The sequence below is a fragment of the Arachis ipaensis genome, chromosome B10, assembly GCF_059453495.1.
Source record: "Arachis ipaensis isolate K30076 ecotype BB chromosome B10, ASM5945349v1, whole genome shotgun sequence".
In the NCBI taxonomy this organism is placed as follows: domain Eukaryota; kingdom Viridiplantae; phylum Streptophyta; class Magnoliopsida; order Fabales; family Fabaceae; genus Arachis; species Arachis ipaensis.
The window spans coordinates 137,895,673-137,967,761 of NC_142435.1; the positions used below are offsets into that span (position 1 = coordinate 137,895,673).

Below are 72,089 nucleotides of genomic sequence, written 5' to 3' on the forward strand. Positions count from 1 at the left end.
AGAGTTGACGGATTCCTTATTGACTAATCATTAATTCTACAAATATTTAAATCATACCCAATATCCATTCAACTAGCACCCTAGGGTATTAGGTGTCCGAAATCAAAGTATAATAAATACATTGTTAATTACTATGACAGTCGCAGGTCAAAGGAAACTCTATTACTATGTTCATCTTGAGAATATCCTATTGACAAATATACGGTAATTATAACCATTAGGAATTCTCAAAGTGAGTCAGCTCAATGGTCATATCTCTATATGCACCATCTATATATATAATTTAATAAATGAGATCTATTAATCTTCATCCAATGAAGACCATTATATATATATATATATATATATATTGATCTTTCCAGATTATTAATGTTCTTTTTAATAACTCTATGACCAAGAACAATTTAGATTAAATTATAAAAGATTTATCTCTCAATATTATGATCACTATCACAATGATAAATCTATAAATTTAATCAAGGACCTTATTATATTAACATTTTAATATAATAACAATAAATTATTTGACACGTGATTGATTAAATTGTGGTCATACTACTTATTTCTAACAGAATTAAGTCAATTCGATTTAGTAGTGTATAAAAGATAGTACTTCGTTTTTAAAAATCTAAGATTTTAGTCATGAAAAATTGAAAGAGCCCAATAATTTATAATAATAAATCGAATTACTCCAATTCGATTTACTAAGATTAGTCTATATTATTACCACCCTAATTCGATTTAGTCATGCGTTGCCTATTTAAAATTCGATTCGAGAGTATTTAAGAGAAGAGTAAAACTGAAGACCATTTCACTAATTATAAAAATTTGAATGAGTCCTTTAAATATTTAAAGGTATTAATCACATTAAATAATTTAATATATTAAAGTATTTAATAAATTTTAATTTTTTTATATGAAAATATTTTAGATACTATTTATATGTATAAATTAATTTTAATATATAGTTAATTTTAAACATATCAATAATATGATTGAAATAGTTAAACTGAATTGAATTCTCTCGTTTAATTTTCTTTAAAAGTTTTAATTTTTTATAAGAATCTTATTTCTTAATTAATAGTTCTATGGTGTAATATATATATATAAACATTTTTTTATATTTTTATTTAAAAGTGCTATATTTTGTATAAACTAATTATTTTAAATAAAATAGAATTGACAAGACACATCATTTATATGAAATAATAGTTCAAGTTTTTTTTTTTAATTGTTGGGTTACAAATTTGACCCCAAAAAGGGAGAAAAGACACTAAACAAATTCTATATCTCAGTTATATTCTCTTCGACATTGTCATCAAGAATAATGATCAAGAATAGGACAATACTACTAATATAAAAATATCTGAAATATAAAAAAATTACACCTAATACAGGATTAACACCAAAAAAGAAAGTTCTCCAACTAAACAACATAACTCTTGCAATGATGTCTCCACCTTTTATTGTAATATTCCATTTTCAGCCCTGTATAAAAGACCACATCCCTATTATCAAAGTCACAGTTGTTCATGATAATCATTTTGGTGATCACATACCATCTTATTAGCACCACAAGATTTTCCTATTCTCATCCGGATTATTGACCATTTTTTTTCAATTGTTGATGAATTTGAACTCCTTATGTGAAGCATATAGAATCTTAAAATTATTGAAACTTTGCAGAAAATTTTTCAGTTTATTTCTTTCAAAATTCAGCCTCCAATAGTTATCACCTTGTCCTTTGGCCCGTCTCACCAAGATTGCTTCATTGATTTTGAAGACCACCCTCTCTAGAATTACACTACACTCCTCTAGCACGAATTACACGGATATTTCAATGTACTCCACCAAGGCATTAACTCTAGAATCTGCATTCAAAAATTCACATAAAAGCATAACAATATTATTCTCAGCATTCACAAGATAGCCACCCACTGCCATACATTATTTTGAAGCCATATATTCAGCACAAATCCACCAAGAAAATTCATATTCAATGTTCTCCACCGGTCCTAGACTACTTGTAGCCCATTGAACAATAGTTGACTACTCTTTCTTTCTTTTTTTGTTAAGAGTTTCTCATTCTTTTAGCTGGTGCATAATAAACTCCCATGCATTCTCCCACGATATATCCTTTCTTTCAAAAATAAATTGGTTTCTAATCCTCCATATCACCCATACTATTGCAAACCAACAATTTATCCACCTTCTCCTTCCCACTCTCACCATCTCTTGCTCACACCAAGATTCAAAGAAACTTCTCACCCTCTTTGGCTTAACCCATGTAATTCCCCCCATAACCATAGCTTTATACCACAATCGAAAAACATAGTTACAATGGATGAATAGGTGATCTATATCCTTATCATCTAAACCACATAAAGCACAAGTTACCTCATTTGCACCCACCACATTAATCTGGGCCAACCTTTTCATCGTGTTGAGCTTGCCTAATATCAGAAACCAGCCCATCATCTCCATCCTCGGAGGTACTGTTTCCCGCCAGATATTATCAAAAGTATGGCGTGTTTCGGAAAAGTCCAACACTTTTGACTCAACTGAAGTGATGAAAGACCTAACTGAGAAACTTCCATCCTCGGAGCAACTCCAAATGAGCTTATCTTCTGTACCTACATTTAAACAAGTTTTTTGTAATAATACTAGTAATTCCTCACAGTGTTTACGCTCCCACTCAAAAAAGCTTCTCCTCCATCTCAGGTTCCAAACCCACCTAAAGCCGTCCCAAAAATCACAGTTAGCAATAGTTTCTACTTGTTGGGCAGAAATCAAATAAAATCTTGGAAATTTTTCTCTGAGCCTCAAATCACCCAACCACTTGTCATCCCAGAATTTTGATTTTTCACAATTTTCAACACACATTTTAAGGCCTGTTGAACTTAATTATTTACACAAAAGTTTTAAAACAAAGTAAAACAAAGCAAAAAAGCTTCAATTTGAGAACACCCTATTCTTCACACAACATTTTCTGCTTCGGTTATAGTTAGATGCATGTTCTCATTTTTTTCAACTATCTCTTCCTCCAACATGACATTCTTATACTCTTTTCATTCAACTTCAACAACTTAAGATCTTCATTTAATTTTGGAAAAAAATCTTCTGGTCTCAAACACCACGCCTCAAATATCTTAAATAAACACCCATATAACTGTTGAATCTTTCGATAGCACCATTATAAAATTTTATACTACTTATAAGAATTCTATTAAATTGTCACTATGAGTTAATATACGATAAAGTGTAGTATTATCCTCAAATCTAAATGATGCAACTACGACGATGGAGGGCGAGAGAAGAGCGACGGAACATGATTATGAGTTATAGTGTAAAATCTGCGAATTAGTAAATAATTAGCCAATGAGTTATTTATTATTTAAAGAAATTAGAAAATTAAATCTTATAGTTTAATGAAGTAAAAATAATTAAAATATGAATTTTGACACTAATTTTAAAAATTTTGGCCCAAAATTAGCCGAACAGACCAAACCGGTTGAATCGAACCCACATTGGTCCCAAAGCCCAACCTAACTCACTAAAACATATAAGCTTCAACTCATCTTCCTCCCTCATCATAAGAAACACGCTGAAAAATCAAGGGGGAGAAGAAATTGCGAAATCAAACCTTAACTCTCCATTCAATCTCATATTACTTCCAATTTGGAGCTCTGATCACCGTACTGTTTGCAGCCACGCAACCACCACGTCGAGCTCTACAAAGTCCACTAACCAATTCGGTAAGAAAATCCCAATCTCACTCTCAGTCTCTCCTTTCTCCAATTTCGAAAATTTGATAATTGGGTGTTGAGATTTTTTGTTGTTTTGATGTTCTAGGGTCAAATTAACTTGAGAAAATTAGTGAGTTTTATTTTATATACGCATGAACAAGGTAAGAACTCTCAAACCTTAGTGAATTTCTTGATTATATGTGGTTGAGTAATGAGTTTGTGAGTATGAATATAATGGTATGAATTAGGTAGTATATATGTGACATTGGAGCATAATTGAGGAGATTGGAAGCTTGGTTTGTGATTTGGGTGCTGGAATTTTGGTGGTGGAGGCTTGAGATCTTGCTATTTTGAGGTGTCTTTGGCTTAGGGAGGAATCGACCAAATGTATGGTTTTGGTTTCTCGTAGATAATATATAATATATCGTGAAAACTTAGGCTACACGACCTATGATAAATTGAATTATGTATTCGGTGCATATCTAATGGTCCTAGTTAATGTAATATGTGTTGAAATGATGTGGTATGATCGGTTTGTTGGTTATTGATATGAATGTGGTTGATGGTTGATGAGACTTGATGATTTGAGTATAATTATTGATGTATTGATGAATTGCTTATTTTGATTAAGAATTATTGGGATAGAATTGTTGAGATTGAGTAATTGATATGTTGCGGAAGGGATGATAAGGGTATGGAGTTGTTTGGATGAAATTTGGTGTGTTTTGGATTGTGAAACTTTGGTTTGAAATTAAGATTTTGGAAAGAATAGGATTTTGGTGTTTTGTTAAAAAAGTTATTTTTAACCAACTTCGGCAGATCATAACTTAAGCCTCAAATTTTGGATTTGAATGAAATTTGTTTCAAATTAAAAATAATTTCAAGAGCTTCAAAAAGGTTTAAAGTTTGTGAAAATCGAAGTTTTGCAGAGGAAGTTATGAGCGTCGAAAGATAGGTGTATAAAACTGATTTTTAATGACTTAACAGCTTTTGAAGAAAAGGAAGTGTCGCATACGCGACCTGCACGTGCGACGTGAGCTATGCTTACTGTTTTGAAATCTAGCGTACGCAGAACCCAACTTTTGAAAGCTCGCATACGCGAGAGTACGCACGCGACGTGAGCACACTTCCATGTTTTGCAATCTCGTGTACGCGGACAAAGTCTCGGGTATGCGAGCCCTTTGTTTTAGCCAAAAATGAGATTTTTGAGTGTTAAGTCAATTCTCTATCTTTCCAAACCTTTTTAACCCCTATTTAAAATCTGTTAACGAGTCTTCAAGCTATAGAAAAAGGATGGGCGTGTTGAAGAAATTAAATAGAAAATTGAGAAATGAATGGTTGAGTTGTTAAGGCAATGAAGTGATAACTGAATACATGAGGCGTTGATTATGCTGAATGAGATATTAAGTAATGGCTTTAGGGATAGATGAATAACCCCTATCCGAGATATAACTTTGAGAATAGATGAGTAATCCCTATGTATGATGTGATTTTGAGGGTAGACGAGTAATTCCTATCTGAGTCATAGCCTGTGGATAGACGAATAATCCCTACTCGGGTTATGGTTTGAGGCACCTACCTGAGTAGACGAGTATACCTATTCTGGGTTGGGTGAAATACCGGCATGGGGAGACGAGTAATATCTATTCCATGTTATGGTATTCTGTCTAGGGTTCGCTACTGGACATGTCGGGATTGGTTGTACAACCGACAGATGATATCATCGGTTATAGGACAGACATGCATCATGTGCATTTGTGTGACTTGTTTGAGTATGCTTTGTTCTGGCTTGCCTAATTGATTAATCCGTAATTAATTGCTACTTGTCCTATTTGCTGTAACTGTTACCTATACTTGTGTTTTCTTTGTTTGCATTGTATATCTGTGCAACTGAGAGACCCCTCATGTGGCGGAGGTATGACGAGGATAGTTCTATCGATATTTTGGATGGTTGGAAGAGGTAAAAGTAAAGTGTTGAGTTAGAATTAGATTTAGAACCCAAGTACCTTAGATAGTTTACCTAATTTCTAGTTTAATTTATAACTCGAAGTTTTAAATCTTAGTGTCGGAGTTCTAGGATTGCCTCTGGCTTTTTCGGGACCTTATATATTATGTATGTGGGCACCATCACCATGCTGAGAACCTCCGGTTCTCATTCCATACATATGTTGTCTCTTTCAAATACAAATCGGGAAGCACTTCACTAGGCGTCTGGAGTTTCTTTTGCAAGCGAAGTTGGGTTGATGTATTTTGATATTTGGGCAATGTATATATATATATATATATATATATATATATATATATATATATATATATATATATATATATATATATATATATATATATATATATATATACCACCACCTCCTCTACCTCCCTGACCATTGTCGTCACCTCCATCATCCACGTCAGCACCACTGTCGTCCTCACCACTACTCTCATCCTCCCTGCCTCCACCTCTACGTCGGGCTTGACCTCGACCATGACCTCCAGCTTCTCGCAAGCCACGACCCCTTCTGCCCTCACCGCCCACAACCCCTTCCCTCCATCACATCAATGGCCTCCTCCAACCAAATCCACTCATGCTGGCTCGATCGTGTCCCTACACACTGCCTCTGCGCAATTCGATGGTTGTCCAGGACATCAGGCACCTAGTCCATCTCAGGGACTCGTCTGGGACCTCGCTGTATCGCCTGGGCTGGTATTGCAGCAGCCCTGGGATCACCTAGGAGGAGCTCAAGCAACAAGAATCTCCTGCCGTACTGATACCACCAATCCAGGTACTCATGAGAAGGTCCTGGATCTGCAACCATGTCAAACTATAGCACATGTTGCAGCCTTTTGGCCCAATGAATGTGCCAACTCTGCAGCGTATCAGGAAACCACCGATCTTCGCCTCTCCCATCCTTCGATATCAGAAAATCTATGTTCAGGGCAGCACGAAGTCTACCTTGAACCGCACCAAACTGCGGCAGCACCTTATCTACCGGATGTCACTCAATGACAGCAAAATAGATCAACGCTGTCCCATGCGTTGTGGCTCCAATATCTCGGGGTGCACCACCTGAACGACATCAGGCAAGTTATATGGCATCCACAGGAACTGTGCATACAAGTACTTATCGTTAGTCAACATAAATAGTAAAAGATTCAAATACTACATTAGAGATGAACAAATTGAAACCATAAATACTCACATCTCTGGGCTGGAGTAAATCTATCCTAAGCCTCCAATGTGCGACATGAGGCCCTTTGTCGCTTAACATCGGTTGATAAGTTGACCACCTGAAAACCACAACATTTAATTAACAATAAAGTAAATCGCTAAATTATTAAAAAAATAATGCATAATTAAAGGGAGAGTACCTTGATGCCAACGGCCAATGGAAGACATCAAATCCATCTGGTCGGAAACCAGAAAACCTCCAGAAGATCCACGACTACAGGAGCTACAGTGGACCGGCTAACTTGACGACATTTCTATTTGCCACACGAAACATGCACCTGTATAACCATGACAGTGCAGCAGACCCCTAGCTATACTGACCCATGTCCTCTAGCCTGGCGACATAGGGTAGCCAACGGATGTGAAGGCGGGTACCTGACTTATCCCCGAACAGCTGTGTCGATAGGAGCATCATGATATACATACGAGCATACCTCCTAACCGTCTCATCATGTGCCCCTTGCGGAAGCTGACTAAATGTCTCCTGAAACTAAGTTCACTTCACTATGAACTTGTCGATGCAGTTCATAGGAGGCAAAACACCCAACATCTCCTCAAATTAAACCATACCCACGCTGGGTGGCCACCCTCGATATGTCGCGCAAAGTCCGTCAGTCATCCGCTGACATACTGACCGTCGATTGGAAGCCTTAGCTGGTATGCTACATCTTGTAGCGTGATCGTACACTCTCCGAATGGAATGTGAAAAGTATGCGTCTCAGGCCGCCATATCTCCACGAATGTGGTCACCAATGGCTCATCCAATCGAAACCAAGTCTCGTTCAGTCTTGCAAGATGGTATAAACCGGTCATCTGCAAGTGCGAAACGATCCTATCATCCAATAGCATACCGTGTTGCCGTCTCATACTGGTGATCCATCGATGGGTTGGACAACGATAGAAAATTTCTTATGACAATCGTCACAAAAAAGTGTTCAATGCATAAAATTCTGAAAACGATAAACATTGCAAGCTCTAACTTTAAAAAATCGTTTACAATAATGCCCAATGAATTCTTCATAGGACCCAATACAAAACACTAAATAATTCATGACCCAATTCCATAAAAAGAAAAAACAAATTTACCAAAGCATATAGTCCCACACGTTTACACAGAAAATACAAAATGTTAAAACGAAACTGGCTTAAGTGCATCACAAGTCCAAAAGATATTTATATTTATTGTTTCCAAAAACTCGAAAAATTTATAGTTAACCCTAATCATAAACCAAGTCTCGTTGAATATAAGACTAATAACTTCAAAAATCTAATATCCTACAATCCTAAGTAACCTTCTTAGGTACCATTTCAAGTTATCAAAATCTAACCACCTAATAGCTTATTACTTCTAACCTGCACTTATATTATTTTTTTTCTAATTCCTAATTAACGACTCTAAGCAACTACCACACGAGCTATGTTAACATTACTAGAACGACTAATTTATGTTCAACAAAAAAATTTCTTCACCAATCTTGAGGTGGACGGCGCCAGCAATATGCGTGACTCCATCTAGCCGATATAGACTATTTGGATCGTCCTCCATGTGTACAGATTCGATTTTTTCTGGGTTGTTTTCCAAGATTTTTGTTTTTGGGTGGTGGGGTTGGGTGTGGGGTTTGTCTGTTTTATAGTTTGAATGAAATGAATTCGATTTGTATATATAGCCACATTCACCCTAAATTGAAGCCAATAAATTCGATTTAGTAAAGAACCTTCTTCATGTAAATCGAATCTATAGGTTTTGATTTATCAAAACCATCAAATCGAAACTATTGGCTTCGATTTACCATGTGCTTCTTCACATGACTCTAAATCTAATTCCATTCATTCGATTTAGTAGAGCATTCAGCATGCATGTAATTTGAATCCTATAGATTCGATTTAGTATGTATTGACATAAATCGAATTTAATCAATTCGATTTATATAGAAATGCAAATTGAGACTTTAAAATAACTTTTTAGAAGTTGGGAGATACACGTCATTTTGACAAACATTTAGTTTATTAACGTATTTTATCCTAAATATTAAGTTTTAACTTTTTACATATTTATTACACTAAAGGAATTTATTTACTCTCTCAATCAAAGCCTTTGAGATATTTTATAAAACTTTACTAACAAATATCCATAATCCTAAATTAAGAATACAAAAAAATGAATTCAAAGTCTTCCAAAAAAATTATAAAGTGAAAGTTTAGTTACCAATAAATTTGTAATTTTTACCTTATTATCTTAATTTAAAGATGATTAAGTTCTTGTTTTTTTTTTTTTAACTTTTACAACTTTTTATTTTAGAAAAATTTAATTAAAAAATTGTTTTTGTTAAAAAAAATAAAGATTTTTTTTGAAACCTAATACATTGCCTCTTGGTTTTCAATAAAATATTTCTACCTACAAAACCTATTATTTAGTCATTATTCAATTAACTCTCTATATTTCTATTGTAAATAACGAAATTTAAAAAATTTATTTCCAGCATTACCAAGGTGAGTTTTTGTAAAATAATTTAAAAATACAAAAATATAATTGAAAAATGCAAAACAAAAATTTATTTTTCGTAAAATTATCAAATAACAAAAAGTACTATCAATAACAGAAAGCTTAACTGTATTCAGTAAATTTAGACTTTGTAGATTATAACATTCTATTTCTATTACTTTTAAAAGTAAAATAAAGTAACTAGTCTTAACATACCTCCAAAATTCCCAAAAGCTATCCAGCATTCTTTTATTTCTATTAACCAAGCTTAGATCCCCTTTCTTCAGCAATAACCATGGTACATGTTCGTATTAGGAATTTCAGAAGCCTTACATAAAAAAACAAATAATAAAGCATTAGATTTACAACCTTAAACTAAACACTAATGGAAGAATGCAACATATTTGCAATTACCACCTTTGAAATTCTTTGATTTTTAACTCCCCAACATCCACCTTTATTCACAAATACATAATAATTAGTCAAATTTAGAAGAATGAATATCCTAAATTGAATCCTGATTACTAAAACCTAATAAAGAAGGCATGAAAAATTCTAAGCAAAAAAGAAATAAATTATACAAAAAAGAGTAACAAAAGTGGCGTTACCTTCGGAGCCCTTGCAATCAGCAAGGAAGGAGGGGTTGGCACAAGCGTGGATGGCTCAAGCATGGATAGAACTGCAAAAGCATAGGATGCGAGTGATGGGGATGAAAGTCGCGAGCGGCAAGGATGCATCGGACGAGCAACGTGAGTGCGAGTGGTGCGGATTAGAAGGTGGTGCAATGGGAGAGTGGTGATGATGCAAGAGTGCTGCACGGACGATTCGCGATGGGACGTGAGGATGGGGAAGCAGAAGCACGATGGTGGCTGTCTTTCCTGCGTGAACAACATATGAGGTGGCAGAGAATGATGCAAGGACGATCGGCGATGGTGCACGGGGATGGTTTAGCAGCGGCACGATGAAACCACGGCAGCGTGGGGCATTGGGAGAGGGATTAGGATTTTGTAACTTTGTGTGGTGAATAGTGAGTGAAAGTGAAAATAAATTAGGATAAATTTTGATTCAAAAATATCATTAATATCAATTAATCAAATTTTAAATTTGAAAAATAATTTAAAATTAATAATTGTTAATTAGAGTTGTTTAAAAAATTGGCTGGTTCATGTTGTCTATCTATACTTTTCCTATAGAAAATGTGAGAAAGAATAATAAGTTTATATAATTTTAAAAATCGAATCAGACCAGATGGATCGATCAAGTTAATCGAAAATCGGTCCTTTTTCTTCAATTTCTCACCCCTCCTTTTTCTCTGACTTAGTCTTAGCAAATCTAACCACAAACAATAAGAGAACAGTAACACCCAATCACCATCTTCTTCAAGCTCATCGCCGAATCGTTTCTTCGGATAGAGGGTGTTGTTGTGCCGGTGGGTAGGTGTCGTCATTCCTTCCTCTGTCGCTGAGACTCCATTCCTCCTCGCTTTTACTTTTCTTTCTCCCTCGTCGCTAGTAAGCACTACTGCATCAATTTATTTTTGCTTATTTGTTAATAATACTGACTCTGAGTTACTAAGTTAATAATATTGATTTTATTAATTTTTGTTTATTTTGTTAATTTTTTTAAAAGAATTTATTATTCTGAATTACTGATTTGTTATTCTTTTATTTTAATATTTTTTATGAAACTGGAGTTGATTATAATGATTCTGAGTTGCTGTTTTTGTTTATTCTAGAGTCTGGTTGCTAGATAGAACTTTTGTTGCTGCTTCTTGCATTCTTTTTACTATAATGATTATGAGTTGCTATTTTTTATTTTGTTTTTGTTGATTGTAATAATTCTGAGTAGGGGTGTACATAGTTCTGTCTGCCCTGAAGACCTTACCTGGGCCTGAAGCATTTTTGCACGCATTGGCCCGGACCTGAAGTGGCCAAATTTGATCCGGAAAAAAAACACTCGGAAGAATACCTCAATCAGGTTGGATCATGACTCGGGTCACCCGGTCCGACCCGATAAGGATACATATTCAAAAATTAATGTTTTGTATTTAGGAAGAATAAGATTTTAGATTAATGCATAATATTTTGTATTATTTGTATGTGACCTAAATATTTGGTGTTATTAGTATTGATTTGTTGATTATGCTTTAATTTTAGAATTTAGTTTGTACTTATTATATTTCTAAGTGAATTTCATCTTATGAAATAATTGTTGGAGATTCTACTATGCTAACATTCAAGAAGTTAATACGTTTTGTCTTGAACTTGTGTTTTTAACTAATATTGTGTAATATTAATTATAAATTGATCCATTTATTTTTAATAAAAATTGTGAAACTAGAAAAAATACAAAAATGCATGAAATTATGATTCATGAAGAGATTTAAGTTTAACATTTTTTTTACCAAAGATAGGGAAACTCGAATCTGCGACCTCTTATATGAGTATCGGAGAGACTATATTATTTGAGCTATCGCTCGTTGACATTTAACATTGGCTACTAACTTCTTCGTAACAACTAACAAGTAACTTTTTATCACTTTTTATAAATTATTATTAAAAGTCCAGTTTTTATCCAATTTTTACTTGGTATAATTGTGACCCGAATGTATATAAATTTAATCGGAGTCTAAGATTAAGTTAGTGTCTAAAAAATAGTCCTAATATGTATTTAGGATCGGATCTGAGTTAGCACAAATCCAGTTTCATCTCGCTCATGTATACCCCTAATTCTGAGTTGTTGTTCTTTTATTATAATGATTTTGGAATATTTTGTTAATTTTTCTAGATTCATTCTGAGTTGTTGGTTATATGTTGAAGATAGAATAATTATAAAGTGATCAACAGCCACAAGATAATGCTGTCCAAAAATTCCAAACAAATTTTTTAGTTATAAATTTTGATGTTTGGAATTGTTTGTGAATTTTTAATGATAAATTATAGACAATTTATTATCTAAAATTGTAAAAATTTAAATTTTATTAACTTATAAATAATTAAATTTAAATATTTAAAATTATATATTAAATTTTGATTGCACTACTAAATTATTGAACTAATTTTTCTATCGATTCATTTACCGGTTAAATTCTTGCAACCACTTTATAAGGTTCCACTATTTTTTATTTGAATAAAATATTTTTCCACACACCAAACGTGTCTAATTTCTGTTTCTATATACATTAGTAATTTGTAAGTACTGGCCTATCTTTATAAGAAAAATTACAATCCACACTACCTTGGTGCTAATTAAGAAAAAGATTTAGCGCTCAAAAAACACTTCTATTTAGAAAAGAAGAGTGAAGAAAAAGACTATTAAACCTACAGTTTGACTAAACTTTCGGACAAGGCTTTGACTCTTGCATAGTTTTGAAGCATATGAAGATATCTTTATATTCCTGTCCCTCATTTTGGGTTGGGAGAACATGGCTTGTGTGGAAGGTTGAACCTGAAATCACAATCATTAACCATCACATAATTGTGAAAAGAATGAGAAAAATCCAATGTATTGAATTGAATTACATATTACATACTATATATTAAAGGTTTAATTATTCTGTTGGTCTTTATAGTTTCATAAAATTTTCAATTAAGTCTTTATACTTTTTATCCTTTTAATTGGATCTTTACATCAATTTTTTGTTTTCAATTAGATCCCTCTTAACAGTAATTGACTTAATTTTATAGGGACCCAACTGAAAAAAAATTTAGTGCAGGAACTCAAATAAAAAAAAATATAGGGATCCAATTAAAAAAAATTTAGTGCAATGACTCAATTAAAAGAAAAAAAAGTACAAAGACCTAATTAAAAATTTTATGAAACTATAGGACCAATAGAGTAATTAAACCTCTATATTAAAATGTAGTATGCTATTATATATGTAAATAAATTCAAGCAAAAAATCAAAACTATACGTTATTATTGGTGGGAACAAGCTGGAACCATTGACTTTGTGGATTATTTAAACAAGTAGAATCATCATCATCTTCTATGCATATACATTTTGAGGTCAAAATTGTGGGTGAGTTTGAATCCTTTTGCAAACACAAGTATTCCCCATCACTTTGAATATTTGTTGTGGCCAAATGAAGCTTGGAAGGTGATACAAATATCCAAGAACTATTCTTGCTTTTACAATCATTTGAGAGTGTGACTGGAAATCCTTCACCATTTGAAGTTAGGCACTTGTTAGTTTTTACTAAATTGATATTACCCCCATCTCCATCATGAATCCATCTATCTTTTGTTTCACAGCTACTCACTTCAAGTTCATTCCTTCCATTCACTTTTACACATTGACCACTTAAAGGGTAATACAAGATAGATTCATTATTGGAGACCTTGGAAGTAGGATCTACATTATTAACAAAGATGAGGTTAGAGATTAGTGCATATTTGCTTTTTTTATCTTGTGTTTGTTTAAAGTTTTAAACTTTTTTTTAGAAATAACTTAGTTTTAAGAATTTCTTTTGTCTAAATTATAAAATTCTATTCTCATTGAAAAAGGTGGGTTTTTAATATTATTATATCAAGAGAATAAAAATTAAGATTAGAATTACTATTATCAAACAACTCTTCCTTATAGTCACCCAAAAAAAAAAAAAAAACTCTTCCTTGTATTGATATATTATTGGGGTTGTTTTGGAAATAAAAAATCTATTTTCATAAATATGTATGATAAAACAAAAGTATCTTAATTTAATATTTGGAATATTGAAAACAATTCATAACTATTTGTAACACTAAATAAATAAAGTTGTGCTTGATTAGCATTTTTATTTTTTATCTTTATTTTCAATATCTTTTATTTTTAGAATTTTGTAAAAAAGGAGAAAACAGTAAAAACAATTATAATTTTCATACAAATAAAAGAATTTATCACTTTTTTTTCAAATAGTATGAGACAAATTTATCATATTAACAAATCTCTTAAAAAAAATTATTTTACATATTTTTTGTTAGAGACAAAATCAAAGATAAATGAACTAATGAAATGACATTCTATATGTTTCTATATGGTGGAAATTCGGGTAAAGTTAATGTCATGTGAAGTTGATAGTTGAAAGTTGTTAAATAATTTGACAGATTTGACTAAATTATTGTCTAACGACTCTCAACTATCAACTTCACATAAAATTAACAGCAACCGTTTCTATATAACTCAAAAAGGTTTACCTTGATTCTTCCTTATCAAAAGTTGGAACTTCTCATTGAAATTTGGGTATCTAAGATGAGTCCAAGAGGAATCCATTAACCCAAAATTCTCATCAACTTGAGCTTTATCATCTCTTAGGTAATAGCTACCTTGAAATGCCCACAAGCCCCAATCCAAGTCATTCCCAACTAGGTAGGTTTGAAGGCAAGTCAAGAAATTATTGTCTTCTTCATTAGAACCACTTTCATCAAATCCAAACTCACTAAAGATTAAAGGAGCTGCATCACTACCACTTCTTAGAAACCCTACTTGATTATCCAATGCTTCAAGACTATTAGCACAAATCTTGTTTAATGGTTGCATAGTCCAAGTTTCTTTCAAGTTGAGTATTCCAACCCCAGACCAAGAATACAAATGTGTCTCATACACCAATTTTTTGCCTATGTTTAACTTAAGAGGTTTTCTCTTTAGAAACTGAAACTCTGTATCATAATTCAAACCTGACACAACCACCAGTACCTGTGGATTTGCCTTGTGAATTGTTTTTGCTCCTTCACTCATGTAATGGTACCAATCTCCCTTATTTTGCCTTGGACCATGCAATTCATTCCTCAAGCTCATTGCCACCACCTATTTTTAAACCCAAAAAAAAAAAAAAAAACCTAGGATCAAATAGTTATGTCAATATCCCCATTAAAAAAAACAGTATAATTAGGTATTCTTTAAATATTATCTTTTATTCAGCCTTTAGAGAAAAGAGAAAATAAAAAGTAAATAATTTTCTTAATTTTTTGAACAACTAATACGTAAAAGTGGATATTTAAATTAATTAAATGATAATAAATCTTTAAATAGGCTTACTAAAGGCTACACATTAAAGGATAACTAGCATTTTTGAAAAAAAAATGTCAATATCATTCAAATCAATTAAAAGAAACTAAAAATATTACTGTACATATTAGAGTGTGGGACACTGTTAACCTATGTATTTTATCGAAATTAGCTGACAATGTCTCTAGAATAATTTGATAAGGTTTTAAAAATAGTTTTAGATATTTACTTATTTCCATTGATCCTAAAAATAGAAAAAAAAATATACAAAATTTTAAGTTATGTTTTGTCTTATCTTTGTCTTTAGTTACCTGATGAATTTTTTTCGAATTTCTCCTTGTCAACTAAAGTAGGTCGAAGTCAGCAAAGTGTCTCATACCCTATATGTACAAATAATACAACTTGTTAAAAAGAAAAAAAATGATAATGTCGCTCCCTCTTAATTATATATATATTTTTTATATTTTTCTAAAACTATCCACAATCTTTATGAATATGACAAAAAAGTATCAGAAAATAATGTTGATATAACAAATAAAAATCGATGATAGTTTTGGAGAAAGATATAAAAAAAAATATAATTAAGAAGTAACATTATTAATTTAGGAGTAACATTATCGTTTCCAAAATAGAAATGTTTAATTACTCTGTTGGTCCTATAGTTTCGCAAAATTTTCAATTAGGTTCCTATACTTTTTTTTAATTGAGTCCTTGCACCAAATTTCTTTTTTAATTGGGTCCTTACACTTTTTTTTTTTCCTTTTATTTAGGTCCATGTATCAATTCTTTTTTTTTAGTTGGGTCCCTATAAAATTAAGCCAATTACTACTAAAAGGTACTTAATTGAAAAAAAAATTGGTATAGGAACCCAATTAAAAAGAAAAAAGTATAGGAACCTAATTGAAAAATTTCACGAAACTAAAGGGACCAATAGAGTAATTAAACCAAATAGAAACAGAGAAAAAAAGTATATGAATTTCTTACATACAACAGAATTTCCAGCATAGTGTTTGCCTACTAAACTAAGGCCTTGCATCCATTCCAAAGGATCAAAATATTTATCATAAAAGAACCCATTTCCATCATCATCATTGCAACACCATTTTGCCTTGCTAACATGATTATCAAGCAACACCATCACATTTTGATCTCCAAGTTCCTTAACCAATGAATCAAAGACTTGTATGTGAGTCATCTTCAACAAAGAAGGATTTGATTTTGAAATCCCTTTAACAACCTCTTTATGTATTCTTAAATCTCTCAATGTGTCTTCAACAACATTATTCTCATAACGTGTCCACATGTAAATTGCATAGGTGAGGCGAACACAATTGAATCTTTGATTAACCAATTGAGAAACAAGATCCTTTAATGGCTTCTTGTTAAGTCCTTCTGGTAACATTGGTTCAAGGTGCCCTGCCCAATTTCCACAAACTAGTTTGGACCGTTGCTTTGTGGATTCATCAATGATCCATCTATTTTGTGTTGAAAGAGGATAACCATTAGAACGTGATGGTGTTAGAATAGAGTAATAAACAAGAACAAGAACTACATTTGAAATTTTACCCATCATTTTTTTTGTCTTCTTTTGGAAGAGAAACGTGACATATTGCTTATGGAGTGATTATATAGAAAGTTTCTATGAAGACATGAATGAATGTACTATCTTTTCTCACAATCTTTGTTCTTACTACATTTTAGGAACTATACACAAATAGATTGAGGTATGTTATTCAACAAAGATTATATAGCATGCGGCACTTTGTATCTTACTATTTTTAAGTAAATGACTCTGTTTTTTTGTGTGTGTAAACTTAAAAAGAAAAAAAAAAGTAAAAGAAAAATTTGCACCAAGTTTCTATTGATTGATAAAGGTACATGCATGCATTGATAATTATAATTATAATTATATATATACATTTAACCATGAATGGCGTAAGATATAAATATTCTTACAAGTGGCTAATACTATAACACAACTTGATCAGTTCAAGTGCCATCTTTGTGTACTTTGCAGCTATCACCCACAATAGCCCTATATTGACCATTGACCATTGACCATTGACCATTGACTTTGACTTTTTGATTAACTAGCTAATTTCACCAACATTATTATTACTATTATTAGTGTTGGTTGCTCTTGTTTGTTGCAGACTCACAAGAGAGTAATAAGCACCAGTTGGGCCTTTACCCAACAAAGATGAATGAGTCCCTTTTTCCACAAGCTTCCCTTTATCCAAAACAGCAATCACATCACAATTCTGAATTGTGCTTAACCTATGAGCAACAACCACACTTGTTCTTCCAACCATAACCCTCTCCAATGCACCTTGCACTAGCTTCTCTGATTGGCTATCAAGTGCACTTGTTGCCTCATCCAATAGCAAAACTTCTGGATTTTTCAGAATTGCCCTTGCAATTGCAATTCTTTGCTTTTGACCCCCTGACAATTGAACCCCTCTATCACCACAATATGTGTCATACCCATCTTTCAAACTTGCAATAAATTCATGTGCATTTGCTACCCTTGCTGCTTCTATAATCTCACTTTCACTAACAACTTTCTCATCATTTTCACAGGCTCCATAAGCAATGTTCTCCTTTATTGTGCCACCAAATAGAGTTGGCTCTTGGCTCACTAGTGCAATGTGTTTCCTTAGTGACCTTAGGTTATATGATTTAATGTCTCTACCATCTATGCTCACTTGTCCTTTCATTGGCTCATAGAACCTCTCAATTAGACCTAATATTGTTGATTTGCCTGAACCACTTTGGCCCACTAGTGCTGTTGATTTGCCTGCATCAATTTGCATTGAGAAGCCTTCGAATATCATCACGTTGGGCCTAGCTGGGTATGCGAAATGGACATCTTTTAATTCCATCTGGCCCGTTAACTTTTCCGGCTTGTACCCTTCTGGGTCATCCGGCTCAATCTTAGTGTACCTGTGCTCGTTTCACAAAATAATTAACACAAAAAGTGTGACAAAAAACAAAAAGTGTAAGACAAAAAAAAGTGGAAATAATTAAACAAGATTTTTTTTAATTTTTTTTACAAAATTTTAAAAATAGAAATTAAAAATAAAAACAACCAGACCTTAATCTTGCAATTTGATGGTGCATTTAGTTTGTATTTTCTATTTTTTGTTTTTATTTTATTATTTTTTATAAAATTTCAAAAATAAAAAACACTAAACAAAATCAGACACACCTATTATGCATATAATATTAAAATATTTAGTTATTTTTTTTAAATAAATAATGACGTGAGATGTAAATTACTAATGTTAGGTAACCAATAATTTTGTTGAACAACATAAACAACCATCAATCAAATTAAAACACACTACACCTCTAAATTACCCACCTAAATCTTAATATTATAATAACCATCGCACACTTAGTGAAATGAACATCCAATATATCAATTGTTCACATTATTTAGTATTTTCATTGTCTACCTATACTTTTTCATTACGAAAATGACAAGATGAGATAGAAGTTAATAGAACGTGTGAAGCATTAATGAAAAGGATTGACAAGTATTAATATCAAATATTTGTGTGTTATTTAGTTATATATATACCTGTCTAAGATGGCAAAAACAGAGGCCACAGCATCTGAACCTTTAGCAAGGTCACTAGTCATGCTACCAGCATCAGCAATAACCCTACCCGTGCTCACCAAGATCATGAAGGTCTCAAACAGCGCCTTGGACGTTATGTATCCGTGGGAGATAAGTTTCCCACCGTACCAAAAGTCCAAGGCCCATGTACAAGACGTGAGGCTTTGGGCACAACCAAGCCCAATTCCGGCATACCAAGATTGCCGGATGCTCTCACGTCTTGGACCCTGTTGGGCCTTCTCGAGCATCTTGAGCATCCGGTCTTGAGAAGAGAATGCTGTTATCGTTCTGAGGTTGGAGACGGCCTCAGCGGCTATCTTGCTTGTTTCACTTTGGGCCTTGATGGCCTTGCTTGACATGCTTTGTAAAAGGACACGCCTTGTGTAGAAACATGCTATGATGATTGGTTGAATGGCTATCATAACAAGGGCGAGCCTCCATGCTATGATCAAGCCCATGGTGCATGCTATTAGAACCGCTGAGATTGTTTGAACCACTAGGGCCATTCTGTCTCCCACTAAGGACCTTACCTGAAATCATGTCAAAGTGAAACACCATGAATAAAGGAAAAAGATAATGCTTGGCCTGTCAGAAAACCAAAAAAAAAAAAAAAAAAAACAAAAGAAAGATAATGAGGCAATAAAATAAAGGTGAATTTTTTAGTGTCTACAAATTTTCTGTTTAATTTGTCTAAAAATAGAGATGGAATAAGATGAGATCCACTTTTTTATTTTTAAATTTTATGAGTAAATATTAAGTATCATAGAAGACACCTAAACTAAAAGTTTAGTTTTGATCATATATGTTACAGTAAAATAATTATTTTCACTAATATAATAATAATAATATATAATTGGACACATGTATACTGCACATCAAAATTAAATTTAATGGAATGACAAGAAGAAATGATTGATAATGTAACATTATGGATCATGAATCGGTGCATGTTTAACAAGACATTATGACCCAACAAAAGTAATAGAGAAATGTTACTTGGATCTTTGCTTCATACCTAAAAAAAAGTTCATGTGACAAAAGAAGAGAAAAATATGAATAGGTATAGTCATACAATTATAGTCGTTCTTTTAGATGATCATTCATGTTATTAATATAAAAGATAGTTATTTTTACTAATATGATATTATATGATTGGATATATGTATAAAATGATTTTATACTACGGTACATCAAAATTAAAATCTGTATATATTACATTTAAAAAAAAACAATTTGTTGCATTTTTAGTTACATTTCTCTAGAGAGAGATATATTTTGTATATTAATTTTCCCTGTTATACTAAACTAACACATTTTTAGTTACTAAATAAAAAATGTGAGATTCATCATTATTATTACATTATCATAAACATAAGTAAGAATAATAAAACATACCACATTTGCTTCTTTGGCAAGTCTAGAACAAACTGCACCCGTTGAATTCTCATCTTGGTCAAACCAGCCTACTTCAAAAGTGAGAATCTTTGAAAGCATCCTCTCCCTAACCCTCTTTGTCAAGTACTCACCCATGTAAGCAAAGTTATAATGCTGCAACACATTCACAATTAGAGAGAACACAGCCAACCCTAGAAAACAAAGTGCGTAGATCATAGTCTTCCTCTTAATCTCATCATGGTCCGTCAGAAAATAAACGGATATCATTGACCCCATAGAGAATGCATAAATCGGTTGAACTGCACCAAATAGCACTGCACTCATACATCCCAAACATGCTTGCTTCCACTCCGGAAGGTTTAGAGCTAACAACCTACACCATAACGTACTCAAAAATTTAATTAAGTATTAAAAAGAGTAAATAATATAACAAAACTTTTCAGATAATAAGTTTTTCTTAATTGTAAAATCCACCTAAATTCTTTTGGCTTTATAAATTATTACTTTTAAACGTTTCTTATTAAGTAAAAAGTAATATATTATTTAGTAATTAAACAAATATTAATTTTTTTATTTATTATATTTTATATCAATAATTTAAATTTAAAATTTAGAATTTATGATTTATAATTTAAGAATGAGGGTGTTTTAATTTTAATTTTTTTATATTTAATAAAACATTAATTTTTAAATAAAAAATATTATATATATTAAAATTAATTATTATATATATATATATATATATATAAACTCATTTTTAATAATTTTAATTTTTTTATATTTAATAAAATATTAATTTTTAAATAAAAAATATTATATATATTAAAATTAATTATTATATATATATATATATATATATATATATATTTTAACTCATTTTTAATATATATTTTATATTTTAATGTGTATTCTATATTGATAATAATTTTTATATATAGCATAACTGTTTTTAGATAGTATTACACTGCTCCCTTTTATTAACATTCGACACAAATTGTTATAGAAAGTTTTTATTAGATTATTTAATTAAATGCTAATATATTAAGACAAATATAACTATGGTAACAAATTAGCAATAGAGACCAAACCTAATATCTAAAAAATCTTTTAACATAAAAATAAAATAATAATAATAAATTTTGTATAACAAGAGAAAAAGAAAAATTAAAGGTACATTTTATACAAAAATAATAATTTTTATTAACATTTTATTATATTAATAATTAAATATAAATAATCATATTAAATGCTAACAAAAAAATAATCATATTAAATATATATTAAAATTAAATATTAATATAAAATATATATTAAAAATTAATTAAACTATATATATATATAAAAAATATATAATAACTTATTTTAATATCTGATTTTAATATATAAATAATATTTTATAATTTAAATTACCTCACAAATTATTATCTTTACATGAAATAAAGAGAGTGAGAATTCACTGACCTGCGAAATGAAGGAACAGCAAAGTTGTTATCTTCAACTATTTTTTCTACGTCATCATCATCACCGGCACAAGAAGCCACGCGGGCAACGGAGTTTGCTGAGCTAGATCGGCTAACTAGCGAGAGCCTTCGACTGCTTGTGTTATGAATATCGCTGTTGGAAATGGATGACGGATGAGTAGGAGGAGGCAAAACGACAGTGTCGTCTTGTTCATTATTATTCTTTGACGCTTGGAGGTGAACGAGGGAAGCGTAAATACCGGCGTCATTTTGAATTAGGGTTTGGTGGGGCGCTATTTCCACGACCTTGCCATTCTGAACGACAGCAATGAGGTCAGCATTCTGAACAGTGGAAAGGCGGTGGGCAATGATGACGGTGGTGCGGCCAACGGCGGCTTTGTCGAGCGCTTCTTGAACAACGCGCTCAGATTCGGAGTCGAGTGCGCTTGTTGCTTCGTCCAGAAGGAGGATTCTTGGTTTTTTTATTATTGCTCTTGCGATGGCGATTCTTTGTTTTTGTCCTCCTGACATTTGCACTCCTCTCTCCCCAACCTGCATCCATCACCACATGCATTTTTTTCTTTCTGTTATGATATAATTATTTAGGTGAATTGTATCTAACCCTCTCTAAATTAGAGAATAAATTATCCCTTGTGACATATCTTTTTATTATTAATTGAAATAAAATTAATTGACTTATCATAATTAATTTTAACTCTTAATCTAACCTAAATTTTATTAATTTAATTAATTAATCATGATCTAACTTTTTTTGTAAATTATAAAAATTATTAAAAAATTTAAAATTAATAATGATGTAAGTTACACCATTACTGCACTATTTAATTAGTTCATCCTTTCACATCAAAATCTTAATATATATAATCTTGTGATAAGTTATTTTATTTAGGGCTCATCATATTATTAGCAGAGAGTAGTGTATGAATCACAACAATAGTGTCAATCTTATCTTATTATCCTCATCATTAACTCGATAGATAGTATAGTGAAACATGAAATCAATGAAATTTGAAGTTAAATTACAGCATATAATCACATCATTCATTGCTTAAATCAATTTTGGGGGAGGGAGAATTGAAATTGAAAAATTTTTGTTTAAACCAGTGATGTAACTTTTATTATAAAAATTTTATTTTATTTTATTTAATAATAAAAAAATATATTATAAAAGATAACTTACTCTTTAGTTTAGAGAAGGTTAAATAGAATTCACTAATTATTTATATATATATTTTAAAATTTTTAATAAAAGAGGTGTATTTTTTTAATTAAATTAAATTTTTAAATATAATTTTATGATATATATTTTTAGAAAGAAATTTTGTGTATCATAGCACTAAAGTGCGTCTAAAACTATTCATAATTATGTATATTTTTTAACAAAAATATGCAAAATAAAAAACATTCACTAAATTCGTCGCTATATATTTGTATATAAAATATAGTATAATTTAATTTATTTTTAATATATAATTTATATTTTAATGTATATTTTATATTAATAGTTAATTTTAGTATATTTTAGTATAGTTGTTTTTTTAATAAATTTTTTAAATTATAAATATTTTTAGAATACATATTAATAAGTATAAAAAAATACTATATGTATGAATTTTTTGTGAACTAAATCTAATTAAATTGAATAATAAAATTTGGATGATGAGTGGATAAATAAGAGTGATAATATTAATAATAATTTTTGTTGATTTTAGATCAATTTATTGAAATTTAATTAACAAAAAGACTTATATATATAGTACTATTTTTAAATATATTTCATAATATTTTAATATTTTTTCAAAAAAGTATTCTTAAGTGAATGTTATATATGCTGCCAATATATGTTAAATATATAGTTTAGAATGAACACGAATACATTATAAAATTTTAGTATATGTTTTTTTACTCATATCATAGTTTACGAGAAGACTATTTGTACGTTAAAATTATTTATTAAATTAGTCATTATATATTTATAATTTAGTGTATGTATATTTTATATTTAAATATATATTTTATATTAATAATTAATTTTAATAGTTAATATTGATATATATCTAATATAATTATATAATTACTAATATACTAATAGATGTTAACGTACCTATTAATCAGTTTTTATAAATTAAATATAAATAATAATAAGAAAGGTGAAGTATGTTATTTTTTTTTTTCAATAATTGAAATAGATATTAGTTGTTTGGGAAGGTAAATGCCGTCGGAAAGGAGATATCTGAGGAAGGTTATTACGTCCAGCAATTATAAAACTGGAATTTGTTGTTATCATCCTGATCATGATTTGTTTAAATAATAATAATAATAATAATAATATTGTTACTAGGAGGACGAAACTCAATTGATTAATCAAGCAGCTTCTCACAAATCATACAGTTAGAGAATATTTGCGACAAGGGTTAATACTTTTTTTAGTTAAACTTAATTTTTTTAAACAGAAAATAAATGTGTAAAGCAAAAATGACTAAAATTTAGTTTTTGGTAAAATTTTTATTTGTTAAAAATAGTTTATAAAAGTCAGTTTTTAAAAGTTTGTTTTTTAAAATTGTAGAATCTGTTTTTGTGGTTGGTAAATTAAATTAAAAATAATCACAAAAAAAAAAATTAAATTAAAAATAATTTTTAATAAATATAAGTAATAATAAGTATGTTTAATAAAATAGTTTTTAAAATTTAAAAATATTATAATAGACATTAATGTAAGTATTAAATTTGAATATTAGTTAATGTACGAAATTATATTAAACTTTTTAATTTTAATAACTACAAATCAACTTTATTAAAAATTATTTTTTAAGTGATTTCAAAAGTACTCATAATTTTTAAAAGCTACAAATATAAGTACATAAATTTTTTATTTATCAAACATAAGACTAAGTGCTTATATTTTTTAATGCACAAACACTTCTTCAAAAAATTTTATTAGATTATTTTTTAATTGATAAATATATTTAAAAAAATACTTTTATTCAATTTTAAATTTATTTTTAGATTTTTTTAAATTTATTAAAAAATAAATTATTTTCTAAAAAAATAATACCATATTTTAAAAAAATAAAAATAAAAATAAAAGATATTTTTAATATATTTTTTTAAAAATGTATCTAAATATGAAATAATTTTATCTATTAAAAAAATGAGAAATAAATATTTTTTTTAAAAATAAATTCAATTTGACTTTAAATTAATTGAACTAATAGATTTTTTTAAAGTAAAATATTAACAAAGGGTGTTTTTGATATTTTTGCTATTTTATATTTAAAAAATTAGTTGATTTAGTTAGTTTAATTATGCTCTATTTAAAAAAATATCAAATTTGACAACAACAAAAAACTTTAATAGCAGATATCATATTATTATTGGTTGACTTTTTTAGTTTTATTTAAAAATTTGTTACATATATGACAATTTGAATCTTAACACTTATTTAAATGTATAAGTGAGTCAATTATCCAAACAATTTAAATTAATTTTTCATTGTTTTATTATAATACTTCTTCTGAAAACATTTTTACTTTATTTTATTTGAGAATTTCTTTCATAATTTTATTTAATTTTAATTTAAAAATTGACCCCTGAGGGAAAGTCAACCACTGATATCCTCTTATATCTTGCTTGAGGAGCTGGACTACCAATGAATATGTATTTTCCATTTGTCTTCCATTTTTCCACGTTGATGATATCAAGATTATTTAAGAATTCAATTAAAAATAAAACTATTATAATAATGACTCATGTGAATAGACAAATGTTTGTACTTTTTTATTGGTTTTTTTTATAGTCGTGTCTGTGTACTACTTGTAATAGAAAATCTCACTCCGTTTCTTTAATTATTGAATGTCTTAGAATTTTCCTACATAAAAGATATTCTTTGAATTTTATTAATATAAGTATACTAAAAATACTCATTGAGGTTTCTAAAGTAAAAACTTTTTATTAAAAATAAAAATCAAACTACTAAAAATTTATTTAGGTAAATTTTTACAAAAAAAATCTTTTTTTTAAATAATTCTTTGTAAAGACCTTTAAAAAAAAGTAATTTTATATTTGTATATTTTATAAAAAATAATTTTTTTCTAATAATTATATTGGGTACAACAATAACAATATAAAAATATTTTTTAATTTGTTTATTATATTAAAAATATTTTTTTAAATAAAAAACTTTTTAAAAATATGTAAATTATAAATTTTAAAAAAATTTTATTAGTATTTTTATTTTTACTATTAAAATTTTATTAAACATATTAAAAAATAAAAAATTATTAAAAAAAATCTTTTTTTAACAATTTAATGACACAAACTCTAATATATTGATTATACTATAAGTTTCAAAACTTTTATTATATTAATAGAAACTTTATAAAAAACAGTTCTTAAGATATTCGTTAACAAAATTTATTTTTTATTATACACATTCAATTATAGTTTGTCTTTCTTAATTGTTATCTATTAAAACCTTGTTTTCTTTTATTTTTTTTCTAAAATAATTATCTGCTACTATATACAATTATATATACATGCTATTAAACTTGGATCATGGTCGATGAGCTGTAGTGAGATGTAAGATATTGCTTTGAAAAATTAAAGATGCTATTCAGTAATAGTTTGACTGCATAATTGAGAAAAGATGCCGGCCATTTATGGAATTTGATTCTTAAAAATTAAAATAAAAAGTGGCAATTTACAATTTTTAGGATCGCACATTGGAAGAAAGATGAGGTGCTTTTTGTGCGTGGACCACCAAATAAATTATTACTTGGTATATTTTTTGCTGTTTTTCTTACAAAATTGTTAGTTGTTATAATCATATTATTATTATTACAGCATGGAATTGAATATGGGATATCATTAAAGCAAAGAATTATTTGCATTGTGAAACACACACACACACACATACACTATTATGTCGTCATTGTCATGGATTTATGGCATCAACTTCAAATTAAACATGTGGGCAAATTAAAAAGTAAATAAATTCTAAAATAATTTTGTGAGATATATGTTTTATGCTTTGTGAAAATGATTTTACAAACACAAAACGAAAGAGAGAATATGAGTATATATATGTACAACTACATACTTATTTTTTAAATATATAACACAATTTTAAATATTATAAATAAAAATAAATTGTTAGCATGCAATGTTTTTAAAATACGATTAAATCTGCTTAAGAGTTAAAACTTTTGTGTTTATTACTTGATAGAGTGTGAGATCCATTTGATTTAGATTTTATATCTCATCTAACATTGGAAAGAGAAATAAATTAAATTAACATAATATAAAAGTTTCTTGTATATTTTAGAAGTATATTTAAAAAAAAAAAAGTACTGACCTGGGTATCATATCCCTGTGGCAATTGTGAGATGAAATTATGAGCATTGGAGGCTTTTGCAGCTTCCACAATCTCTTGCTCAGATGCATCTTCTCTCCCAAACAGAATATTCTCTTTTATGCTTGTTGCAAATAGTGCTGGCTCTTGACTAACCAAACCCATTTGAGATCTTAGCCATTTTAATTGCATCTTCTTAATTGGCACCCCATCAACCCTTATCTCACCTCCTATTGGGTCATAGAACCTTTGCAACAGTGATATCACCGTCGATTTCCCCGACCCGGACCCTCCCACCAGGGCTACAGTTTTCCCGGCTGGAATCTTCAGGGAGAAGTCGGATAGTATCATGTTGTCCGGTCTCGACGGGTACGCGAATTCAACATGATCCAATTCGACTTCTCCTAAGACGTTTTCCAGAATCTCTCCTACCATGTTGTCTGAATCAATTTTTGGAATTCGTTTTATAACCTCTATGATTCGTTCTCCTGCAGTGATTGCTTCTGAGAAGTACTTGACATTGGATAGACCGGCACCTAACGCCCTGATTCACAAAAAGAATGGTAAAAACTCAAGTGCAGTTAACTTTATATATTTCACATGAAATGACTGTATCAGAGTTTTATCAAAATTTTTACAAACTCATTTATAATATGAGTTTGTAAAAAAAAAAAAGAGTTATTAAACTAAAAATAGTGTTTACTCACTTAAAGATATCTTTATCTAAAAAATATTAGTCAAAAACTGTTAAAGGATAATTTAGTCAAATATATTAATTTTTACACGAAGACAACTTCATGTAAGTGATCACTCATAAAAAATTTTCATAAAAATAAGATGGTTATTCCAAAACTACATCTTCGTATAAAGACGATACTGTAACTCATTAAATTATTTGACATATTTAACAAAAGTATCTAACGGTTCACAATATCATTTTTACGTAAAGATATCTTTATAGAAATAACCATCTAAAAATAAACAATGTCTTACTCTAAATTAAAGTGCATCTAAAATGAAAGCATAGAAAGAAATTGAAAGAGAGAGAGGGAGAAGTATAATTACAATCCACCGAGAGCAATAGCAGCACCAACAGCAAAAACAGTGCCACCTTGAGCAGCATGGTACATAACCAACCTGCTACCATAATAAGACATAAAAGACCAAATTGCAAAGACAACACCATTGCTTCCAATTGCTAACCCTTTAGCCAACCCTTGTTTCAAACCCAACCTAACAGAACCTTGTAGAGCATCAGAGAAAGCACCTATTGTCTTGTTCTCTCCCACAAAAGAATACACTGTTCTTATTGATGATATTGCTTGCTCTGCCACTGTCCCTGCTTGATTATACTCTTCTCTTATTTTTCTTGCTAACCCCATTAATGTTCTTCCATACATTAAGCCTGGGATCACTAGCAACACCACAAATGGGAACCCCACTATTGCTAGTCTCCATAGTAATGCAAATGCCACTATGTAGCTCCCAATAAACATTGATGCATTCATCAAGAAATTTGGAACCTGGATAGGTTTCAAAAATTGCAACCAACTATTTATATTAGTTAATTGTATAAAATTTCTTTGTATAAATTTTGACGAAAAATAAATTTATAAATCATGATATATTATTAGAGTTTTAATGAGAAAAAAAAGACTCTTATATATAAAAAAAATATTAAAAATAAAACTATTTATATATTTATTTCTTTGTATCAACTTAAATTCACTATAACTTTTTTTAATAAGTATCATCACAACTATAAATCACTAATTTCATGGAATTAAAATTAAATCTTATTTTATCCACTATAACGATATAGATTATTTTTTAGAGTTATATGTATAAAAAAAGAATTAAAATTCGTCAAAAAAATAAATTTTGATACTATTTTAACTATAAAAATATATTAATAAAAATTTTGTCAAAAATAGTATTTTTAACGTATAAATAATTGTGAAAAAAGCTTAAATCTTATTTTGATAAATATTGGTTGTCAAAAATAATTTGTTAAAAAAATTTGAGAATATATTTTCTGTGATACTTATTAACCGTCAAAAATACTATTTATTTTGACATTTATTAACCATAAAAAATTCTCAACAAAAATTTTCAACAAAGAATGAGATGAGATCTTGAAATTGAAGAATAAAAGATTTTGAAGATAAAGAATAAGTAGTATGATTCCAAACTGAGAGCAGTGTGATGCCAAAATTAACGGAGTCTAGAGAAAAAGAGGAATAGTAGTAGAATAAATTGAAAACAAATGAGTGTTAAAATTGAAGAATAATTTTTTACGGTCAAATTATTCATCAAAAAGCTATAAAGAATTTGACATTTGTAATATTTATAAAAAATATATATTAATTTTTATATTTAATTATAGCTATTAAAAAAAGTGTTAAAATAGTTCTCTTTTCTTATAGTGATCCTAATAACAATAATAATATATATATTTTTTCTTAATTCATACCTTTTCACTAAGACAATCTTGAATTACAAGGCTATCATTGGAGACACTGGTGATGACCTCTGAAGTGCTTGTAACATGCAAATCAAAGTATGCCACTTCTTGTCTTAGTACTGCCTTTAAATATCTGCCTCTCATTCTTGTTGCTTGTCTTTCACCTGTTCTTGTCCAACAATAACCCTCTGCAAATAAAGTAATAATCATCAACACAATACTTCCCAGAATAATAATAATTTGTTATTTACTTTTCTGTATATATGTTGTACCGTTATGTGTGAAGACAAAAATAAAAGTTATTTTTTTAAAAAAAAATTATAAATTAAACAATAGAAAATAATAGCAAATAAAACTCACCCAAGAAGCAAGCAACAAAAGACCCACATGCCAGATATAACAAAGCCACTGCATTCTGCATCACAGATCAACAAATTAAAATCAACCCAATAAAAATAACTATTGTTAGTTTAGATAAAATAGCAAATATAAAAAATAATGTAAATAATTTGTTGTTTGAATATAAGATTAATTTTTTAATGATTTATATTGGGCCATCATGAAAAAATGTTAACCACAGAAAAATAAAAAAAGAAAAACCGAAAAATGATATGACACTATATTTAATAATCCAAAATTTTTAGACATCAAGTTTGCGCGAGTTTTTATTTTATAAACTCTTCACTTTTTCTTTATTCTTTTTGATGTAAGATTTCTTCTCGACTTGCACTTGCTATTCAACAAATTACTTTAACCAAATTAACATCAATTATTTTAAATAGATAGAATATTATTTAATCTGCACCATATGAGCGTGTCTTGTGGGAGTTATATCTGTCTCTCACTTTATATACCATATATAATTATATATACTAATCATTAAACTATACACATAAGGAAAAGAAAAAAAAAAGAAGAAAAACAACTTTGAAGTTTGAACTTTTCGTATATATTGCTTGAGAGAGAAGATAATCAAATAAATAATTAAAAATATCTCCAAGCCATAGTTGTTAATTCAAAGTTCAGACAATAATGGTTTTGGAGTTCTAAATCAAGGATAATCTTAATTATAAACATACATTACTAGAACTTTTCTTTTATTTGACAATAATCATCAAAATCAAAGAAATAATAATAATAATAATAATAATAATAATACCTTGTTTATGTTCTGAGTGAAAGCACCACCTCCTTCAAGATTAGAAAAACTTCCAAGGTTGTTCATCATCTTGCTAGTGATGAACAAGACCAAAGGTGTGGTTAATCCATCTCCAATTGCCCCCAACAAACCAAAGAGCATGAAAAACCAGTCTTTGGTATCTGCATGCATGAAAATTGAACTTATTGACCCATTCTTCTTCTTCTTCTTCTTCTTCCTACTACTAGCCATGGCACCAACACTATTATGATTATTATCCACATCCATCACAAAAAGAAATAAATACACAGTAGAAGAGTGAGCACTATAATACTACTACTACTACTACCAATAATAATAGTAGTAGTGATGATTAAGCACTTTGGGCAATTGATATTTGCAATGTTATGGTGAGAATTTATAGGAATTTTGAGTGAGTGCTTTGAGGGGTATATGTGGCATATGGTATGTGGTGGGGGCAAATTAACAGAACAATTTTGGTCAGGGATAAGTGGGTGATTCCTTGATACTGATATATATATATCATGTGAAGGGGGTTTATTATATATTTTATTAATTATATTAGATTATTTAGATATATGCTAAAATTGGCTACTAATTAATTTAGTGATTGATTTTTAACTTAATAATAATAATAATAATAATAATAATAATAATAATAATAATAATAATAATAATAATAATAATAATGTAGAGGATATATGTGAAGAGGGGATCTAATGACAACCTTATGTTTAATTTGACTTTGTAATAATCACTAGAAAATAAATTAATTTAATTCTAAAAATGATAAATACTAATTGTTGTTGTTGTTGGATAAGATGAAAATTAGATTAAGGATATTTAGTATTGTGTATGATAATTAATTTTTATTTACTTATAATAAGTATTTTAATAGATGGGACATACAACTTACTTAACGAAGTAATAACATTCCATTTTAATTATAGGGTTTTATCTTTTTTTTTTTTTCAATAAAATCCTTGACTTAATTAATAAAATTGATAAAAAAAAATATTTTTTCTTAAAATAGTATATACAAGCAAAAGCGTCACTAATGACGACATGTATGTAGGGAGCAAAACCGTAGTGCTGTTTGTTCTTTTTTTTTTTCCCCTTAAAATTTTATTTTGGTATGCTGTTTATATTATTTTATTCTTATAGTAAAACTGGCTCAAATATAGTAGACAGGAACATGGCGATGCATGAATGTAACCATTGCTTATTAGTATTAGTTAATTAATTAACTAGCTTGGTCCCCACATACACATGATTAAGTGATTATAGTAGTCACTGACAGCAACAAAACTACCTTTGCCTTGTCTTGATTTGATTAATTATATACCTTTCAATGAGTGTTAGTATTTAATATATATATTAAGATGCATATGTACTAATGTCAACAAAATTAAAAGTTTTAAATATGAATCATTCATTATTATTATTATTATTATTATTATTATTATTATTATTATTATTATTATTATTATTATTATTATTATTATTGAACTTACTGAATTAAGCATTATTATCTTTTATAACTTTTTAGAATTAATATTCTATATATTAAAGTTATTAATTAATACTTATTCAACGATGTTATAATGATGAAAATAAAATTGAATAAAGATTGATGTTTTATTTTCTTCTAATAAACTAACGAAAAATAGTTAACTAATAAACATGATGCACATTTTTACATTCATAGCAACCAATGTTGATAAAATTAAAAGTACAAAATAATTATCATAAATTATTGATTGTTACTATTGTAAAAAAAAATTCATTTATATAATATTAAGGAATAAGTATTGTTTTGGTCCCTAATATTTAGGGACAGAATCAAAACCGTCCCCAACGTAATTTTTTATTTAGAATAGTCCTTAACGTTTTATTTCGTATTAAAATCGTCATTTTTAATAAAATTTTTAATTTTATTACTAAATTACTCCTATTCTAATAAAAAAATTATAAAATTAAAAAAAAAAGAAAAGACATGAGTGGGGAGAGGAGAAAGGAAAAGGGGAAAGGACACGAGAGAGGGGGGAGGGAGACGGCGCCGGCGAAGCTTGGAGCTGTCGTCGCCGTCGCGAGCCAGGGGAGAGAGCTTCTGCTTTTGCACCGCTGCTCCTCGCCGCCTCGCCACTTCTGCTTCTTGCTTCGGCTTCTATTTCTGCTTCGTCTTCTGCTTCTTGTTTTTGCTTCTGCTTTCTGCTTCTGTTTCTTCTGGGTCTGCTTCTGCTTCTACTTCTAATCTGATTTGGATTTGTTATTTTCTGATTTTATTGTTGTTGTGTGTTGATTTGGTTGTTGAATTTGATGTTGTTATTTCTGGATTTGAATAATGTTTTAGTTGTTGGTGTTGTTGAATCTAGATTTGAATAATGAATTTGTTCATCATAATTCTTAATTTTCTAATTTTTTTGTTAGTTTTGTACTTGTTCTTATTTATGGATTTCTAAATTGTTGTTGTTTTTTTTATTTTTGGATTTCTTGTTTCTCCCTAATTTTTTATCTTGTTCTTGTATTTGATTTTTTGGTAATTAAATTTATAATTTTTTATTTTTATAATTGAAGATGAATTTGGATATTTTTAATTCTTATAATTTGATTTTGTTAACTGTATTTAAAATTTTGAAGTTTTGAGTTTTGTTAATAAAAGAAGAATTTCTTCTAGAAGAAGAAGAATAACAGAATTTGTTCTCCTAGAAAAATTGAAGAAGAACAAGAAGAATGAAATAGTGGAGAAAAGGGTATTTTTGTCATTTAAAAAAATGTATTTAAAAGGACGATTTTAAAATCAAATACAACATTAATAATGATTCTAAATAAAAATTTACGTAAGGAACGATTTCGATTCTGACCCTAAACATTAGGGACTAAAATAATACTTTTCCCTAATATTAATAATAATAATTGAAGAATAAAAATGTACTGTATATATGTGCATCGGCTATATATATATATGGTTATTAGTCATAATTAGTAGGGAAAGTGTGATGAGACCATCTCTCAAAGGAGGAAAAGTGTGATTCAGTCTTTAAGCTGTGTCAAGTATATATACTTTTGGTGTGCCAGTTATCGTGTCCACAGTAATTACGCTGGATAGCTAAGTGCGGAGTGGATAACTGCTGAAAGTATCTAAATAGTAAGCCTACTCCAAGATGAGTGCTCTCCTATTTCGATTTTTCCAGAACTTCCGAATTGATCGGGTCATATAGGAACGAAGTTTAAGTCTATCGATCTGTTAAGATGCCTCAGCTGCATACATTACTGCACTTTCACTTGACACCTATTGTTAATAAAAAACGGCTTGTAGCGCCACATAAAAACATTCCTCTTAGAATAGCTGTTAATACGAATTATATATATATATATATATATATATATATATATATATATTAATTATTAGTTTGTTAATTACTATCTTAATTAATGAGAATTTATCATGCGTAAACTTATCTTGATAACAGATATTAACTGAATAATTACGGATTAACAAAGCTAATAAATTAAACTTTTATGAATACTTATTAGTCAACCCAAGTAGCTAGAATGTTATACTTTGTTATGTGTAATTTGAGTTGGTTGAATAATTAATTAATTAATTTATTTAAATAAGTATTAAAATTTAAATTCTATTTTATATATGCAGTAATTTATTAGTTAACGATAATTTTTAAATATAATTTAGATTTACGATAAATTAATTTTTAATTTGTCGAACTGAAAGATAAATCATAGTTTAGTAATATTAATAAGCAAAACTGGATTATTTCTGCAGCTGGTCGGTAGTTGATTAATATTAATTAAAATAATAGTTAACCTGAGCTTTAATAGAACATATATAATTCATCATGTAATCTTTATGACATCATAAATATTATTATATAATCAAAAATATTATATATAATTAATTTGGGTTGGTTAAGTGGTCAGTTCATTCGTTTGTTTAAATAAGTATTGGGGGTTCAAATTTTGTTTTATGCATATAATAACCCATTGGTCAAGACCCTTTAAATAAAGTTCAGATCCACGATAAATTAATTATTGACCTATCGAGTTAGGGAATACCATAATATATATATATAATTTTGCTATCTTGTATCTTAAAGATATTGGTTAAACATACTACCAAAAAAAATATTTTAATATTTTTAATATATTTAATACATTAAAAACAAATACATAACATTAAAATATTTTTTTTATAATATGTTTAACCAATACTCTAACAACACAGAATAACAAAATCCCTATTAATATTGCACATTTTAAGTTAATATTGCATTAGTACGGCACAGGATAACAAAGTCCTTATTAATATTGCACATTTTAAGTTAGTATTGCATTAGTTAGTATCTCTTTCCGTATCATTTCGCAACACATCCATCCAAATTGGACCTGGAAATTAAACTTGCACAACAAATGCATTCATTTAGCATGTCCATATATAGTGGGAAATTAGTGAAAATTTAATCACGACATAAAGAGATAATTCAGCATGTATTTGTTCAGAAATGGTGAAAATTTGTTCACAATAAAAGCAAGTATTTCGCATGTATTGAAAAATGAGTGAAAATTTATTCACAACAAAAGCATGTATTTCGCATAGTGGAAAATGATAGGTAGTGACAAACATAAGTGTATCATGCGAATTGTGTTAGACAAATGAAAGTTTATTGCCTCCATCCCAAAGAAAGGTTATTCAGAGTTTTACCTTGTAAAATGGTTAAACAATTCCTATATATATATATATATAAATTATTTGGATATCAAATTATTAGAATATAATTTTTTAATATTGTAGACAGATCCAAAAAATTTTGGTAGTAGGGGCAAAATTTATATAACATGATAATAATTTTTATAATAATAATAATAATAATATGTATATATAAAAAATTAAATATTAAATTATCTATTAATCACTATATATCTATGTACAAATACATGTATTGTTTAATTTATTTTCAATGTGTATTTTATATTTTAATATATATTTTATACAAATAATTATTTTTTATGTACATATAGCATGATTATTGTTATGATTATATTTTGTTATTATAAAATATGATTAGTCTTCAAAATATCTAATATATAAATTAAAACACTAAAATAGTAATTTAAATAATAATATATAATTTAAAATTCTATCTTTTAGGTTTTATATTTTTAAAAAATTAAGTGACTTTTCTCTTAACACTACCATCAAAATTTCTCTCTTTCCTTATATATTACTATACAATTATTTAAAAATTTACTTTCCAACACAAGTAGAAGCCGACTCTTATTGATATTCATAGTTAAAAAAATTCTTTCAATTAATATAGTTGCTAGTAAAAATTAAAGCTAATTTGAAAATAAGATAAATAATATTCTTTTGAGTTGATTTTTAAAAAAGAACACTAATTTCGTTTAAATCTGATAATTGATCATTCTAACGTGACGATTAAGTACTAAAAGTTGAGTAAAAAATTATTGTGGGGTCAAATTTAATAATCTAATAGAGGTAAATAAATATTATTATCATATACTACTAAAAAAAATTTCAAATTGTAGTGGGGCGCTTGCCCCCACTGATTGTAGATATATTTACAATATTACATATCTATAAAAACCATAAAATAGTGCAGTGGTTTTAAAATTAAACGTAAACCGCTACGACATGGGCTGAAAAAAAAAAAGCATCATACAAAAACTGTGAGAGGTTTTTGGACAAATGTAGTGTTTTATCCGTAATTGTTCATCACAAATGATTTTTCAAAATTACTATTTTGATGTACTCAATTTAGTACTCTGGCTTATTATTTTTATTATGTTAGTTCATGAGTATATGGAGATTATGCCATTTGAGTTATAATTCATTGGGAAAGATAATTTAACTTTTTAGATAGAATTGTTTAAAATTTAAATTCAATCAAAATTGTTATGATAAGTAAGTTTAAGGTTTAGAGTTAGTTTAAAATTTAAATTTATAATAGTATATTTAATAAAAAAATAGTAAATCAAATTCAATTTATATAAAAATAAAATAAAATTAGAATATATATATATATATATATATATATATATATATATATATATATATATATATATATATATATATGGCCAGCATGTAACCAGCAAAGAAAAATGAGTCACTGGATGAAATTTCACATTAATCTCACACCATTAAAATCATTATTAATAGCTATTTGATGGTTATAAATCACAAAAATTGTTGACCCCTAACACTCCTATATATATATATATTTTTTTTTTTTTAATTTTTGAGAATTACTATTTAAATTGGTCCATAAAGTTACATTCTCATCTCAATCTAATTTTTAAAATTTTGAAGTATTTAATTCAGTACTCTAAACATATTCCAAATAATTTTATGTATTCGATTTATACTTTTTCATGTAAATCGAATCAATATAACTCTCTATTTGTGAAAATAACATTATACTTCTTCACCCTTATTTAGTATTGGGTATTCATAGACAATTCCTCCATAAAAAAACTACTATAGTGTGCCATTGTTTGTGCAATACCACATTTATCAAGAAACTGCTATAGCCTCTTTCAGTAGCGGTTTTTGATCATCATGCAATCTAACATAAACTTCTACGTCTTATAGTGGTTTACGTTCAATTTTAAAACGGCTACACTCTATAACAATTTTTATAGATATGTAAATGTTAATACATTTGCAGCATTAAAACGTTATATTTTGATAATTCTAATATCTTTTAAACAATTTAATTAAGTAACTTGTATATATATATATATATATATATATCCAAATACTAAAATAGATGAAAATATTGTTGATAGCATCACATTTATATGAAATAGGCTAATGTGCATATGAATTTGTACAAAATAACCTTAGCTAGTTGAAATCTTTATCTTAATAAATTTAGGTAATTTATTGGTAAGCAAATATCTCAAATGACATATAGGTGTCCAATTGAGGTTGTTAGTCCAAGATTCGATTATATAACTTTTTGAGTTAAAAACGATATATATGTTTCAATAATATTTAATTATCATTGTGAAAATTTAGAACAGTAGAGTACAAAATTATATGTTCAAGTCAAAGATTTGGGGTAACTCAAGTGAGTCAATCTTATTTTGGTGCTGAATATTAAAGAATGAACATTGAAGTACACGATTCAATTCAACACAATCATCATTGTAGCCGTGTTTGTGTACTAACACGTGTTCGTGTAGTAACACGTGCTTGGGTGAGATGGTAACGTTGTTGCAACTCATGTTGATTTTTGTCGAATGAAAACGATAAGATTCCACCAATAACTGCTTTTAATAAAATGATAAAAACGCTTGTAGAAGATTCCCACGTCTACAACAAGATAACTTTTGGCGGTACCACCGCCACACAGTTTGCAAATTCCAATGGCCAAACTACGAAAATTTCAAGACATTACCTCTCATTCAATTTAAAAGTGATAAGCTTGATGTTGGGGTACAATTTCCAAACAAAGAGACTCATCATCATCATTACCTTCATCTTCAAACTCTCAACTCTTCCTCCTAATTGGTTAATCAGGTCTAATTAGTAAGACTATTAATCTCATCCTTAGTTTGTGTATCAATTTTATTGTTGCAAAAATCTAAACCAACCTGATTACTTAATTAGTTTTATATTTTATATATATATATATATACCAACTTTATCATCTCAATTCTAATTTATATATATACCAACTTTAGTACTTATTGTTAGTTTTATTTTTATCATGTTTAAAGACTTAAATGACTCGTTATGTGGTTTATTTTATGATATTCTTTGTTAAACTTTAAATATTTAAAGATGATCACATTATGGATATTAAATGGTATTTATTAAGTATAAATTTAACGATGCATTGCGATTTTTTTTTCACTATTACATGTTTAAAAAAAATCATTGTTTGCATTTTCTGTAAATTTAATTTTTCATTAGATACTCAATTATCCGAATCAATATGGTAGATTACAAGTATTTATAATATGCAGCGAAAATAATAAAATAATTTTATTGATTTATTTTATTTTTAAAATTTTATTGAAATAAGACGGATTAAATACCAATACCTAAATACTCTAATGAATAAAATTTTTTCCTTCGATAAAACAAAAGTACTATGTATATATACACTTATTTCCAACACAATCCAAATCAAATTTAATCTGTTCAAATCAAATTTAATCTGTTCAAATTAATTTGAGTTTCTTTACAAAATATCTCTTACCTAATTTAACTACCAATTAAATTTCAGCAATTCAATTTTTATTTTTTTTTCTAAAGTCGAACCCATCCAACTCTTGCACACCCATGCTAAGTTGCCTCATTTGAAAGTTTTCTTTTTCTCTCTCACCAAGATGTTTGTAGTAGTTAGCTAGTCAAAAAGTCTTCTCTTTCTTCTTTAGTTTAATTAATTGGAGCCAAACATCAAGGAAAGTTCATCTATATATAGTAAGTTTCAATATAAAGAGAATTATAAATTATAAATTAAATTATTACCCAATAAAGAATTAAGAGTTTTTGGCTTATAGCTTGCTGCTACTCTACCATCAAGACAAAGGGAGAAAATAGATCCGAAGAGAGGTTCACATCAAGTCATCTATATCACCAACTTAGCTTTGTCTATTTTTGTGTAAAACTTTTTTATGGTGGTTTTATGCATTTGTCATGAATCATGTAAAGTCATCAATGCGCGTCAGTGGATTGAAAAAGTAAAAAAATTAAATGTTGGAAATGAATTGAAAATAAACCTAAAAAGGTTGAGAGTTTTAATTTAATTTACCTTTTTTATTTTTAAATAAATATACTTTTTATCTTTTAAATTTTCAAAAAATGAACTATATTTAAATATTAAAAAATTAAAATAATAAATTAAAACTCCTAATCATTACTAAAAAACAAAGTCATTTTGTTATTATGCTCTATTCTAAATACACATGCACACTAATATGCACGGAAGAAATAGAGACACATTTTTATTTTGTTGTACTTGTGTGTTGGACATATCTTAAATACGATATTTATTGATATTTATTCGATATATGTGTCTTTTATGTCTAACCGTATTTTAATAAAAATAATTTTTTGTTCGGTTTGGACATACCTAAATATCGTCACGTATCAGCGTATCCAACTTTATTCTTAATATGTATTTCTGAAATGAGTTTAGAAATAATATATATTATTAATTATTAAAATAAAAAATGTTTTAAATATTTTATATAATTAAAAATTATTAAAATTATTTAAAATAATTAAAAATTTAATTTATATTTTAATATCAATAAAATATCAAAAGATCATTATAACTATCTAAAAAATACTTTATATTTTATATATATGTCGCGTTACCATATCTCATAAAAATTTTAAATTCTTACGTTTGCATATTCTGTGTCGTATTGTGTTATGTATCGTGTTAGTATCCGTACATTATAGATTGTAAAATAATAAAAATAAAGCTATGTTAGTTTTACGTATTAATGGACTCATCACAACTCGTTTATATTCATTGACCCCTCCCTTTCTCTCTCTATAAAAATAAAAACCAAAATTAAGAAACTCAATTAGTATATTTTATAATGTTTACATATTTATGATATTAAAAAGATAAATACAAAAACAATAAAAAAAGTCAATAACTAAATCATAACACAGATTTTAAATGTCTAAATTTCAGATTTTTAAATGTAGTTAATATTATAAATGTCTATATTTCAATTTACTCTAGTTTTTAAATTTAGCATTAGTGATTTACATTAGTCCTTAGTCTTGTTTTGTGTCACAAAATCATTAATAGTGTTCTAAAATGTACTAATGGCTATTCCACTAGATATTCTAATAACTATTTGAAGTCGTAATTAGAACTTTTTTTTTTTTATATACCTTAATTTGCTCCTTACGAAGTAATTGATATTATAATCCTAATTTCACTTAAAGATTTAAAGACTTTTTAGAAAATAAATTGAGATAAAAAAATTTAATTACTGCGTTAGATAATTATTAGAAAGTTTATCAGTGTGATAACTGCCATTCTATCTCAGTACCCCATTAATACACTAAAAAAAATATTTGTAACACAAAAAAAATTGTTATAAAAATTCAGAATTTTGAAACAAAAGGATTTTGTAATAAAAAATGGACCGTTGCAATATATTCCGTTACAAAAAATTTTTGTAACAAAAAATGGAATTGTCGCAATTTAAAATAATATTTTATAACAAATTTTTCTGATACAAAAAACCAAAAGTCGTTACAAAAGTAATAACAAATTTTGATGTTCAAAGTATTTTTAGTGATAATATATTTTTTTTTCATCATAAAATTTTGTTACAAAATGTAACTTGACTTTGTAACATTTTTTTTCTTTAGTTACAAAAGCAAAATAATTATTTTGTAATAATTTTTTTAATACAAATTATATGCAAATTTACCAAATTATTTTTAGCAAGTCAACATTTATATAATATGTAAAAACATACATAATTCAAACATGTTTCATTTAACTAAAATTGTTTTAAAACAAAATAACATTAGTGAGTACATTGATTAGTTCTACAAGTTATATTTCTTGCACAAGTTCAACCAAAAATTAAAAGTCTAACATAAATTAGTGTCTCTATGAATCAAAATATTATGGAGCCCTCAAGGTAGCATGTTGTCACCATTTTAGCACTCCTGTAAATAAGAAAGACCGAAACAAAAAATTAGAAACAAGATATAACACTAATTATAATTTTTTCCATTAACTTTTATCCAAAATGTTTAGAAAAATTTAGGCAGAACCTCCCCTAAAACTTGGATATTTCCACCGTCTGTGTTCCAACAAAAACAACCAATTCACTACTTATTTCTCCGCTAATACACAACCAAATTTATCAAACTAAATAATAAGATATTTGTCATTTCTCAACCATGACACAAGTAAGATGTGATAAACAGATCCATATACAAATTAAACTATACTAATAATATATGAATCATCTAGGAATATGTATTAAAACCTTAAGCAATTTTAGGAGTACCTTTAATTGTCTAGTTTCTTTCGTTGTCAAATCACGTTATGAAAGAGTTCACAACGGCTTGTTGAGCTTCCAATTGAACTTTCACTCAAACTAGGGGATGCTGGGGCTGGGACAGGGGATGCCGGGGCTGGAGCAAGGGATGCCGGGACTGGAGCAGGGGCTGGTGTTGTAGAACTAGATGCGGTAGCCCTTGTCAACCTTCGTGAGGCCATTATATTACGCAATCTATAATAAAACTCACAGAGATAACATTAAAGAAATGAAATAATAAAATATTTACATCATTTAATACACAATTACACAAAGAAAAGCACATCAAAATCTGTTTTAAAAATCACTAAGGTTAGTATCTTTCAATTTACATAACTTTTATTACAAAACTTCAATTAAACTAAATTTTAGTTTGGAGACTCCTAACTTATTTAGTAACAAGTTTTGGTTGTAACTCACAGAGTTGCGAGCATTGAAAGTTGATGCAAACTTTGCTGAAAACTGATTCTTTCCAGCTTTGATCACCAATTTAAAAAAATTCACAACTCCCAATATTTAACTCCTAAAATTATGAAATTTTAGAGCAATAAACCAAGTTAATCAAATTTAAAAAAAAAAATTGGTTTCGCTCCAAAACTCAGCTCGGAGGAGTCACAAAAAGACAAACAAGTTGCTACTCTGTTTGAACTTTTTTGCTCTGGGACATATTTATCGACCTAACTTTAAAAATTCGCCATAAATTGTACATTTAACGAAAATGTCTCAACATTTTCAGTCCAGTTTCCTATATTCTCAAGTTTAATCCAGACTTAGTCTCATGCAATTCCGATCATCACATAATTAGTTATAACTTTTCAAAGTTTTTGACTTCATTTAAAAGAAATGTGGAAAATTAGATTTCATAATTTAACTTTGAAAAATCATAACTAATTCTCTAGTTAATACGAAACCTTTTAAATATGAATCTTAGCAACCATACTCATTGTAATTCACTTAATTTTTAATGTCATATTATTTCGATCACTATCGAATTGCTAGTCTGCTTTTTAAAATTGCCGTTTATCTCAAAAACCAGATTTTCAACAAAAAGTTTAGCATTTCAAGATTCAACTTTCAGTACCTCTCAAAATTAAATCTCAAAACAATCACCAACCAATTCCACCACCATTACAATATATTTAATAACCAATTCAACAATAATCAACTAATATAATCCATCAAATCTAGCATTCACAACAATTATTTGTCAAACAATTCACAATCCACATAATCAATCAATAACACTAAATCAACAATTCCAATCACATTTCACAGTCATAATTCAACATCTCCAATCACATTTCACAGTCATAATTCAACATCTATATAATCAATTAATTACTCATGATAATTAAACCTATTTGCAGTTATTCAATAAACTTTATGGGGATTCTAAAATTAAAATCATTTAAGTTAAAGCCCCTACCTCGATGTCGCAATCACATAATTTAACGTAACAACTCCCTTCCCTTTTAGTTTCATGGCAGCAGCGGCAACTCCCACGCAACCGGAACGGCAGAGGCATAGTCTTCACAGCAGTGACCGAGATTGTAGCAAAACAGAGGATTCAGATTGGATAGAAATTAAGAGCAATCACAACCCAGAATCAAAGTAGCAGTTTCAGACTCATCACGGTAGCTCCAGCATTGGCTCTCGGTAGTAGAAGGTTGGCGGCACATTCTCTAGTGGCAATCGACAACGACAGTAGCTTCAAAGGAGACGGAATTGCAAACCCTAATAATCAGAACGAAAACTAGAAGCAAGAACAGAACAAAAACCAAAAGCAAAATAAAACGGAAACCAAGAGCAAGAGTGCTTGCCTCAGTTCATCTTCAGAGTGGTGGCGAGCTCCCACGGTGGCGGCGAGGAGAACACCCACCAACGCGTCCTTCGACTCCCCCTCTCTCTTGGCCAGTTGCGGATCTTCCCTTCTCTCTCCCCTCTGCGTGCGACGACGATGGCTACGACGATGGTGATGAGCCCTAGCGACGACAGCGATGAAGCACGATGGCGACAACTCTAGGCGACGACGATGGAGATGGCTTCGTGCAGCTCCAATGGTGACGACAGCTTTGGGCAGCAACCCCGTTCGCGAGCTCTCCCTCTCACCCACACGACGGCAGCGGCGGCGACAGTGGCACCCTTCCCGGCACCATCCATTCCCTCTCTTCTCATTCCTCTTCTTCTCTGATCCCCCCCCCCCCCCCCGCTTTTCCCTTCTGTCTTCTCCCTGTTTTCCGTTTCCTTTCTTTCCCCTTTCTGAAGATAGGTTTAGGGATTTAGGGTAATAGATTTAGGAATTTAGTAAAATTAGGATTTTATTTGGTAATTCTAGAGTTAAGGTAAAATATATACAAGTAATATAATAATTGTATAAATATTTGAAATAGAATGACAATTTAGGGTTCAAATATAATACTGTAAAAATTAATTTCGAAACACAGTTTTATTAATTTATCAATGAGTTCAAATAATTAATTTTAATTTGAATCATAAAATGAATATTTTAGTCATTTTATAAAACACAGGTTAAACCTAAAATATCTATTGCCTAAATTAAATTATATGACATTTTATTATTTTTCTATTACCAAAACTTTAATTTTAATTTGTATAAAATAATTATATAATAAAAATTGTACATAACTATTAATTGTCTTAAACTTAAAGTATTTATGAAAGTGTGATATCTCATTTTTAAATAACTGTTTTAGATATATTCTCTTTTATTTCTATCTATGAAATAAATAATGTCTAAAATAAAATTCAAAATTTTAAAAATTCAAATCCATTTTGTTAATCTTAAAAATCTGATTATTAATAAAAATTATATATTAATTTTTTAAATAATATTTATCATTTTTAAAAATTAATGAATACAAACAGTATGTAAAAAAATTTATTTTTTGAAACAAAATAAAATTATTTTGAAAAAAATATATACACAATTTTTTTATTCTTAAAGTGTTTAACATTTAAAAAAAATTGTTATAAAATATACTTATATTTTGTGACAAACAAATAAGCTTGTTATAAACAATATTGAATTTTGTGCCAAATTAATTTTTTGTTACAAAACAATTGGAGTTTTTGAAACAAAAAGATATTTTGTTACAAAATATTTCGAATTTTTGCAACTATTTTTTTTTTGTTACAAAATATAATAATATTTTGTAACATAACACCATCTCGTTACAAAAACTAATGTAATTTATAAAAAAAAAACAGGTTGTTACAAAATATTATCATGTTTTGTAACAACTTGTAATATTGTTACAAAACATTATTCTTTTGTAACAATTACCAATTATTTTTTTGTAATAATTTTAAATTTGATACAAAATTTTTGTTACAAATATTTCATTTTCTTCTTGTGATGGTTCCGTGACAGAAACAACATCAAAATCTAACATAAATTATAAATATTAAATTAAGAGATTAAATTAAATAAATCAAAATTTTAGAACTAGATAACTTTAAGAACTAATTTGAGTTTAACTCTTTTTCCAACTTTTAGAAGGTTGGTTTTATTTTATTAGTTGAATTTTGTAGCTCTCTAAGATAAATTACTTAAAAAATTTGTTATGAAACTGTTACCTAATATTAAGCTCAACAAGTAGTTAGTTGTTTATTAGTTGTATTATTAACAAGTTAGTTAGAATAGCCTAACACTAATTTTGATTAGTTAGTTGTAGAAAGTGAAATAGAAATTAGTTAGTTTCTAATTATTCTAATAAATAGATGGGTCACTTTATATAGTTAATTGTTGTAATAGTATAAGAAAAGATTCATCATTTTTGTACATTGAGCCAATAAGAAGTCTCTCATTTTTTCTTTTTGTCTTCACTTTTGTTCTGTTCTCACACTCCCTCTTTGCACATTTAACATGGTGTAGTGAGCATAGAATCCAAAGAGAGGAGAGATTAGAAAAAACAAAGATCGAGGACAGAAAAATTCAGAATTCGAATCAAAGCACACATCAAGTGCACAATTTGAAGCTTAGTGATGGATCCAACTCAAATCCAAAACAATTTCGAGTGAACCAAGTCAATTCCTTTCACAGTCTCAGTCCTCAAGGTATCGCGGTATTCTATCTTGAACCAGATCTCGTCGATTCAAACTCATCTCAACAGGAATATCGGCAACCCTAGCCAAGATCCATCGAGCCACTTCTACCTTCATCCTTATGAAAATATTGGTATTCTCCTCATCTCTACTATTTTTTATGAAAAATATTATATTACTTGGAGCAATGTACATGTGATGATGCTGGCCCTAAAATCCAAAAATAAGCTAAAATTTGTTGATGAAAGCTTAAAAAACCTGATAAAAGTGATCCTTTGTTTGAATCGTGGGATAGATGTAATACATATGTTTTAACTTGGATTAATCTTTCATTGAATTCTGAAATCACCCGAAGTGTGACATGGAGCAAGATTGCATATGAGCTATGGGAGAATCTGAAACACAGGTACCATCAGGGTCATAGACTCATAGACTCATAAGTTTCGAATTGCAGAACCGCAGAAGGAGTTATACGCAACAAGACAGGAAGAAACAAATGTGATACAATAATTCACAAAGTTGAAGCCATTTAGAAAGAATTTGATGATTTCAGGTCAATTCTATCCTGTGATTATGAATCTGTATGCAGTTGTGGATTAGGAAAAATGTGAAAAATATAGGAATAGAATGGAAGATCATGTAACTAGATTCTTAACAGGACTCAGTGAGCAATTTATAAATGTTATAGCTCAGATTATGTTAATGGAACTACTACCAAAGTTAAAAGTTGTGTTCTCAATGATGAATAGACAAGAGAGGCAAAGCCAGACCATGGATGATATCTCAGATCCCAAGATTCTCGCACACTCTACCAATTCCTTCACTACTACCGAGGCCTCACAAGGCAAAGGGAGAGGAAGAGGTAGAGGAGGTAAATTCTAAGGCTCTGGAAGAGGGCAAACAGGAAGAGGCAAAATGCAGTATGAATACTATGGTAAATGAGGTCACACAGTTGATATGTGTTACAAGAAGCATAGTATGCTCCCTCAACTTAGACAAAGAATTTCAAACTCGAATTGAGGCATAGGAGCAGTGAATTTGAAGTTGCTGATCTCATCAATTTTTTTTTTGTAAATTTCGTTAAAATACAACATGGCAGCAAAATAAGGTATATAAGGTCAGATAATGGAACTGAATTTATGATGCATTCTTTTTTCAATGAAATTAGTATATTGCACCAATGATCATGTGTTGAAACTCCTAAAAAAATGGTATTGTTGAGAGAAAACATCAATATATTCTTAAAATAGCTAGAGCAATTCTTGTCCATTCGAATGTTCCCAAATACTTTTGGTAATATGCAGTTTCATATTCCGTTCACATCATGAATAGATTACCATCAAATTTTTTAAATAATGTATCATCTTATCAAGCTTTATACAACTCTTTACCTGATATATCTCATTTAAGAATTTTTAGGTGTCTATCATATGCTAGTACACTCCAAGTAAACCGAAAGAAATTGGATCCAAGATCTAGAAGGTGTGCAATTTTAGGCTTCAGAAAATACACCAAGGGATATCTCCTAATTGATCTTAAACTAGAGAAATATTTACTTCAAGAAATGTATCCTTTTATGAAGATCATTTGCCATACTTAAGCACACACTCTAACCAAAGTAACCCCACTTTACATTCTATTCAAGTCAAAACAAATCCTTTTGCATATAATATCGCTTTTCAACCTCACACATCATAATAAATCATCAAGCATCTCATGCATCTAACTCACACATTGAGATATCAAACAATGCTAATGATGTACTACAAAACTTTAATTTGGCACATACACCACCAATTCACTATCCATCAACTATTCAAATACACACTCCCCAACAAAATCACATACTTGTACCTCAAAATGCACCACAACAGCCTGTGTTAAGAAAATCAACAAGAATTCGCAGAGCACCATCACATCTACAAGACTATCAATGTCTAAATGCCACCACCAATCAGCTCCCACTCAAGAAATTTGAAAAGTATCTTTTATCAAATTATTTGTTGAATGAAAAATTCTTTGCATCACATACTGCATATTCCCTAGCTATTTCTTCTAATATTGAACCCAAGCACTACAATGAAATAATTACTCAATCTTATTGGGTTGACGCTATTAAAAATGAACTCCAAGCTCTTAAACAAGTTAAACTTGGAGGCTCACTTTCCTTCCATCTGGCAAGAAGGCAATAAGCAACAAATGGGTTTTTAAATTAAAATACAACCCTGATGGCAGCATTAAATAATATGAGGTGCGATTGGTGGCGAAGGGATTCACCCAAGTCCCTGGGATTGATTATCAAGACACATTCAGCCATGTGATGAAGTTGGGCAGCTTGAGAGTAGTTTTGGCCTTAGCCATGACAAAAGGATGGTTCCTCAATCAAATTGATGTCAATACCACCTTTTTGCATGGGAATTTGGATGAGGAGGTGTATGTGAAACCACCTCAAGGATTGGATGTCAAACTTGGCCAAGTGTACAAGTTTGAGAAGTTGCTTTACAACCTAAAACAAGTAACTCAGCAATAGAATACAAGATTGAAATCTGTCTTGGTTGTGTTGGGTTTCGTCCAATCAAAGGCTGATCATAGTTTGTTCACTAAACAAATTAAATTTGGATTCACTGCATTGTCGATTTATGTTGATGATTTGGTATTACCTATAAATGATTTGGGGAAAATTAATGCTATCAAAACATCTTGGATAATAGATTCAAGATCAAGGATATTGGAGATTTGAAATTTTTTATTGGAATGGTGGTTGCACGGTAAAAAAAGAACATTCTTCTTAATAAAAAAAAGTATGCTATGGATATCTTAAAGGATGCTAGTTTTGAGAATTGTAAACCTGCCTCTACCCCCATAAATTACAACAACAAACTCAAGAAAAATAAAGGCACTCCTCTACCAGATTCTACAAAGTATAGAAAGTTAGTTGGTAAACTGTTCTACTTGGCCAACACTCATCCTGACATCGGCTTTGTCATTGAAAAATTGAGTCAATATCTTGATCACCCAACTACTCACCTCAATGCTGTCCATAGAATCCTCAGATACATCAAACCTCACTAACCATTGGCATCTTGTTCTTGGCTTCCTCTAATTTCTGTGTCACTAGGTTTACTGAATTCGATTGGGCTCATGTCCTGATTCGAGAAGATCCGTTTCAGCTTATTGCTTATATATAGGCATTCCTTTGGTCACATGGAATAATAAGAAGCAAGTAATTGTTGCTTGTAGTTCAGCTGAAGCTAAATATCGGGCGCTAACCGATGCTACTAAGGAGACTATTTGGCTTAGTTTCGTTTTGAAGGATTTGGGATGCCTCTCACCAAGCCCATTAGCACCTACTGCGATAGTCATTGTACGTGATAAGTTTCAAAAAGTTCTCATCCATCTTCTTCCTATCTCTACCATGGAACAGGTCACTGACAAACTGACCAAGCCATTGCCTCCAACCACATTTTCTACACTCTTTGGCAAGTCAAGACCGATAAACTTACACTTTTAACTTGAGAAAGGATGTTACTTGATGTACAAGCTCATCAATTAGTTAGTTAGTTTATTAGTTATATTAACAAGTTAGTTAGAATAGTCTAACACTAATTAATTAGTTAGTTGTAGAAAGTGAACAGAAATTAGTTAGCTTCTAATTATTCTAATCCGGTTAGAGAAATGAGCTATTTTATATAGCTTTTTTTTAAAAAAAATATAGGAGTGAGACTCAAATTCAAAACATTTAAGTGAGAATGAAGAGATTATGCTATTTGAATTAGACCTTGTTGATATTTTATATAACTAATTATTATGACGGTGTAAGATGAAATTCATTATTTTTGTACATTAAATCAATAAAAAATCTCTCATTTTCGCTCTCTATCTTTACCTTTGCTCTCACACTCTATTTTCATACCTTTAATAATTGCTGTAGTAATTAATTATATTGATAGAAAATATATGAAATAATATGATATTAAATTATATAAATATATTATAATTAATTTAATAATCTTTAATTTTACAAGATTATTTTACATTGTAATCTTTAAATTTTACTCTTAAATAAGAATCTTTCGTGCAAGTTTGGGCTGACAATCAAGATTCGTGATCTTGAGATTGTAGGTCGGCAAATTTAATTGGAGAACGTAATCCACTTTAACAATGGCTCACTACGTGTCTACGTTCGATTTTCACTTAATAATAATAATAAATAAATAAGTAAATCGAATAAATATAGAACTGATTATATCATAATCAACTACAAATAACAATTATTTTGATCTCCTATTGATTGCAATCACCGGAAAACAAAATAAAAAATGCTTTCTATAGTCTGTTGTCAAAATGATATCATTTTCATAATTGCTCTCTGAAAGTGAAAACACCGCCTAAAAATAATATTTTAGATTTGTAACAGCGGAGATTTGAGAAACAACGTGAACGTGGAACTCTAACTCAAAGTATGACGTATTTGCAAACGAAATTTGCAGGGAGATGTTGCGTAATATTAACGATAATTCATTTATTAATTAACAACCATTCATGCATGTTCTTGCCTGAAAAATAGCATTTAATATATAATTATTTATATATTTTTTTATTAATTTAAATTTTTGACATAAATAATTTCAAATAGTTCTCTTACATTATTAGATAAGATTATAAATTTCATTCCCTCGATCAGCGAAATATATTGAAATATAAAAATATTTTGTGCACATACAAACAAAAATATTATTCATACACCAAAATCAATCACTAATATATTTATATATAAATATATGTATAATTTAATATACTTTTAATATATATTTATATTCTAATATGTATTTTATACTAATAACTTACTTTAATAGCTAATTTTAGTGTGCACATAATATAATCGACACACAAAATAATCACGAAATAATCGGTCATTATTATATATATGTATATTTATAAATGTTATTTCACATATTTTTAATATTTATTTTATATTTTAATATATATTTTATACAAATAATTCACTTTAATATATATTAACATAATTAATTTTAATAAAATAATATTTTAATAATTTAATTTTTTGCATCAACAATATATATAAAATAATTTCCAGTAGTGCATTACTGTATTAAAAAAAATATTTTTAAATTATGACTTTAAATATAATATAAATATATAAATTTAATTAAGATTTAATTACTTTGTTGGTCTCTATAATTTTGTAAAATTTTCAATTAGGTCCCTATACTTTTTTTCTTTTTAATTGGGTTCCTGCACCAAATTTGTTTTTCAATTAAGTTTCTTTTAGTAGTAATTGGCTTAATTTTATAGGGACTCAACTAAAAAAAAAATGGTACAGGAACTTAAATAAAAGGAAAAAAAGTGTAGGGACCTAATTAGAAAAAAATTTTTGATGCAAGGACTCAATTAAAAGAAAAAAATATAGAGACCTAATTAAAAATTTAAACTATAGGGATCAACAGAATAATTAAACCTTTAATTAAATAACTATATAAAATATTTTTAAAATATCAATATATATATATATATATATATTAAAATTATATTAAAAATAATTTTAATGAATATTATTTCGATAAATTTTAAATAAGAGTGTCCACGATAGTCTTTAACCCAATAAATTAAAAACTAATTCATTGTAAATCTAAATTTTAGTTAAGAGTTTACAGTCAACTAATATATGATTATATATATAAAATGAAATCCGAACCTTCTATAATGGAGACGGTAAACTAACTACCTAACCAAAAAATTAGTTATCGAGGGAATCATGCCAATGAATTATAAGACTACTTTAGAAAATCATCACTATAAAAAGTTAACTATTATAATGAAAGTTAACTATTATAGTGAAAGAATCTAAAATTTTATAAGATTTTTTTAAGTATTACTCTTTGGATTTTTTTTTAAATAAATAAAATAAATATTTTAATTATTAAAATATGTATTTTGGAGTGTTTTTACCGAAAAGCATCACATCTTTTATATTATTTACAATGTAAACGAAATAAGTTAACACGTATTTTGTTTACACTGTAAACGAGATAAGACCAAGAAAAAATGCAGTCTATATTTCATTTACAGTATAAACGAGATACGTATTAACTTATTTCGTTTATAATTTAAACGAATAGGGTAATTATGACATTTACACTGTAAACGAGATATGTTAAGACAAATTTCTATCGGCTATAAAAGAATGTGCAACCCTTTGTATTCTCCACAAATATTTCACTACTTTGTTACATATTCCTTCCGAAAATAAGCCAAAATGTTTACTAGTAGTGATTTTTTGGTTGTAAGTGTGTACCCAAATTGCCGTATGATAAATAATGATAATGGGGTGACATTTGAGTGTGAGAATCCCATTCTATTCTGTACCTGGCCAGTAAGTTCATTGGCGGAATTGAAGAGTCTGATATTGGGTAGCATTGGTGGTAGTGGGAGAAAAGAGATCGGAAGGGTAGGGTATAGGTTGTTAGCACCGATGGAAAACGAAATTTTTCGATTTCGTCTGTTTTAACTCCATGGCGACGAGCATGTGCGCTTGATGTTTGACATCCATGGGAGAATCATGGCGGAGCATGTAAACCCAGGTTAATTAGTAGATAATTAGTCAATAAATTAATTTTTAATAAGGAATATTAGAAACGCGAATATTATATCAAATTAGGATAGAGCTCATCAAAACGAGAATTTTAACACCAATTTCAAAAAAATCGGTCCAAGATTGGACCGAACGGGCCGAACCGGTTGAACCGGGCCCAAACCGGGCCGTGGGCCTAACCAGACCAGCCCTTTAAGTAAAAGCCACGTTCTTCTTCTCCTCATTTTGGCTGCATCGAAGGGCAACAGAGGAGAGAAAAGGAAGAACGTCAAACCCTCCCGTTAACTTCCGTACACCGTAACTTCTCCGTCCGAGCTCTGATTGCCACACCGTTTGTGGCCACGCGTTCACTGCGTCAAGCTCTACATTTCTACCAGAACAATTTTATAGGTAACTCGTTATTTCACACTCAGCCTTCATTTCCCCCAATTTTTGAGTTTTGAGAAGGGGTGTTGAATTTCTTTGATTTCTGATGTTTTAGGATCCAATTAGCTTGAGGAAAACGTTCACTCTTGCTTATGTGAAGCTTGGGTAAGGTGAGGATACGATAATTCTATTTTATTTTCATTGAATTTGAGTTTTGAGTATTAAATTGGATATATATGTGTTATGAATGTGTATTAGGTTGTAAATAAATAATTGGAGCTTGAAATTGTGAATACTGGAGCTTGGAGGAAGCGGATTAGTTGAGTTTTGAGGGGCTGCCTTGGTTTTGAATAAATAGCTTTGGTTGTTACGTGAAAATCGGCCAAGGTATGGTTTAGGTTTCTTGCATTTAATATATAATGTTCTGTGAAAACTTAGGCTAGACGACCATAGGATAAGTTGGAATGCAGGTGTATGTTTAATGTTTAGTAATTTGTCGATGAATATATTTGGTTAAGGTTTATTGAATAATTAGTTATTGATTTTGGATGGTGAATGTTGTTATGTTAATTTGGAGAGAATTGTGGTTGAATGTTATTGTTGGTGAACATGGTTGGTTTGGTGCTTGTTGATTAATTAATGATTTGGTGAATTATTGATTTGAAGTATTTTGTGTTAGAAGCCTAGGATTAGTGATCTATGATCCTTAGTTGAATTTTGGTTGTTGAATTTGAATATTGTATGAGTATAATTGCTAATCTGAAGTAGATTTATTGTGGTGACTGTTATGATGATGAGGAAAGGTATGTTGAATTGAAAAGAAAGCAGGTTTGGACCCGAAAAAGGTGGCAAAGTCCGAGTTTTAGAGGAGATGCTACCGAAATTTTATAAAAATTAGAGATTTTGTTTGTATGATTATTTAAAAAGATTTAGACTCAAATGTTATATGGTTTGATTTTGAGTTATTAAGAAGATTAGTATGTTTTAAGTTTGATTCATTTAGGAAAGAAAGAATTGTGTTTTGAATTGGAACTATTGATGAACGGAATGGGAGGTGTGATAATGAAGGATAATGATTGAGTATGATTGATGTATGATGATGAATGAGATGTGATTGAAAATGATGTGGATGTTGATGAATTATAATTGAATTATTTATATGGCTTATGAATTTGAATGATCCGAGATACGAGATTCCCTGGATTAAGTGCCGTGGCTTGCCACCACGTGTACCAGGTTGAAAACTCGATACTCTGTTGACCCTACGACGTAAGTGTGACTGGACACTATATAAATTCCCGGAAATGTTACCCCCATTGAGCAATATTAATTATTTGAGAAAAAGCTATGCATAGACTCTTGGGGATGCACGTCGGGGGACAGTCTAAGGACAATTCAGACTTGTCGGGTTGGCTGGATAACCGACAGATGAGCCTCATCAGCCATAGGACAGGCATGCATCATATGCATATTACTTGAATTACTTGCTTGTGCTTTAATTGGGTGTGCCTATCTGTATTTGCCTATCTGTATTTGCCATGCTAAATGTGTATTTGTTACCTGCAGTAGTTGTAACCTTCTTCTGTTTGCTTTATCTGTCTATTTGTCTGTGAAAATGCATGATGGAGTTGGAGATATGGAGGAATGACAGTATAGGACTTAGATTTAAGGTTAAGTTAAGTTAGGTTTAAATATTCTTAGAAAACCACTTTTTATGGCTTCTGTTTAATACTTTAAGCTCTATAATCTGAGTGTCGGCGGCGTCCTAGGATTGCCTCTGGCATTTCCAGGACCTTATATATTATGTGTGTGGCACCTTTACCATACTGATAACCTCCGGTTCTCATTCCATACTGTGTTGTTATTTTTCAGATGCAGGTTGGGAGCCATCTCGTTAGGCGTCTGGACTCTTAAAGCGGAGGGGTTACTGGATAGTGTTGTTGTATAGTTTTGTTGTACAGTGATGTATATATATGTACTTAGCTTTCTCTCCGCATAACTTGTCCTTTTTGATCCTCTTAGAGGTTTATGGAGAGGCAGGATTGTGTATATGTACTTTTGGGTTTTGGATATGTATGTATATATGTGTAAATATTCTCCGTCCAGTCTTGACTTCGCAGGCTGAGTTAGGAGCTTGTTATTTTGTATCTTTGGCACTCTATTCCTACTTCTGTTATCTTATGTTTGACAGTTACGGTTTTTCTTAGCATGCAAGTTAACTCGTTCCTTGAGCGTTGCGCTTTTATCTCGCGATTTTTATTTCCCCTATTCTTCAAGGTTCCTAGCATATTATAACTCTTCTGCTATTATATGTACTCATTTTATTTTAGAGGTCGTAATACCACATCACCTCTGTTTTACGACTTAAGCGTAAAGCTTTGTGTGGTAGGGTGTTACAGAGCAAGTGATGGAGCTTTCTGCGGAGGTTGGCGACGTCGGTGGCGGTGGATCTGGGTCGTCAGACTTCATCCAGGATGACCCACCTCTCGCACCACTACCGATTCATGTTGCCAGTCCAGTGGTAGACATGAAGGTCGACGGTGAGGACTCTGATGAGGAGTATGTTGCAGATAGCAACAAGAGCGGATCCTCCAAGGATGATGATGAGGAAGAGTTTGTACCAAAGACCAGGTTGAGGCATCACGTTGGTATCTTCTGCCTCTTCCCCGTCCGATTCCGACCTTGTCATCTGTATCTAGTCACTATAGTATGTTGGATCTGGACGCGATGTAAGAGAAGAACCCATTTTCCAACACGGGTGAGGAAGATTACAACTTGGACCATAGGGTGGAGTTTAGGGTTGGCCACGGATTCAAAAGCAGAGATGCAGTAATACAGGGTGTTAAGAATTACAACATTCATAGAAATGCTGAATGTCGAGTAGTGGAGTCGGATCGATTAAAGTACCATGTGCGTTGCTGACAACATGTAGCAGGCTGCCTTTGGAGTCTCCGTGTTGCTCTCTGGCAGAATTTCAGATACTGGTAAGTTAAAGATTCATTATCTTCTATATTGTCAGTTGTAGTTGTTATGCTTGTTGAACCTGTCTACCATTGTTGTTCTATTTCGCTAGGGAGGTGCGTAGGGTGGGAGGAGTGCACACATGTTTAGCACTCACAATGTCGCAGGACCACTGACAGTTGGACAGCAGTCTCATCTGCCGTATTATCCTCTCGTTGATACAATCAAACTTGTCCGTCAGCATCTCAATCCTACAAGGTGCAGTTAGGCAGAGCTATCACTTCAAATCCTTGTACAGGAAGGTTTGGACGGCGAAGCAAAAGGCGGTTGCACAGATATATTGTGACTTAGATGAGTCTTACAATAAGGTTCCAAGGTTGCTGGAAGCGCTGCAAAGTTGTTATCTCGGAACTATTGTGATATAAATACATCAAAGTATATCAAAATACATCAATGGTAATCACAAAAGTAACAACATACAATTGAAACTATCTGAAATCATCGGCGATGATCACCCTGGAAACCAACTCCCAGGCCCCAGTCCTTACCACGTGTGAAAGTCACGAAAGCAACCACCCACGGGCTCTCCATTAGCACACAGCCCGAGGTGGTATGTAACGTCCTGTAGGATGATCATGCACTCACCCCACAGCATGTGAAAGGTGTGAGTCTCTGGGCGCCAACACTCGACGAATACCATGATTAGAGAGTTGTCAAACACAAAATCCCTGAGTGGCAACGCATCACCGAACCCGGCCTCCCTTAGGTACGTGACAATGGCGTCTAGTGGTGGAGTGTGTGACTCACTCTTTTCGGAAGAAGTAGGTGAGGTCTCTGATAAATAATAAAAATACCAAATCAGAAATTAATTTGAATTACAAGTAAACCATTCAAACAAATAACTACAAACATTTAAATTATAAATTTATTTACAACAAAAAATTTACTTGAATAATAAAAATGTTTAGTAAAATAATTAACTTAAATGCCTGTGTAATATAATGCAAATTAAAATGTTTCCTAAAATAACTAATGACTACACTAATAAACGTCTATAAAATTGATTTAAATAAAATTATTTAGTGAAAACATATACTTGAATAACCAAAAAGTAAATTTGTATAAATAATTTAATTTAAGTAACAAGAAAATTTAATAAAAAATAATTTACTTAGATATATAGTAATACAAACATAAAAGATTTAAATTATTAATAACCTTAACTAATAACTAAATTAATAAACATATGATTAATAATAACTTAGCATATTAGCATTCAAACCTAACATCATATCCTAACATTTAAAGCAATTCTAAACTTAGTTAATAACCTTAATTACTAACTAAATCAATAACATCCATTTTAAGTATGTCTAACATCATCTCCTATCATTCAAACCATTCCTAACTATATATTGATTCGTCTAACATATATTATATACTACCTACATAAAAGTACTCTAACTATGACAACACATATGATTTAGGGTATCCATAAAACGCGAAACAACACCAACCTCAAAATTGGCTGTCCCTGTAATGTGCCAAGTCGTGTTTAGTCTGTTCATGTCTCCATCGTGATTATCAGTGCACGCCATATTCTTCAAGTAACTCAGAAATATGATTAGAAATGAGTAAAAGTGAGAGAAAATGCCAAAATAAGAAAAGTCAAAGGGTTTGAAGAGGCTGTAGACGAGATACGTATATAGGTCTCCGCTTCTCTCATCTTGTTTACAGTGTAAACAAAATAAGTTGACACGTATCTCATTTAAACTGTAACGAGATAGTATTAACTTATTTCATTTACACTATAAACGAGATAAGAAATGTGATGCCTTTCAATAAAAATACTCCAAAATATATATTTTAGTAATTAAAATATTTATTTTATTTATTTAAAAAAAATCCATTACTCCTTTCATATAGAACTCTTTTTCAAGTATTGATTGTAGCTCTATTTCTCCTTTGTTCATTTACTTGTTTTTCTTTAAACTTCTCTTTACAAGGTTTTGTTGCCTGCAACTAATAAATTTGTTGATGATTTGTGATGTAATGATCCACTTTACAATACGATAGTGTTTTAATAAATCCAACCTTTGATGAAAAAAATCTCTGGCATTTGGAAATTGATCAACTCTTCGGCACCACAATAAAGCGGTTACGAGCATGACTAAAATCTCAAATTAGTAACTGTTTATATGTCTATAAAAAGATTTAAAATAGTCATTATAAAGATTGAAAATGTTTAGTAACAAAAGAAATTAACAAAAAATAACTAAAATTTATTTTATTTAATATTTATTAATTATTATTAGAATTAATAAATATTAAATAGGATAAATTTAAATTTTTTTGTCTCTTTAGCATTACCGTATTTTCAAATCATTTATGAGTTATTTTATCGATAATATCTTTCAACCACTTTTTTTTATCAGCAACTGAATCTTTCAGATATCAAATTAACAGTTAACCCAAATTAAATTCATCATCGTAATTTTTCAAAGACTTCTATATTAAAATTGATATTAAGATAGAGCAGGAAATCAATTTGTAAACCTAAATCTCTCAATCATAACAACTTTATTGATTTATCAAAATATTTTATAAAAAAAAGCCAAAACAGCTAAAATGATATTTTTTTGTAAATAACAAAAAAATTTATATTTAGCAAACGCCTTATTCATTAAATCTAAATTTTTGTGGTAATATTTGAATAAATATTTAAAAGGTGTATAACAAAATTCGGAACAAAATTTAATCTCTAAATTTTAATGTGGTCATTCACAATAATTTTTTTAAAAAAAATTCACTTGACAAAAAATTCTTAAATTTTAAAGATAAAAAAATTTTATTTTTCTAATAATAATAATTACAAAAATTTGCATCAAAATTTAATTTCTAAAATTATTTTTTAAAACATATTAAATATATAATTTTTTTATCGTGTTTTTAAATCTTTTGAGATTTTATTTTTCGTTAATATTTTTTTAGAGCTTGTTTTGTCAACAATGTGAACTTTCGAATACCATTTTGATATTTTACTCATTTAATTTTCTACTAACCATATCATTTTCCTTAGTTGAGAGAGTTCTTCCATGAAATTATTCAGATACAAAGAAATATTTTTTTGGTATTGGCTTTGAAATTCATTGTAAGTGATCCTTGCAAGATTGGTCTATTCACAACAATCTGTTCCTACAAAATACTTTTATGTTAATTGTCACCAATACACTATATTCAGTTATTCACACATCATTCTGTAAACATGTACTAACAACGGCAATAATACACACAAAAACTAACCTACTCTCATTGTCATGTTACCATACATGTCAATTTGCAAAGTACACAACCTCATGTTTATCTCGTACCTATACTTTGTATCTATTTAAATTTTTTTGTTAAAATTTATTCATATATCTTAATTTTAATTATTTTAAAATTAATATAATTTTATTTAAAATAAATATTAATATTAAGTTTATACCTTTTAAAAATTACATACATGTATATTTTTTTAATTTAACCCATAAAATAATATTTATATTCTTAAATATATTTCACTTTGTTATAAAAAGATGACAAAATAATATAAAGAAGGATATATAAATTATGTTTTTTTTAGTAATTATGTAATTTTATGTGATTAGCTAACATCAATTAAATAATATTTATTTTTACGTAATCACTTTTGACAAAAAAAAAATATAAATACAAATCACATTGACATCAATTCTATTTTAATTCAAATTATTTTTGCAAAACACATTTATACTAATATTTATTTGCAAACATTAATCCAAACACATAACTATTATTATTGGCACATCCATATAAAATACGACGCTTGTGCTTTTAGAAAATGCAAACGCTTCTTCAAAAGCTTTATTAAATCATGTCGTGGAGTATCAAAAAGCTACCGATAAGTTGTCAAAATTCTTGTCAAAACACATGAATTATAGAACTACAGTTATTAAAGATACTTCAATTATTTGATTGAAAACAGATTAAATCAAAGTCCGATAAGATTAGTCATATATAATTAACGGTGATAAAAAAAATTGATTAGATGGTGATTAATGTGGATTCCTTTAGTATCTTCCTGTTATTATTATAAAAAAAAGTCTAAAAAAACTAACTAATAGTGCAAGTGTGCAACCAATTGCGGATTTGAATCCTTTAAATTTTGAATTTCACTTTAAAGAGTAAAATTTGATCTCTCATTATTTATTTCATAGGTGGAACCAAAAGAAAATATGACAGAGAAATTATTCAAGGGTGAGAGATTAAACTTTACTCTCTAAAGTAAAATTCAAAATTTAAAGGATCCAAATCCACCAACTATAATCAATGAGGAGGAAAAAAGTTTAACAAGGAGGAAAAAAATATTCAAAAGAGTCAAATTCTAATTTCATCCTCACTTTATTGATAGTACACAGTAAAACAAACAACCACACAAACTTTTATTCCTCTCTTTACAGCCACGTGGGTGCTGCCGCCATTGCCGCCGACCACCGTTGCACGGATGCAACGCCTCCTCCCACCGCCACATGCATGGACGCAGCGCCACCTCCCACTGCTGCACCTATGGATGCAGCGCCCTCCACCGCCACAGGCATGCAGCGCTCTATCCCACCGTGAATGCAGCGCCCTCCTTGCATGAACGCACGCATACGCGTCCAACCGCCGAGGGTCGCCGCATGTCGTTGTTGTTGCCGCATGCCATCACAACTCCGATCCTGACAGAACGACCAACGAGGAAGAAGGATGTCGTTCCCTGCCACATCCAAACCCCATGCTCTGGCCGTGTCATTTCTCTTCTTCTTTGTTTTGGATGATTTTTTTACTAATTTTAGATGTTTTTTTTATGTTTTAGATGTTTTTTACTTAGTTTTGGATGTTTTTTTTAATATTTTTTTTGAATGTTTAATTTTTTTAGGTTTTAAAATTTTTAAAATAACTTTAGATATTACTTTTTTTGGTTAGGTTTTGGATGTTTCTTTTTTAGTAGGAATTTTTATAATAATTTTAAAATTTTTAAAATAAATTTTAAAATTTTAAAATAATTTTAAATTTTTAAAATAGTTTTAGATGTTTTTTTTTAGAATTTTTGATATTTTTTATTAGGTTTTATTTAGATATTTCACATGATAGTTTGAATTCACATTTTTTTCAAAAAAAAAAAATATTAATTGACTACACTTCTAATTAATTACCTAACAAAATTATTATTATATATATGTCCGCCTGACTTGTATGGTCATGTGGAATATAACTTGAAAATAAATATGAAAAAGCAATTTAGAAAAGAAAAAGATAAATATCCATAGGTATATGTATGTTAATTAAATAAGTTTCTATAATGTATCGATTTGCTAAAAAAAGAGGATTCATTTTATTTGTGATGGTAATTGACGATTGATTATTCATCCATCAATATGACTAGACAACCACACACACACACTATATTATACACGAAAACACAATGGACACTTCTCTCCAAATGTTATCAAGATTTGAAACCGCTCCCATGATGACAAAGGTATATTATCAAAATAAAATTTTAAAGTTCAATAAAATTTATTATTGAGTATTTATTCATTTTGATCCTCAAAAAATTTTGAATCAGACACTTTAGTCTCCAATTAAAATTAATTACTCGATTGGTCCCTAATAATTAATTCCGTCAGTCACTTAGATTCTTAGTTCCGTCAACTCTAACTGAAGATAAAATAATTCCTGACAACTCTAGTAAAAGACAAAATAATTTCTGACAACTTTAACAGGAAACAAAACGATTCTTGACTCCTTTTACTGGTACACCCACCTCCTCCGCACTTCACCCACCAGAAGCATCCACTTCTATGTCTTCGATAACAGTATCACCTCCAACTTTGACAACGTCCACCACATCCTCAATACCAAATTCTATAACTACTCTAAGGGTACATCTTTCTGCACTCTCCGGCAAGCAATAGATTGTTGGACATTAGGACATCATGAGAAGATTCTCCTTCGACATCATATACAAATTCTCATTTGGAATGGACCCCGAGTGCTTCATTCCTTCTTTTCCGGAGTCCAAGTTGGCAGACAGCTTCGACCTTGCATCCAAGCTATTAGTACAACGAGCAATATCGTCGTTGCCTCTTATATGAAAACTGAAGCGATTACTGAACATTGGTTCGGAGAAGAAGCTGAAGCAAGCGATCGGAGTGGTGGACAATGCGGTCATGGAGATGATAGGGTAGAGGAGGAGGGAGATAGCGACGATGACGACAGGACTTAACAAATCAGACTTGCTATCTATATTCATGGGATCCATCGAAGACAACAAGTACATACTTGAAAGACATAGTCATTAGTTTCTTGAGTATTAATTGGTTGAGAACAAGTTGAGAATTTTTCTTCTTGTGAACACTAAAGTTGTAGAGTGTGCATTGTGTAGCTTGAAGTTACAGTGTTAAACTGTTAGTGTTATGCGAGATGTGATGAAAATTGGGAGAGAATACTGTCGTTTATGTACAGAGTAGGCCAGGGACCATTTTGTCCCCTGTTAGAGTTGCTGGGAACTATTTTGTCCTCCGTTAGAGTTGACGGAGCAAAGGATCTAGCTAAGTGACTGACGGAGTTAATTATTAGGGACCAATCGAGTAATTAATTTTAGTTGGGGACTAAAGTGTCTGGTCCGAAATTCTTTGAGGTCCGAAATATTTTGAGGACCAAAATAGGTAAATACTCTTTATTATTTTCGTTTAGTATTTTTAGTTATTAGTTTAATTTTTTAGTCTAACAATTTAATAATATATTTTTATATTAACTCACATTTATAAATATTATTTGCTAACTACTAAACAAAAACGATAAATTCTACTAATTTTTTAGCATTTTTTATTATCAATCTCCTTCATTTATCAATTCGCCAACTAGAAAATTGTTTAATACAGACAGATTTATAAACAGATTTAGTCTTTATTACAGACAGATTTTTTGTTACCAACAAAATTACCGATGAATTTTGTCCCTCTGGAAAAGTCTCGTCGGAAATTATTTACCGACAGATTTTTTTTCGTCGGTAATTTACCGACAAATTTTTACCAATTACCAACAGATTTTTTCTCAGTAAATTCTCCCCTTCATTTCCCTGGAACATCAAACTTTTCGACGAATTTTTCATCGGTAATTAGAGACAGATTTTTTGACAAATTTTTTGTCGGTAATTAGAGACAGATATTCCCACGGATTTTTCTTTGGTAATTAGAGACAGATTTTCCGATGAATTTTTCATCGATAATTAGCAACAGATTTTCTGTCAGTAATTGGAACCTTGGAAAATCATTCTAAACTTTGAATACAGACAGAAAATTCATCTGTAAATTCGTCAGTAAGGTAAAATAATTTTTTTTTAGATTTTTTCATTGCAAAATAAACGTGTTTTCATACAAAATAAATATAAATTTGATAAATACAAATTTTTTTCTAATTTGTATTCGAATATTTATAATATTTCAAAAAATAAATAAATTTATCGTATTATCAAACTAAAAGAAAAGTACTATAAACAAGCAAGTCAATATAATTCAAAACATAAACAAATTGTATTGATACATCAACTATAATTCTCAGTATATTATTCAACCATACTAAAACTATCAGCTATAGTCTTTAGTGTCATCTTCATCCTCATCATCATCATAGTCCTCATCCGAAAAGATTGAGGGTGGCAGCAGTGGCGGTGGTAGTGGAACAACACTGGAACTACTTGACGCTCTAACCTTCTCGTAATAGCTAACATAAGCCTCCTATTCAAATATTTCTATTATCACTTTAGATTTAGTACAATACAACATGAGATATAAACCATAAACATGTATATTTCTATGACATCAAATACAACTTGCTGAGAAAAAAAATGCATCAAATTCAAAAGAAGATAGGTTTTATTATGGGATACGAAATTAATTACCTTCTCTCTCTTTGATGACACTCTCTCCACTCATTTAATTAATATTCTTTCACTACCTCCTTTTCATCTTTTTGCTCCCTACTCTCAAATCAATCCACTAATTGAACTATTAATTTAACAACTCATCTTTTACTTAATCACACCCTAAACTAATTAAGCATTAATTTTTTTGGCAGAATTATCGACAGATTCTTTTTTCCGTCTGTAATTTATACTAATTCATTTTCTTTTGTTTCCGACAAAATATCCCTCACAAATTCTGTCTGTATTTTCGTGGGATAAAATCTGTCGAAAATATCCGTCTATAATAACTAATTTTCTAATAATGCCGGAAACATAATCATAACTTAGTGAAATTAAACTCTGTTATTTTGTTTTGGTAACTTCACTAGTATTTTTTAATAATTTAATTTTCACACATAAAATATATTTATATGAACAACCAATCATATATTATCATATCAGTAAAAATAATTAATTTTTAAATACATTATTTAAATACATAAATTTAATTAAATATCATATAAAAATCTTTATACTACTGCCATTAAAATTAATTTTTTTAATACATTGAAATTTATATCATTACATATTTTTAGAATTTCATAAAACGTTTATATAATTATTCATCTGAACTATATAGTATATGCGATTTTGCCTACTTCAGAGAAGTAATTTAGTTCAAGGCATAGTTGTTAGAACCAAACTGGTTAGGCTAGTGGTTTATTAGTTTATTGGTTCAACTAATGAGTTACTAATTAAACCAGTAGAACCGATCCTATGCAAATAAAAAATATAAAATAGTCAAAAACCTAAAATTAAAATTTAAAATACATATCTTTACTAATATTATATATATATATATATATATATATATATATATATATATATATATATATATATATATATATATGATCTTTAAAAAAAAAACAAAGTTAGATTGAATGTAATAGAGTAGGTACTAGCAATCAGGTTGTGCAGGATGAATTGATGATCAAATTCTATATCATTCAGTTTATGCATTCATTAGAATTAGAATTTAGGTTAAGCATATTTATGGTTGCTTTATCATTTTATAAGTTTTTTTTTTACTTTGAGAGAAAGAGCAAAGACAATAAAGAAACAAAAAGAGAAAAAAATAGAACTGATAGAGTGAATTGTATATACTGGAATATCTGGAATCCAATATAGTGATACTATAAAGTATATTTACTACAAGAAAGATGCTGAGTACTGTTAGATTTAGAGTCGCAGAGTAACAGTGGATTTTGTAACACCCTACTACACAAAGTTTTACGCTTAAGTCGTAGAACAGAGGTAGTGTGGTGTTACGGACCTCTAAAGAGTAATATATATATATATATATACACACACACACACACACAATAGTGGAAAAGACAATATACTAGGTGCCTTAAAAAAACGGATAAAATAAAATCGCAAAAATAAAAAGCGCAACGCTCAAGGAATAGGATTACTTGCGTGCTAAAAAACCTAACAGGAAATGATAAAGATAAACAAGAGAGTAAAGGGAAGCCAAGGAAACAGCATAACTAGCTCCTGATTCAGCCTGCGAAGCTAAGCCTGGCCGGAGGGTATATATATACATATAAACATACATAGGTATCCCAAAATATACCATAATACCAAAATAAGCTCCTATCTCTCCCTCAACCTCTATGAGGAGCAGCATACACAAGTTACTTGGAGAGTAAGCTAAACACATATATACATATATATAAACAGAAACCCAAAATACAACCAGAAACTACTTCACTTCAAGGATCCAGACGCCTAGCGAGGAGCCTCTCAACCTGCATCTGAAAACAATAACACAGTATGGGATGAGAACCGGAGGTTTTCAGCATGGTAAAGGTGCCACGCGTAAAATAAATAAGGTCCTGGGAATGCCAGAGGCAATCATAGAACTCCGTTATCACAATTACAGAATTTAATTTCTAAGTAAAAGCCATAAATAGGGGTAGGTGTTCTAAGTACACTATAATATTTTGTCTTAATCTTAACACCTAACACTCAACCCATTCACCATTCCTCCGTCCCTCCGTCTTCCATAAATTCAGCAGAGACAAGCAATCAAACAAATTCACGCACAAGTAATAAGCAGATAGTACAAATAGCAAGAATAACAGGTAACAGGATATATATGTTCAATTAGGCAATCCCAGATAATGCATAGCAATCACACAAACAAATGCACATGATGCATGCCTGTCCTATGGCTGATGAGGCTCATCTGTCGGTTATCCAGCCAACCTGACAAGTCCAAAAACCTTAGACTGTCTCCCGTCGCGCATCCCCATGAGTCTATGCATAGATTTCACATTCATTCATCATATAATCACTCAAGGGGGCTATCCATACCCCCAAAATTTATACGTGCCCGGTCACCCTTACGACGTAGGATCAACAGAGTATCGAGATTCAATCTGAAACACGTGGTGGCAAGCCACGGTTCTAACCCAGGGAAACTCGTATCTCAGATATCATCATTCATAAGCCATTTCATTTTATTAATCAATATATAATCATTTATCAAGCCATGGCATTAAACTTCCTTTAACATTCTCATCTTCTTTATAAAATTCCTTATTTTACCTCTTACTTCACCCTCTAGTTATCTTATTTTCGTAGCTTCATTTATCTACTGGACTTAGTACTATGCTTATGTCTTAAAAGCAAGAAAATGGAGGTTTAGAAGTGGAAATTTGGTTTAAAACAGCCAAAATCTGGTTTTGCAGCAGGCAGTAATCACGCGTACGCGTATGACACGCGCACGCGTGGAGCGAACAGTAAGTCACGCGTGCGCGTGAGTCATGCATACGCGTGATCATGCGTATTAGCTTTTCACGCGCGCGCATGGCTTCTCGCGCATGCGTCGCTAAAATGCCACGCCACACGTACGCGTGGATGAACGTTTTCCCAAAATGCAGAATGCCCAAAAGCTGCATAACCAGTTTTTAACCTGCATTAATCCAGTTTCATACATCAATTTTTTATCGTCCATAACTTGCTCTACAAAATTCCATTTTTCACAAAATTGCTATCGTTTAAAAGCTTGTAAACCCATCTTTCATTTAAAATAAACCACATTTCCATCCAATATTTGAAGAGCAAGTTATGGACTTCCAAAGTTCATTAAAATTCCCTTTTTACCAAATAACACCCCAAACCTTATTTTTGCCAAAACCATATTTTCTCCTCCAAGAACTCATTTCCAGCCAACCTAATATGCCACAATCATCAATATAACAGCCCTTAACCATAACACAACCATTCTTACAACCTTAACTCATTAACAATATATTTCATCCAAATTTATGAGTTTGACCACAACCCACATATTACTATACATACTCATATCATCAAATCAATACCAACAATTCCAAAGATATCCATGTTTCTATTTTGCCATAATCATAATTCCTTCGTCCATCATCATCATACCAATATACATACATGTACACATTCAATCAACAACCAATCTCAATAGGCATCATCACTAACCATATTCTCTAACACAAATTCACATCCGCCTATCCATTAACCTCATAAAACTAATCATTTTAAACATGTAACCATTTCAACTTATCCTATAATGCTCTAGCCTAAGTTTTCACAAAACCTTATATGTTAAACGCGCGAAACCTAAACCATACCTTGGCCGATCACTTTGTTCAATCCAAGGCAGCCTCACAAGCTAAAATACAGCCCTCTAAGCTCAAGAAAACCAACCCAAGTCTTGGCTCCAATCACCAACAAGCTTCCAAATGCTCCCAATTTAATTCCAATGCATATATATCTACTTAATCTACACCTAATTCATATACATGTTCCAAATTCAGTTTTCTCATAATAAATACAAGATTGAGCTAGGCTTAGGTTGTCTTTACCGTTCCTATATGCATAATAGCTCAAGCCCAATATGCTCCGGTAGCTAACTCGAACCTAAAACACGAAATTGGGCAAGATTTCGCTATAGGGTTTCAATTTCACCAAAGAAAGGGGGTAGAGATTCTGAAACGAAAATGAAGCTTATTGGTGAAATTGATCTGACAGAAATGTAGAGCTCGACGCGCTGGACGCGTGGCCGCAAGTGGTGTGGCGATCGGAGCTCAAACGAGAAAGTTATGATGGATCAAAGATTGATGAGGGTTTGGGAGTTCTTCTTCCTCCCCAAATCTGTTGGCTTCGTTGGGTATGAAATGAGGAAGAAGAAGCTTCTGTTTCTTTTAAATTATGGGTCCGGTTGGATCCACAGGCCCGGTTTGGGCCTCAGTTCAACCGGTTCGGCCCATCCAACTTTGGGCCAAATTTTTGAAATTGGTATCAAAATTCTCGTTTTGACGAGCTCTATCCTATTTTGATATTAGTTTTGCATTTTTAATTTTCCTAATTAAAATTCAATTGATTAACTAATTATTTGCCGATTTTAGCGGAGTTTACATCCTACCCACCTAATTAGAAATTTTGCCCTCAAAATTCAGATTTAATTATCCGAAAAGAGGTGTGGGTAGTCCTTCGGTGTATTCAGAGTTTCTTGAAGCTGACCCTGTTACTCGAAACGTTCATCTCCTTTCACTTAGACTGGCTTAGGTTGTAGGACACGAATTTGTCTTAGAAGCGTGTTTCAGAAGTTATGAAATACGAAGTACGTCGAAATAGGTTCGAAAGATACGACAGAAAACTATTTGGCACGCCACTGACCATCAATACTCTCCAAAAATTGAAATGGGCTAGCTTGGCGGGGTTTAACTTCTTGGTTTTTTATTGCTTTCCCGACTCTAGTTTGTTGAAGTAATCTTTATAAATAGGTATCCTCTTCCTTTTTAACTTTAGAAGTTTTCTTCCTAGATCTACCCAACTCTTTTGTCTGCTTTCTTCTTAGATCTTCCTTTTAACTTTTTCTCTGTTGTCTCAGCTATCAAATTCTGGAATTAAGACATTCGATGTTCCAGTTTTTGATTAATACAGAGGTGTTTAGCGTACTGTGGAGTCTCACCTTCTCCCTGATGTATAGTCCTATTACTATCTCTAATAAGTAATTTGCTCCGATAGGCAAAATGGACTTGCTCACTTGTTCTAGGATTTCCTAACAGCATCGCCTTTTGTCTTAAACTTTGGCACCCTATAACGAAATCGATGGCTATTCTCTTTTACTTTTAATGTAGACCCTTCGATGGTTGTAGCATTTCGCACGACTTCTGGTGGTCTCTCATTTATTTCCCCTACGTCAAACTTGTAATCACATAGATTTCCACTTCGTTCTTCACTTATGGCTGCTCAAATATCTTCTTGGATTTGTGGTAGGTTTTAGAAATCTTAAGGTAAATTCAAAAATCCTTTCTTGGTATCTTCTTGATTGAATCGGCTTCAGCACTCTTAGTAGCTCCTTATCACTGTTATTGCACTCCTTAAGTCCTTGACTCTACGATCTCTATTTCGGCATTAGGCATATAAATCTCTTCTTAGTTCCCTCTTGTTTACTAGACTTCGACATTCTCGGTAGATCTTTATCGTCTTCTTACGCTTCCTGCATTTTGTCCTTGCTACGTTTTAAGACCGCAATAGATTTAGTTTGACTCCTTTAGCTATACCCTAAATATCGATTTTAAAGTTCCAATTTACCTAGCCTTCCTTCCTCCGAAATTTATATCCAAGCATTTCTCCAGAAACTTCTTACTCGGGGCGTCCGTTACCACTTCACGATATTGTATTTACACGTATCCTAAACCCCTATGGTAATGTATCGCACTAATTCTGAGTTGTTAAATAAGTTCAGGTATCCTGATTACTGGATTTGGTGTTAATCCTTCTCTTGGAGTTCGAAAGCTCTCTTCTTATTCGGGTATCCATGTAACTGGTGTATTTCTAGCGCGTTAAACTAATCATAGGCTTTGTGGTCGACAAGAATTTAAAGCTCCAAAACTCTTTTTGACGGCGCACGCTTACATGCTTCATCTTCTGTGTCCAAAAGTCTTGCTCTTAAGGAATCAACAACTCAATAGTTGCAGCTATAATTTATACGTGATACTAATATAGGCTCGAGTTAATTTCAAAAGGACATTAAGCTCGAAAAATGAATGAGCAATACAAACAGTGTTCGTAATAAGTCAGAAAGAAAATCTTGTATACGGTTAATCAGGATTATACCGAAATGATGGAATGCACAAGGAAAGGAACCTAGATGCATCTCAAGAAAAGAGTTCAAATTAAAGATCTTTGGTAGAAAGAACAAACCGAACAGAGTCAAAGAAGTCTCAGCTGATTCTGAAGAACATGGTTTGCAAATAAGGGCAACTCTAATCATAGCGAGCATACAAGATTCAAGGATTACGCGTTTATACCAAGACAAGCTCAGACTCATCCTGGAAGAAACAAAATTCATGCGCATAAGGAGTAAAGTTAGAAAGGTAGTCAAGCCATTTAGGAAGAGCTCCGAATAGAATGTCAATGTAGGTTTCAAAAGAAGGATTAGATCGAGTCGCAAAGGTTCGTTAGCACATTCTCTCTGCATAAGGCTTCCTGCCGTCCTCTTCCTTCTTCTCCGGCATAACTGGCGCTTCCCACAAAGAAATAGTTGGTTAGATGATTCCCTCTTCGAGTACTCCCTTCCACTCAATCCTAAATTCTATGGATTATAATAATGTCTTTGCTTGTGGTGCAATTGAAGTTAATCTGGCTTCCGGTACTAAGCCTATCGCAAACTCGCTTTCTCTCAGAAATGGAAGTTCTGACACACCTTCAAGAATTGTCTTAGAAACTCTCTTGTATAGGGACTTGGTTTCATCTTTACTTGCCTCTTAACAATTAACAGCTAAAGGTTGAATTCGCTCTATTCCTCTTCCTCAAAGTTTCACCGTCATTGGATTCCGAACAATAACTCCATGTAGCCCTCAACACTCCTGATTCCTTAGATATGGTCCAACCTGCTTCCACTATACGGTCCAACCTGCTTCTACTACGTCACTTAATCCTCAACCTTCAAAAGCCTAACCACTCCTCTAAGTTAGCTAATTATCACTCCGTCTCAATAACCAATAGTTTTTGACTAATTATCGACTTGGACCTCATGATTACTGAAACTTGTCATGCGTCACGAACGAATATTACATATCAATGGTATGCAAGGAAGTTAAAAATTCAACTGCTGGTTCATAATTACCTCGGGTCTGAAAATCGGATTCGATTGCATTCTAGCTTTCTCTGTATGAGTAATTCCAAGACATATGCCCTGGTCTCCCGCACTTGTAACATACGCCTAATCCGGCCCTGCATGGTCTGTTTGGATGGTACTTCTTGCATCTTGAACACCTTAAGTCATCTGGTTGAGCACTAGTTTGCCCTTCTAAATTCGGATCCGAACGGTTGTCGTTCCTTCGATCGTTGTTCCGGTGCTGGGAGTGTGAAGCGAAAAAACGATTCTTTTTGAAATTTTGGCTCCTAGGTGTAATAGGTCCCTTTTTCTTTGTGAAGGGTTCCCGGCAATTATTCCTTGCTACCTCAGTCCTCCTTGAGCTTTCTCCCATTGCCTGACCCGTGTTAACTTGCTCCGGATAACCTGCTGGCACCCCTGTCTTCGGAACATTATGTCCACCTTCATATTCATTATCACCATTGTTGCCAGTTCCAGCTTGTGGTTACATCCCATCCATCACTCAGATGGTCGCAACAGCAACAGCACCAATGGCAGCAACAACACTCGTCATTGCGATCACGATATCGGTCAAACTACCTACCAGTATGGTCACCTCATTAGCTCTCCATCCTTGACCTCGATTACGCTCACGACCGCGCCCACGAGACGCCGTTTGGTTCCTGTTCATACCAAACAAGTGATATCAAGGTGATCAGTCTCAATATCTCAAGTCCAGTATTTCAAAGTCCCAGATGCATGCTCTTGAGCATTCATGCCACATATATCAGTTAGATACCCTAAATAGCATGTATAGACACCCAGAGTATGCCCAGAGGCATAATCAATTCGTCCCTCAGGCTCTATAGGAACGAACTGCTCTGATACCATAATGTAACACCCTACTACACAAAGTTTTACGCTTAAGTCGTAGAACAGAGGTAGTGTGGTGTTATGGACCTCTAAACAATATATATATAT

The 72,089-nt window shown here is 30.3% G+C and overlaps 2 protein-coding genes and 1 pseudogene across 2 annotated transcripts; all 3 read right to left on the bottom strand.

Moving 5' to 3' along the window:
- Positions 1–6,762: 6,762 nt before the first annotated feature.
- Positions 6,763–17,129, bottom strand: LOC110267854 (glycosyl hydrolase 5 family protein-like). Its single transcript, XM_021113678.2, has 8 exons — positions 16,429–17,129; positions 14,630–15,239; positions 13,369–13,808; positions 12,779–12,901; positions 10,063–10,332; positions 7,604–7,785; positions 6,944–7,031; positions 6,763–6,849 (listed from the first exon to the last, which is right to left on the bottom strand). Exons 1-8 carry the CDS (start codon positions 17,011–17,013, stop codon positions 6,763–6,765), a joined length of 2,385 nt encoding a protein of 794 aa, XP_020969337.2. The 5' UTR covers positions 17,014–17,129.
- Positions 17,130–17,301: 172 nt separating this feature from the next.
- On the bottom strand, positions 17,302–31,294 carry LOC107622784 (ABC transporter B family member 15). Its single transcript, XM_088483936.1, has 9 exons — positions 30,912–31,294; positions 30,113–30,167; positions 29,762–29,940; positions 28,354–28,811; positions 27,292–27,832; positions 21,919–22,469; positions 20,458–20,830; positions 19,024–19,592; positions 17,302–18,383 (listed from the first exon to the last, which is right to left on the bottom strand). Exons 1-9 carry the CDS (start codon positions 31,176–31,178, stop codon positions 17,531–17,533), a joined length of 3,846 nt encoding a protein of 1,281 aa, XP_088340062.1. The 5' UTR covers positions 31,179–31,294; the 3' UTR covers positions 17,302–17,530.
- Positions 31,295–71,082: 39,788 nt separating this feature from the next.
- Positions 71,083–72,089, bottom strand: part of LOC148581871 (uncharacterized) — a 4,749-nt pseudogene continuing 3,742 nt past the window's right edge.

Excerpts from the sequence above, each read along its gene's own strand:
- LOC110267854 (XM_021113678.2), bottom strand. The coding sequence starts at position 17,013 with ATGATGGGTAAAATTTCAAATGTAGTTCTTGTTCTTGTTTATTACTCT. Across the intron at positions 13,809-14,629 it reads TTTGATAAGGAAGAATCAAG|ATCCTACTTCCAAGGTCTCC; the intron begins GTAAACCTTTTT and ends TTAATAATGTAG. Across the intron at positions 12,902-13,368 it reads TTGTTCCCACCAATAATAAC|GTTCAACCTTCCACACAAGC; the intron begins GTATAGTTTTGA and ends TTGTGATTTCAG.
- LOC107622784 (XM_088483936.1), bottom strand. The coding sequence starts at position 31,178 with ATGGATGTGGATAATAATCATAATAGTGTTGGTGCCATGGCTAGTAGT. Across the intron at positions 20,831-21,918 it reads GCTGTTCCTTCATTTCGCAG|GTTGTTAGCTCTAAACCTTC; the intron begins GTCAGTGAATTC and ends GTTATGGTGTAG. Across the intron at positions 19,593-20,457 it reads TTGCCAAAGAAGCAAATGTG|GTAAGGTCCTTAGTGGGAGA; the intron begins GTATGTTTTATT and ends ACATGATTTCAG.